This window comes from Ranitomeya imitator, chromosome 2 (assembly GCF_032444005.1).
Source record: "Ranitomeya imitator isolate aRanImi1 chromosome 2, aRanImi1.pri, whole genome shotgun sequence".
Taxonomy (NCBI): Eukaryota; Metazoa; Chordata; class Amphibia; order Anura; family Dendrobatidae; genus Ranitomeya; species Ranitomeya imitator.
This window is the reverse complement of record NC_091283.1, coordinates 279,513,540-279,585,628: the sequence shown is the minus strand read 5'-3', so window position 1 is coordinate 279,585,628 and position 72,089 is coordinate 279,513,540. Positions and strand designations below refer to the sequence as shown.

Here is a 72,089-nt window from a genome sequence, read left to right as displayed (position 1 = left end):
TGCAACTCAGGCCTACAGACAAAATGGAGGAGATCCTGAGGCAGCTAGTCCTCACACAGCAACAACAGCAACAAACGAATAACCTGTTGCTGCAGCAAATTACAGCCCTGCGAGAGGCACCTCCAGCACCGACCCCGGAACGTCGCGATGCCCGTGATAAGGTCCGCTCTGCTTTGAGGAAATTGAGTCCGGAAGATGACGTGGAAGCTTTCCTCACCGTCTATGAGCGCACGGCAGAACGGGAGAATCTGCCAGCAGCACAGTGGGCTGAAGTTGTGGCTCCGTTCTTGAGGGGTGATGCGCTAAAGGCCTACTTTGACCTCAGTCGGGAGGATGCCCAGGACTATTCCAAGTTAAAAGGTGAGATCCTTGCCCGACTGGGGGTTAATACTTATGTGAGAGCTCAACGGGTGTTTTCTTGGACTTTTGTGGAAGCCCAGCCTGCCGGTCTCAGATTTTTGACTTATTACAGCTTGTAAAACGGTGGCTCCAACCTGAGACTTTATCCACAAGTCAGATAGTGGAGAGGGTGGTGGTCGACCGACTGGTGAGGGCTTTGCCAGCGGCCATTCAGCGTTGGGTGGGTCAAGGGGACCCGGGTACCCTAGACCAGGTTGTAGGCCTGATAGAGCGATATAAGGCCACCCAGGACTTTATACGGGACACTGCTCCGCTTCGGCTGTCACGTAAGGCTCCGCCAGCTCAGGAGTCTGAGAAAAGTCCACGGCCCTCCACTGGGACAAGACCGGACCGAGTCCGTGCTGAGGGGTTGTCTCGGAAAGAGAGTGACCACAGACCTGTGTCCCCTAAACTGGCTCCAAGGTTACCTCGTGCCACAGTCGTTACGTGTTGGCGGTGCCAAGAACCTGGACATGTGGTTGCTAATTGTCCCCTAACAACAGAACCCATGGACTGCGGGTATACCCGCCGCGTGTCTATGTATGCCCAGCCAGTCTGCATTGCCACTACAGACCCTGCCGGTACCGAGCCTCAGCTGTGCAGAGTGCTCGTTAATGGGTACCAGACGGATGCTCTCTTGGACTCGGGGAGCTTGGTGACCCTGGTACACGGGTCCTTGGTTGCTGGGGACAGTCCTATTGGACGGAAAGTGGGGGTAGTGTGCATACATGGGGACCTCCGAGAGTACCCGACTGCGGAGGTCACGTTCTCCACCCCATGTGGAGAGATAAAACATGTGGTGGGAGTGATAAAAACTCTTCCGTATGGGACTGTGATGGGTAGAGACTTACCGTTGTTCTGGTCCCTCTGGGAGACCAGAGTTAACCCTCTCAGGGTAAAAAGCATTCCGGGTGCAGAACCCGAAGATCCCGAGTCAGGGATACCTGCCGTAGGGGTCGCCACGATAGGGACAGTGTGTAATCCCGATAGGTTTCCCCTAGAGGTATTGGCAGGGGAAGTGGAAGAGAATCCACCAATTCATGAGCTGGAGGTGTCACCTGGTAAGTTTGGGACTGCCCAGCTCCAGGATCCCACTCTGACCCGGGCAAGGGAAAGAGTAATCGAGGTAAATGGGGTGGCACAACAACCTGGTGCAGAAAAGGAGTTTCCCCGGATGGCGGTCATCCAGGAGTTACTGTACAGGGTTGATAAAATCCGGGATGAGGTGGTTGAACAACTGGTGTTGCCCCAACCCTATCGTCGGGCGGTGCTCGACATGGCTCACACTCACATGTTGGGGGGGCACTTGGGGGCCAAAAAGACGTTAGAGCGCATATTACAGAGGTTCTTTTGGCCTGGTGTCTACGCTGAGGTTACAAAGTACTGTGACACATGTCCTGAGTGTCAACTAACCTCACCCACCACGAACTACCGGAGTCCGTTAGTACCTCTGCCCATCATAGAAGTACCCTTTGAGCGGATAGCGATGGATCTGGTGGGACCAATAGTAAAATCCGCCCGGGGCCATCAGCACATATTAGTAGTCGTAGACTACGCCACCCGGTATCCAGAGGCGATACCGCTTCGGCACACTTCGGCTAAACTAATAGCCCGTGAACTGTTTGCCATGTTTTGTCGTCTTGGGCTTCCCAAGGAGATCCTTACAGATCAGGGAACCCCTTTTATGTCTAAAGTGACTAGGGAGCTATGTAAATTGCTCCAAATTAAACAGTTGCGTACGTCAGTGTACCATCCACAAACCGATGGGTTGGTCGAGAGGTTTAATAAGACCCTCAAGGCCATGCTCAAAAAGGTGGTCGCCAAGGACGGGAAGGATTGGGATATGTTGTTGCCATATTTAATGTTCGCAATACGCGAGGTACCGCAGGCGTCCACGGGGTTCTCCCCATTTGAGCTATTGTATGGCAGGCACCTGAGGGGGCTGCTGGATGTAGCCAAAGAGACATGGGAACAGGAACCCACTCCACATAAGAGTGTTATCGAGTACGTGGCAAGTATGCAGGATCGGATTGCAGTCGTGCAACCGATCGTAAAGGAGCATCTGTTGGATGCCCAGGCCGCTCAGAGCCGTACCTATAATAAAAGGGCCACGGTCAGGTCCTTTAAAGAAGGAGACCGGGTGTTGGTACTAGTGCCCACCCCAGAGAGTAAACTCATGGCCAAGTGGCAAGGGCCGTATGAGATACGGGGAAAGGTGGGGGAAGTGAATTACAAAGTGTACCAACCCGGGAAAAGAAAACCCGAGCAGTTGTACCATGTAAACCTGCTAAAGGCCTGAAAGGACCGAGAATGTTTGGTCACAGATGCAACTACGGTCATACAATCGGAGGTCCCTCTGGCCCTGGCCAAGGACACAACCAGGTGTGAGGTAAAGGTCAATGATGCCCTCACAAAACAGCAGCGGCGGGAGGCTCGAACTTTGGTACAGCAGAATATGGATGTATTCTCAGAGCTGCCGGGGCAAACCTCAGTGATTCAGCATGACATTGTCACTGAGCCCCGGGTAAAGGTGCGGATGAAACCGTACCGAGTGCCAGAAGCCCGAAGGCAAGCCATCGCGGCCGAGGTAAAGCAAATGCTTCAGTTGGGAGTCATTGAGGAGTCCCGAAGTGAGTGGGCTAGCCCCATTGTACTAATACCAAAACCTGATGGGTCATTACGCTTCTGTAATGACTTTAGGAAGTTAAATGAAGTATCAAAATTTGACCTGTATCCCATGCCACGGGTGGACGAGCTAATTGAGAGACTGGGGAAGGCCCAGTACTTCACCACACTGGATCTCACGAAAGGTTACTGGCAGGTTCCCTTAACAGAGTCAGCGAAGGAAAAGACCGCTTTTATAACCCCAGAGGGTCTCTTTCAATACGTTGTCTTACCTTTTGGGTTACATGGAGCTCCGGCCACATTTCAGAGGCTGATGGATATTGTGTTAGCGCCACATAGAGACTACGCATCAGCCTATTTGGATGACATAGTCATCTTTAGTACCGACTGGGATACCCATCTGTCCCAGGTACAAGCAGTGCTAGAGTCTCTTAGAGCCGCAGGGTTAACAGCAAACCCAAAGAAATGTGCGATAGGTCTCACGGAAGCCCGGTACTTGGGATACGTGATCGGCCGGGGGGTTATCAAACCTCAAGTGAACAAAATTGAGGCCATTCAAAACTGGCCCAAGCCCTTAAGTTCCAAACAAGTGAGGGCATTCCTTGGCATCATTGGGTATTACCGTCGGTTTATACCCAATTTTGCTGGTAAATCGGCTTCCCTAACGGACCTGTTAAAAGGGAAGAAAACGGTGATGGTCAAGTGGAATCCTCAAGCAGAGGAAGCGTTCCAGTCTCTGAAGTCGGCGTTGTGTGGACAGCCGGTCCTCATCAGCCCCGACTTAAAGAAAACCTTTATTGTGCAAACCGATGCCTCAGAGGTAGGCTTGGGAGCGGTGCTGTCGCAAGAGGTGAACGGGGATGAGCATCCAGTCACCTATTTAAGCAGGAAACTGACCCAGGCAGAGAAAAATTATAGCGTAGTGGAGAAGGAGTGCTTGGCGATCAGATGGGCCTTGGAGTCCCTACGCTACTATTTGCTCGGGCGTCAGTTTCGGTTGGTAACAGACCATTTACCCCTTGTCTGGATGAGAAATGCAAAGGAAAGGAATGCCCGAGTCACCAGATGGTTCTTGTCCCTACAAAATTTCTGCTTCTCTGTGGAACATCGGGTTGGGAAATCACAGGGAAATGCAGATGCCCTGTCACGGGCACCATGTATGCTGACAAATGTTCAACCCCACAAGTCTGAACAGAGGGGGTCGGGGTATGTGAGGCAGTGACCGGTGTCATATGTGAGGGTCGCTATGTGTCCCCCAGGATGTGCTTAGAAGCATATTAGATCCGCTGGAGTGCCCTGTGCTCACAGCAGGTTGCCTGTGAGACACAGGGAAGAATAAAAGTAAGTGTGAACTGGGTCAAGTTATTTGTCCCAGAATTTATTCAGGAAAACCTGGTATGGGCTTTTATTTTGAAACGGACTGCAGGATGGTAGTGGGGCCGGTCCGTTTCCTCCAGCCCAGATCTTATAGTGGCCCATGGCCATAGAATCTGGAGGATAGAAAAAAAAAACCCAGCAAGAGAGTTTGGGTGTGTCAGTCTGGTCTGGGAGTCAGACCTAGGAGGAGGCTTGTGCAAAGCTCCTTCCGTGTGGAGAAACACGGGCCAGGCAGAGCCTGAAAAGCCAGACACCCCAGCGTACACGGGGGGTGTAATACGCTCACGGCAGCGGACTGTGGACTGTTGTTATTTTTCCCGGCTGCATACTGAAGGACTTGTTTGCTTTCTTTTCCGGTTTGTGAGTATGCTGTGTAATAAACAAGACTTTGTTTGAACTTTATATGGGTCACTGCCTATTCACTGCACAGCAAGGACATCGCTACATCACAGGGTGTATTGGAGTTAGTGTTGGAGGTAGAATTGAGGGGTTTCCACTGTTTAGGCACATCAGGGGGTCTCCAAACGCAACATGGTGCCACCATTGATTCCAGCCAATCTTTTATTCAAAAAGTCAAATGGTGCTCCCTCACTTCCGAGCCCCGGCGTGCGCCCAAACAGTGGTTTACCTCCACATATGGGGTACCAGCATAGTCAGGGCAAACTGCGCAACAATTACTGGGGTCCAATTTCTCCTGTTACCCTTGAGAAAATAAAAAAATTGCTTGCTAAAACATCATTTTTGAGGAAAGAAAAATGATTTTTTATTTTCACGGCTCTGCGTTGTAAACGTCTGTGAAGCACTTGGGGGTTCAAAGTGCTCACCACATATCTAGATAAGTTCCTTGGGGGGTCTAGTTTCCAAAATGGGGTCACTTGTGGGGGGTTTCTACTGTTTAGGCACACCAGGGGCTCTGCAAATGCAACGTGACGCCCGCAGACCATTCCATCAAAGTCTGCATTTCAAAAGTCACTACTTCCCTTCTGAGCCCCGACGTGTGCCCAAACAGTGGTTTACCCCCACACATGGGGTATCAGCATACTTAGGAGAAACTGGACAACTTTTGGGGTCCAATTTCTCCTGTAACCCTTGGGAAAATAAAAAATTCTGGGCTAAAAAATTATTTTTGAGGAATGAAAACGTATTTATTATTTTCACGGCTCTGCGTTATAAACTTCTGTGAAGCACTTGGGGGTTGAAAGTGCTCACCACATATCTAGATTAGTTCCTTTCGGGGTCTAGTTTCCAAAATGGGGTCACTTGTGGGGGGTTTCTACTGTTTAGCCACATCAGGGGCTCTGCAAACGCAACGTGACGCCCATAGAGCATTCCATCAAAGTCTGCATTTCAAAACTTCACTACTTCACTTCCGAGCCCCGACGTGTGCCCAAACAGTAGTTTACCCCCACATATGGGGTATCACCGTACTCAGGAGAAACTGGACAACAAATATTGGGGTCAAATTTCTCCTGTTACCCTTGGGAAAATTAAAAAATTCTGGGCTAAAAAATTATTTTTGAGGAAAGAAAACGTATTTATTATTTTCACTGCTCTGTGTTATAAACTTCTGTGAAGCACTTGGGGGTTCAAAGTGCTCACCTCACATCTAGATAAGTTTCTTTTGGGGTCTAGTTTCCAAAATGGGGTCACTTGTGGGGGGTTTCTACTGTTTAGCCACATCAGGGGCTCTGCAAACGCAACGTGACGCCCGTAGAGCATTCCATCAAAGTCTGCATTTCAAAACTTCACTACTTCACTTCCGAGCCCCGGCATGTGCCCAAACAGTAGTTTACCCCCACATATGGGGTATCACCGTACTCAGGAGAAACTGGACAACAAATATTGGGGTCAAATTTCTCCTGTTATCCTTGGGAAAATAAAAAATTGCGGGCTAAAAAATCATTTTTGAGAAAATAAATTTTTTTTTTATTTTCATGGCTCTGCGTTATAAACTTCTGTGAAGCACTTAAGGGTTCAAAGTGCTCACCACACATCTAGATTAGTTCCTTTGGGGGTCTATTTTCCAAAATGGGGTCATTTGTGGGGGATCTCCAATGTTTAGGCACACAGGGGCTCTCCAAACGCGACATGGTGTCCGCTAATGATTGGAGCTAATATTCCATTTAAAAAGCCAAATGGCGTGCCTTCCCTTCCGAGCCCAGCCGTGCGCCGAAACAGTGGTTTACCCCACATATGGGGTATCTACGTACTGAAGACAAACTGGACAACAACATTTATGGTCCAATTTCTCCTATTACCGTTGGCAAAATAGGAAATTCCAGGCTAAAAAATCATTTTTGAGGGAAGAAAAATTATTTTTTATTTTCATGGCTCTGCGTTATAAACTTCTGTGAAGCACCTGGGGGTTTAAAGTGCTCAGTATGCATCTAGATAAGTTCCTTGGGGGGTCTAGTTTCCAAAATGGGGTCACTTGTGGGGGAGCTCCAATGCATAGGCACACAGGGGCTCTCCAAACGCGACATGGTGTCCGCTAACAGTTGGAGCTAATTTTCCATTCAAAAAGTCAAAAGGCGCGCCTTCCCTTCCGAGCCCTGCCGTGTGCCCAAACAGTGGTTTACCCCCACATATGAGGTATCGGCGTACTCGGGAGAAATTGCCCAACAAATTTTAGGATCCATTTTATCCTATTGCCCATGTAAAAATGAAAAAATTGAGGCGAAAAGAAATTTTTTGTGAAAAAAAGTACTTTTTCATTTTTACGGATCAATTTGTGAAGCACCTGGGGGTTTAAAGGGCTCACTATGCATCTAGATAAGTTCCTTGGGGCGTCTAGTTTCCAAAATGGGGTCATTTGTGGGGGAGCTCCAATTCTTAGGCACACGGGGGCTCTCCAAATGTGACATGGTGTCCGCTAAAGAGTGCAGCCAATTTTTCATTCAAAAAGTCAAATGGCGCTCCTTCCCTTCCAAGCCCTGCCGTGCGCCCAAACAGTGGTTTACCCCCACATATGAGGTATCGGCGTACTCAGGACAAATTGGACAACAACTTTCGTGGTTCAGTTTCTCCTTTTACCATTGGGAAAATAAAAAAATTGTTGCTGAAAGATCATTTTTGTGACTAAAAAGTTAAATGTTCATTTTTTCCTTCCATGTTGCTTCTGCTGCTGTGAAGCACCTGAAGGGTTAATAAACTTCTTGAATGTGGTTTTGTGCACCTTGAGGGGTGCAGTTTTTAGAATGGTGTCACTTTTGGGTATTTTCAGCCATATAGACCCCTCAATCTGACTTCAAATGTGAGGTGGTCCCTAAAAAAAATGGTTTTGTAAATTTCGTTGTAAAAATGAGAAATCGCTCGTCAAATTTTAACCCTTATAACTTCCTAGCAAAAAAAAATTTTGTTTCCAAAATTGTGCTGATGTAAAGTATACATGTGGGAAATGTTATTTATTAACTACTTTGTGTCACATAACTCTCTGGTTTAACAGAATAAAAATTCAAAATGTGAAAATTGCGAAAAAACATGAAGCCCAATATGTCACGAAAAAACAATCTCAGAACCGCTAGGATCCATTGAAGCGTTCCTGAGTTATTACCTCATAAAGGGACACTGGTCAGAATTGCAAAAAACGGCCAGGTCTTTAAGGTCAAAATAGGCTGGGTCATGAAGGGGTTAACAATATTTTTATATGCAAATGGGTTTGTCCTTACTTGCTATGCTTTGCTTAATAATTCATTTGTATTTCTATTTTGAACGAGCACTTTTTTAATTTTTGTATGGTATTTGATATTCCCTAATTGGATACCACACCCGTGTATGGCATCGCCTATTACTTGACTATCAGTTTCTTAAATGCCTAATTGTTCAGACAGCAAGTAGACCATGAGTAAGACTTTTGGCAAAACGCGTAGGTCTGAAACCTTCTTGTTGCACTGTCATATTGCCATCAAGTTTGTTTGGAGCATATTTTATATGGCTAATTAAAAGCTAAGTTTTACAAACAATGTACAAGCTTTCTCGCTGAATTTTTCCAAATTGTGGTGTTCGTGCTGCAGCTACTCTGGCTTATTTCTTGCGAAGTATTCCATGCTTAATACCCTGAAAGGTGAGTGGACTTTTTTGTTTGTTTGCGCTGCCACCAGTCTATTAGACGCACTCACTTATTAGCAAGATCTTTTTCTTGCTAAAAGTGTGTTTGTCAAAGATCACGCCCAGGGGGGTCATGCTGAACCCCACCGCTGCCAACAATTGTCAAGACATGAACCTGAGGGATCACACAGAATCCCTCCACAACCACCAATTGTCAAATATCACCACCTCAGAGGTTGTGCACTATTATAGTAAAATAGTAACATAGTAACATAGTTAGTAAGGCCGAAAAAAGACATTTGTCCATCCAGTTCAGCCTATATTCCATCATAATAAATCCCCAGATCTACGTCCTTCTACAGAACCTAATAATTGTATGATACAATATTGTTCTGCTCCAGGAAGACATCTAGGCCTCTCTTGAACCCCTCGACTGAGTTCACCATCACCACCTCCTCAGGCAAGCAATTCCAGATTCTCACCGCCCTAACAGTAAAGAATCCTCTTCTATATTGGTGGAAAAACCTTCTATCCTCCAGACGCAAAGAATGCCCCCTTGTGCCTGTCACCTTCCTTGGTATAAACAGATCCTCAGCAAGATATTTGTATTGTCCCCTTAAATACTTATACATGGTTATTAGATCGCCCCTCAGTCGTCTTTTTTCTAGACTAAATAATCCTAATTTCGCTAATCTATCTGGGTATTGTAGTTCTCCCATTCCCTTTATTAATTTTGTTGCCCTACTTTGTACTCTCTCTAGTTCCATTATACCCTTCCTGAGCACCGGTGCCCAAAACTGGACACAGTACTCCATGTGCGGTCTAACTAGGGATTTGTACAGAGGCAGAATAATGCTCTCATCATGTGTATCCAGACCTCTTTTAATGCACCCCATGATCCTGTTTGCCTTGGCAGCTGCTGCCTGGCACTGGCTGCTCCAGGTAAGTTTATCATTAACTAGGATCCCCAAGTCCTTCTCCCTGTCAGATTTACCCAGTGGTTTCCCGTTCAGTGTGTAATGGTGATATTGATTCCTTCTTCCCATGTGTATAACCTTACATTTATCATTGTTAAACCTCATCTGCCACCTTTCAGCCCAAGTTTCCAACTTATCCAGATCCATCTGTAGCAGAATTCTATCTTCTCTTGTATTAACTGTTTTACATAGTTTTGTATCATTTGCAAATATCGATATTTTACTGTGTAAACCTTCTACCAGATCATTAATGAATGTCATTATCTTTCTGTCAAGAACAGTGCTCTGTTGCTCCTAACTTCCGAACAATTACGCAATTGATGGACGATTAACAGAGCAGGCCTCAGGCTGTTTCCAGTAATAGGACTGTTATTGGGAAAATAACAATAAGCGTATGGTATATACACCCCTCATGTCAATGCATGGACTGTATATATACCACGGGTACGGTCACTGCTAACTCCATGCTAAACCAAGAACAACTTGCTGTCACAAACAGTTATTTATACAGGCTGACTGGACGTCTGATTTCTGGTAGCATATGGCTTCAGGGTGCGGCTTATAGAATAAAAGGAACAGAACTATTAAATTTTATGTTTAATCCAGAATGATAGGCAGGATTTATAAAAAAAATATACAAAAGATTTTCAAAGGGGACAAACAATACAGCATATGCAGTGCATAAAATAAACAAGATTAAAGCAGGAATCATTCTATGGTGATCACAGACATGATTTGGCTTAGGGAAGGAGAGCACTTTGATTGGGGATGTCTAGTGAAGGGGATTGTGCATATACCAATATATATCTTTCTGCATGAACCCAGATCTTAATTAAACTTGACTTTTTATCAGCACCTAAGTTACACCCAGACTCCCCTCTTTGATGACCTCACGTGGGCTGCGTAGTGGGATGTTCTCAGCCCTTCAGGATTTTATATAATTAACAACAACAGTAGCATCACTGTTGTGAATTCTGTTGTCGGGCTCCCTCCTGTGGTCATGAATGGTACTTCGGCTGGTTCTGTCCATGGACTTCCTCTGGTGGGTGTTTCTGAGTTTTCTTCCACAGGTGACGAGGTTAATTCGTTAGCTGGCTGCTCTATTTAACTCCACTTAGATCTTAGCTTCTGCTGGGAAGACAGGTCACAAGAACGATCCAGGAGAGAACTAGACCAATACTGGAACATTGACAGGTGGCATGGAGCAAAGTTCCTGCTTGTATATTCTTTGGTTTGGTATTTTTCTGTCCAGCTTGCTATTCTTATTGTTGTCTTGCTTGCTGGAAGCTCTGGGACGCAGAGGGAGCGCCTCCGCACCGTGAGTCGGTGCGGAGGGTCTTTTTGCGCCCTCTGCGTGGTCTTTTTGTAGGTTTTTGTGCTGACCGCAAAGCAACCTTTACTATCCTCAGTCTGTTCAGTAAGTCGGGCCTCACTTTGCTAAATCTATTTCATCTCTGTGTTTGTATTTTCATCTTCACTCACAGTCATTATATGTGGGGGGCTGCCTTTTCCTTTGGGGAATTTCTCTGAGGCAAGGTAGGCTTTATTTTTCTATCTTCAGGGCTAGCTAGTTCCTTAGGCTGTGCCGAGTTGCATAGGGAGCGTTAGGAGCAATCCACGGCTATTTCTAGTGTGTGTGATAGGATTAGGGATTGCGGTCAGCAGAGTTCCCACGTCCCAGAGCTCGTCCTTAATTATCAGTAACTATCTGGTCATTCCGTGTGCTCTTAACCACCAGGTCCAGTATTGTCCTGACCACCAGGTCATAACTGTACAGGTGGCCCAAAGTACTAATGCATCTCAATAGAGGGATAAGAGAAGTTCTGAGACCATTTTTTTTTCTTTGCAGAGTGTTTTGTCTCTCTTTTCCCCTTTACCTCTGGGTGGTTCAGGACACAGGTGTAAACATGGACATTCAAGGTCTGTCCTCTTGGATGGATAATCTCACTACAAGGGTACAAAACAACAGATTTTGTGGTTCAGAATCCGATGTCAAAGCCTAGGATTCCAATTCCTGATTTGTTTTTTGGTGATAGATCTAAGTTCTTGAATTTCAAAAATAATTGTAAATTGTTTCCTGCCTTGAAACCTCGCTCCTCAGGTGACCCTGTTCAACAAGTAAAGATCATTATTTCTTTGTTACGTGGTGACCCTCAAGACTGGGCATTTTCCCTTGCGCCAGGAGATCCGGCATTGCGTGATGTTGATGCGTTTTTCCTGGCGCTTGGATTGCTTTATGACGAACCTAATTCAGTGGATCAGGCAGAGAAAATCTTGCTGGCTCTGTGTCAGGGTCAGGATGAAGCGGAGATATATTGTCAGAAGTTTAGAAAGTGGTCTGTGCTCACTCAGTGGAATGAATGTGCCCTGGCAGCAATCTTCAGAAAGGGTCTCTCTGAAGCCCTTAAGGATGTCATGGAGGGATTTCCCATGCCTGCTGGTCTGAATGAGTCTATGTCTTTGGCCATTCAGATCGATCGACGCTTGCATGAGCGTAAAGCTGTGCACCATTTGGCGGTACCATCTGAGCATGGGCCTGAGCCTATGCAATGTGATAGGACTTTGACCAGAGCTGAACGGCAAGAACACAGACGTCTGAATGGGCTATGTTTTTACTGTGGTGATTCCACTCATGCTATCTCCGATTGTCCTAAGCGCACTAAGCGGTTCGCTAGGTCTGCCACCATTGGTACGGTACAGTCTAAATTTCTATTGTCCGTTACTCTGATTTGCTCTTTGTCATCCTATTCTGTTATGGCATTTGTGGATTCAGGCGCTGCCCTGAATTTGATAGACTTGGAGTATGCTAGGCGCTGTGTTTTTTTCTTGGAGCCCTTGCAGTATCCTATTCCATTGAGAGGAATTGATGCTACGCCTTTGGCCAAGAATAAGCCTCAGTACTGGACCCAATTGACCATGTGTTAGGAGTCGAGTTTCCTCTGCTGCACAGGGGGAATCTCGATCCGTGTCTGCTGCGGTCTCCCATTCGGTATCGGCCGCAGTGGGCTCTGCTCAGCGGAGACGTCGCTCCCAGCATCTCGCTGAGGCTGATTCGGTGCATAGGGTCACTACTGCCTTTTCTGGCTTTCCTATGGTACCCTGCACTGATCTGCGGCGAGCTAGCCTCTCTGGGACTAAGTGCTTGTTTACTCACACTGAGCATGCCCAGGGCAGGGTCTCCCATTGGAGGTCGAGGGCCACAAGTTCGGTTACATGCTCAGGTGCTGCAGTACATTCCATTGGTCCTTCTGGAAGGTCCTGAAAGGGCAAAACATGCTCAGGTACTGCAGCACTTTCCATTGGTCCTTCTGGAAGGTCCTGAAAGGGCAAAAACTTCAGTAGCAGCTTCCTGTGCTGCAACTATATAAACTGCGCATGACCGCACGGCCATGCGCTAGTATTGTCTTATGTTATGTGCTTTGCGCCAGTGTGGTCACATGTATGTGTGTTCAGGGACCCGGCTGAAATAAGCCCCTAGAATGCTGGCTCCTCCGGCGAGGAGTTTTGTGTGTTTGTGTGACCACTGACTGCTCTCTGTTTGGGCAGTTAGCCTGTGCCTCTGTGGAGTCTAACAGGGCACAGTGCTTTCCTTTCACGGCTACTCAGTGAATTAACTGAGTTAGTCTATACCGCCATATAGCTCCGCCGTTTGCTAGCAGCAGGTACTCCTGCACGGTGGACCCCAGGCTGCGAACGCACCAATATCAATAAACATCTCTATTTACTCGGTGCGTTCCGCTAGCCCTAACACCATGTGCATGGCTCCTGCACATCAGGAGGATATCCGCTTTCTGGTGTTGCATAATCTGCATGATGTGGTCGTTTTGGGGTTGCCATGGCTACAGGTTCATAATCCAGTATTGGACTTGAAATCTATGTCTGTGTCCAGCTGGGTTTGCCAGGGGGTACATGGTGATGTTCCATTTTTGTCTATTTCGTCTTCCACTCCTTCTGAAGTTCCAGAGTTTTTGTCAGATTATCGGGATGTATTTGATGAGCCCAAAGCCAGTGCCCTACCTCCTCATAGGGATTGCGATTGTGCAATTAATTTGATTCCTGGTAGTAAGTTTCCTAAGGGCCGATTGTTCAATTTATCTGTGCCAGGTCACCCCGCTATGCGGAGTTATATAAAGGAATCCTTGGAGAAAGGCCATATTCGCCCGTCGTCATCACCGTTAGGAGCAGGGTTCTTTTTTGTGGCCAAGAAGGATGGTTCTTTGAGACCTTGTATTGATTACCGCCTTCTTAATAAAATTACAGTCAAATTTCAGTATCCTTTGCCGTTGCTGTCTGATTTGTTTGCTCGTATTAAAGGGGCTAGTTGGTTCACCAAGATAGATCTTCGAGGGGCGTATAATCTTGTGCGTATTAAACAAGGCGATGAATGGAAAACAGCATTTAATACGCCCGAGGGCCATTTTGAGTACCTGGTTATGCCATTCGGGCTTTCCAATGCTCCATCAGTATTTCAGTCCTTTATGCATGACATCTTCCGAGAGTACCTGGATAAATTCCTGATTGTGTATTTGGATGATATTTTGGTCTTTTCGGATGATTGGGAGTCTCATGTGAAGCAGGTCAGAATGGTGTTCCAGGTCCTTCGTGCGAATTCCTTGTTTGTGAAGGGGTCAAAGTGTCTCTTTGGAGTTCAGGTTTCATTTTTGGGGTTCATTTTTTCCCCTTCTACTATCGAGATGGACCCTGTTAAAGTCCAGGACATTTACGATTGGACTCAGCCGACATCTGTGAAGAGCCTGCAAAAGTTCCTGGGCTTTGCTAATTTTTATCGGCGCTTCATCGCTAATTTTTCTAGTGTTGCTAAACCGTTGACTGATTTGACCAAAAAGGGTGCTGATGTGGTCAATTGGTCTTCTACAGCTGTAGAGGCTTTTCAGGAGTTGAAGCGTCGTTTTTCTTCTGCCCCTGTGTTGTGCCAGCCAGATGTTTCGCTCCCGTTTCAGGTTGAGGTTGATGCTTCTGAGATTGGAGCAGGGGCTGTTTTGTCGCAAAGAAGTTCTGATGGCTCAGTGATGAAGCCATGTGCTTTCTTTTCTAGAAAGTTTTCGCCTGCTGAGCGTAATTATGATGTTGATAATCGAGAGTTGTTAGCCATGAAGTGGGCATTCGAGGAGTGGCGTCATTGGCTTGAAGGAGCCAAGCATCGTGTGGTGGTCTTGACAGATCACAAGAATTTGACTTATCTTGAGTCTGCCAAACGGTTGAATCCGAGACAGGCTCGATGGTCGTTATTTTTCTCCCGTTTTGATTTTGTGGTTTCGTACCTTCCGGGCTCTAAGAATGTGAAGGCTGATGCCCTGTCAAGGAGTTTTGTGACTGACTCTCCGGGTGTTCCTGAGCCGGCGGGTATTCTCAAGGAGGGGGTAATTTTGTCTGCCATCTCCCCTGATTTGCGGCGGGTGCTGCAAAAATTTCAGGCTGATAGACCTGACCGTTGCCCAGCGGAGAAACTGTTTGTCCCTGATAGATGGACTAGTAGAGTTATCTCTGAGATTCATTGTTCAGTGTTGGCTGGGCATCCTGGAATCTTTGGTACCAGAGATTTGGTGGCTAGATCCTTTTGGTGGCCGTCTTTGTCACGGGATGTGCGTTCTTTTGTGCAGTACTGTGGGACTTGTGCTCGGGCTAAGCCCTGCTGTTCTCGTGCCAGTGGGTTGCTTTTGCCCTTGCCGGTCCCGAAGAGGCCCTGGACGCATATTTCTATGGATTTTATTTCGGATCTCCCCGTCTCTCAAAAGATGTTGGTCATTTGGGTGGATTGTGATCGCTTTTCTAAGATGGTCCATTTGGTACCTTTGTCTAAATTGCGTTCCTCCTCTGATTTGGTGCCATTATTTTTCCAGCATGTGGTTCGTTTACATGGTATCCCGGAGAACATCGTTTCTGACAGAGGTTCCCAGTTTGTTTCGAGGTTTTGGCGATCCTTTTGTGCTAGGATGGGCATTGATTTGTCTTTTTCCTCGGCTTTCCATCCTCAGACAAATGGCTAAACCGAACGAACTAATCAAACTTTGGAAACATATCTGAGATGCGTTGTTTCTGCTGATCAGGATGATTGGGTGTCCTTTTTGCCGTTGGCTGAGTTCGCCCTTAATAATCGGGCCAGCTCGGCTACTTTGGTTTCGCCGTTTTTCTGCAATTCTGGTTTCCATCCTCGTTTCTCTTCAGGGCAGGTTGAGTCTTCGGACTGTCCTGGTGTAGATACTGTGGTGGATAGGTTGCAGCAGATTTGGACTCATGTGGTGGACAATTTGACATTGTCCCAGGAGAAGGCTCAACGTTTCGCTAACTGCCAGCGCTGTGTGGGTCCCCGACTTCGTGTTGGGGATTTGGTTTGGTTGTCGTCTCGTTATGTTCCTATGAAGGTTTCCTCTCCTAAGTTTAAGCCTCGTTTCATTGGTCCGTATAAGATTTCTGAGGTTATCAATCCTGTGTCATTTCGTTTGGCCCTTCTTGCTTCTTTTGCCATCCATAATGTGTTCCATAGGTCGTTATTGTAGAGATACGTGGCGCCTGTAGTTCCATCCGTTAATCCTCCTGCCCCGGTGTTGGTTGAGGGGGAGTTGGAGTATGTGGTGGAGAAGATATTGGATTCTCGTATTTCGAGACGGAAACTCCAGTACCTGGTCAAGTGGAAGGGTTATGGTCAGGAAGATAATTCCTGGGTTTTTGCCTCTGATGTTCATGCTGCCGATCTGGTTTGTGCCTTTCATTTGGCTCATCCTGGTCGGCCTGGGGTCTCTGGTGAGGGTTCGGTGACCCCTCCTCAAGGGGGGGGGGGGGTACTGTTGTGAATTCTGTTGTCGGGCTCCCTCCTGTGGTCATGAATGGTACTTCGGCTGGTTCTGTCCATGGACTTCCTCTGGTGGGTGTTTCTGAGTTTCCTTCCACAGGTGACGAGGTTAATTCGTTAGCTGGCTGCTCTATTTAACTCCACTTAGATCTTTGCTCCATGCCACCTGTCAATGTTCCAGTATTGGTCTAGTTCTCTCCTGGATCGTTCTTGTGACCTGTCTTCCCAGCAGAAGCTAAGTTCCTGCTTGTATTTTCTTTGGTTTGGTATTTTTCTGTCCAGCTTGCTATTCTTATTGTTGTCTTGCTTGCTGGAAGCTCTGGGGCGCAGAGGGAGCGCCTCCGCACCGTGAGTCGGTGCGGAGGGTCTTTTTGCGCCCTCTGCGTGGTCTTTTTGTAGGTTTTTGTGCTGACCGCAAAGCAACCTTTCCTATCCTCAGTCTGTTCAGTAAGTCGGGCCTCACTTTGCTAAATCTATTTCATCTCTGTGTTTGTATTTTCATCTTTACTCACAGTCATTATATGTGGGGGGCTGCCTTTTCCTTTGGGGAATTTCTCTGAGGCAAGGTAGGCTTTATTTTTCTATCTTCAGGGCTAGCTAGTTCCTTAGGCTGTGCCGAGTTGCATAGGGAGCGTTAGGAGCAATCCACGGCTATTTCTAGTGTGTGTGATAGGATTAGGGATTGCGGTCAGCAGAGTTCCCACGTCCCAGAGCTTGTCCTTAATTATCAGTAACTATCTGGTCATTCCGTGTGCTCTTAACCACCAGGTCCATTATTGTCCTGACCACCAGGTCATAACACATCACACCTGAAGACTGCAGAAGGTGAAGATCGCCGCTATGCTTTTTAGCGCGATTTTACCCTTCCATATAGATAGTAAACATGACATGGCTGGAGTCAGCGATCTACTGATTTGGGGCTTATAGGCAGGCATTGCTTTATGGATTTTAAGGTTTTCTATGATAGTGTCTTATAGTCAAAAAACTATGGTAAGTTGTAAAGTAATTTCCCTTTCTTATTTAATTATACGACTGTCTGTTATATCTTTTTGTACAATTTGTCAATAACATATATTGTTTCTCCCCTTCTGAGTTATTTTTGACGGTCAATAAAATATGATTTTCCAGTAATTCATTTTCCAGTAATTCACGCTATAGGTATGATAATGCATTCTCTCTGTGTGGCATTTTCCAGCGGTGTCGGCACTTGCATTCCTGGGGTTGATGCAAGGTTGTTACATTATGTGAAACCTGCTCCCAATCAGCACTGGTGTCACCATCCCCACATTCCCAAATCAAACATCACAAAGTCAAAGAACAGCTGCAGCCCTGGCTTCCAGTTGATATTCAATATATCCAAGGTGGGGGAGGGGGACAGTAAAGCTGGCACTGATTGGGAGCAGGGCTCATGTGATGCAACAACCTCACGTGAGCCTCGGGAATGCAAGTCCCGACATCACTGGAATGGCACTGGCACGGAAGCCGAGATGAGTGTTTTTATTTTAACGAGGCCAAACATGGGTAATGACAAGGGGTTGTTGTCGGGTAAATCATTTCCAATATAATGAACATGGAAAAAAAGCTTCTCCCCTGTGTGACTGCTCTGATATTTATTAAGAGTTGATTTTCAAGCAAAACAGTTACCACATTAAGATTATAAAAAAGGCTTCTCCCCTAAGAGACTTTTCTGGTCAATAAGAAAAGATGATTTCTTCACAAAATATTTTCCACATTCTGAACAGAAAAAGGCTTCTCCCCTGTGTGAGTTCTCAGATGTGCGTTAAGACTTGATTTCCTTGTAAAATATTTCTCACATTGTGAGCATGAAAAAGGCTTCTCACCTGTGTGAGTTCTCTGATGTTTGACAAGACTTGATTTCTCTGTAAAACATTTCCCACACTCTGAACAGGAAAAAGGCTTCTCCCCTGTGTGAGTTCTCTGATGTGCGCTAAGATGTGATTTATTTGTAAAACATTTCCAACATTCTGAACATGAAAATAGCTTCTCCCCTGTGTGACTTCTCTTATGTGTGATAAGAGTTGATTTCCTTGTAAAATATTTCTCACATTGTGAACATGCAAAAGGCTTCTCCCCTGTGTGAGTTCTCTGATGTTTGACAAGACTTGCTTTCTCTGCAAAACATTTCCCACATTCTGAACATGAAAAAGGCTTCTCCCCTGTGTGAGTTCTCTTATGTACGCTAAGATGTGATGTATTTGTAAAACATTTCCCACATTCTGAACATGAAAATAGCTTCTCCCCTGTGTGACTTCTCTTATGTGTGATAAGATTTGATTTCGTTGTAAAATATTTCTCACATTGTGAACATGAAAAGGGCTTCTCCCCTGTGTGAATTCTCTGATGTGCGCTTAGATGTGATGCATTTGCAAAACATCTCCAACATTCTGAACATGAAAATAGCTTCTCCCTTGTGTGACTTCTCTGATGTGTGATAAGATTTGATTTCCTTGTAAAATATTTCTCACATTGTGAGCATGAAAAAGACTTCTCACCTGTGTGCGTTTTCTGATGTTTGACAAGACTTGATTTCTCTGTAAAATATTTCCCACATTCTGAACATGAAAATGGCTTCTCCCCTTTGTGAATTCTCTGATGTGCGCTAAGATGTGATGTATTTGTAAAACATTTCCCACATTCTGAACATGAAAATAGCTTCTCCCCTGTGTGAGTTCTCTGATGTGTCATAAGATTTGATTTCCTTGTAAAATATTTCTCACATTGTGAACATGAAAAAGGTTTTTCCCCTGTGTGAATTCTCTGATGTGCGCTAAGATGTGATGTATTTGTAAAACATTTCCCACATTCTGAACATGAAAATAGCTTCTCCCTTGTGTGACTTCTCTGATGTGTGATAAGATTTGATTTCCTTGTAAAATATTTCTCACATTGTGAACATGAAAAAGGCTTCTCCCCTGTGTGAGTTCTCTGGTGACTAACCAGATTTGATTTCTTGTTAAAACATTTCCCACACTTGGAACAAGAATAGTTATTCTTTACTGAGTGAATGTTTTGATGTTTCTGTAAAGATTTTTCAAAAGGAAAATTATTTCCATATTCTAAACCTGAAAATGATTTGTTTGCTTCATGAGTAGTTAGTTTTTGAATGCTTATTTTGTGACTTTGATTTTCCTTAGTAGTCTGTAATGAATCAGAAGACAGGAGATGTTTGAAAGGATCAGATGAGAGATTATCGCTGTGAAGGGATGATGGTGTATTTGGAGTAATGACAGTCCCTTTATTTGTATCCTGTGGAATCTCAAGATCATCTGATTGAAAAATTGAAGATATTAGCTGTCCCTCTGTTCTCCTGGTACAGTCATCTGCCAAGAATAAAATCAGTTATTCATTGTTAATAAAATATCCTTAACTTATATTTTTGAAGATTTCTACTTAAACTGTTTGTAAAAATAGCAAGTTATGCAAAAATATTGATTTACCAAGACAATGACAGTTCATAGGCTAATCGAAAACCTCATAAAATGCACAAGTAGATTGTGGTGCTCGAATAAAAAGCCACAAAACTGTACTGTAGGCAAAAATAATACAAATTAAAACTATACACATTTGAAAAAAAAATCCCCACTCAGGTCCATCATCTGTCAGTGGAAAAACAGATTTCCACATTATTAGTGGTTCAAAATCTTTTGAAAAGCAACATGGCTTCTAAAAACCAATCCAGGAAGGTGCCAGATACAAGCTTATTCTACTCTGGTTCAGTTCTCTGTTCTCAGCTCCTGACTTCTGAATTCGTTACCTGTTGTGACCCTGGCCCCTTTACTGACTACACAACAGAACAGAAGGTAACAACGTGGCCCAAGCCTAGCGGTCTCTATGTAAGTCCAAATCCGTGTATATGTTTTAACCTCTTTCAGATATCGGGCATAATAGTACGCCGATGTCGAACACTCTACCTTTGATGAGGGAACTGGCGGTGAGCCCACATCTTTCCACTCACATGTCAGCGTTTTGAACAGCTGCCATGTGCCCAGAACAGCCGCGGGTGGAATCGCAATCCACCCGCAGTTATTAACCCGTTAAATGCCACTGTCAAACGCTGACAGAGGCATTTAACATGCTCTTCCGGTAATCATGGCCAGAAATCTCGCCCACCGGTGACCCCGTAATGTGAGAGGCAGGTCACCGATGCATTGGCATTACTACCAGAACTCGCCTGGAGACCTCTAGGTTTGTCACTGCTGGATTGCTAAGAGCGCTCTTAGCAAGTGAGTAATTCTGCTACATACAGGTGATCCGATCATCGCCTGTATGTAGCAGAGCTGATCGAGCTATGGCAGATTTTAGTCTCCCATGAAGACTATTGAAGCATGCCAAAAGTAAAAAAAAAAAAAAGTTTTTAATATAAAAAAAATATATAAGCGTTCAAATTACCCACCTTTCGCCACATTCAAAATAAAACAATAATAATAAAAAAAAAAATCAAACATACACATATTTGGTATAACCGCATTCAGAATCGCCAGATCCTTCAATTTAAAAAAAAGGATTAACCTCATCGTTAAACGACGTGGCAAGAAAAAAAGTCAAAACACCAGAATTATATATTTTTTGTGTCGCTGCGACATTCCATTAACATGCAGTAACGGGAGATCAAAAGATCGTATCTGCACCAAAATGATATAATTAAAAACGTCAGCTCGGCACGCCAAAAATAAACCCTCACCGAAACCGAGAGCCTGAAAATTGGAAACACTACCAGTATCGTAAACTGGCGCAATTTCTTTTTTTTTTAATTTTAAACAAAGTTTGGAATTTTTTTATTCACCACCTAGACATGCTTGGTGTCTATGAACAAGTAATGACCTGGAGAATCATAATGGCAAGTCAGTTGTAGCATTTAGTGAACCTAATAAAAAAGCAAAAACAAAAAACAAGTGTGGGATTGCACTTTTTTTTTGGGGCAATTCCACCGCACTTGGAATTTTTTTCCCATTTTCGAGTACGAGACATGGTAAAACCAATGGTATCGTTCAAGAGCACAACTTGTCCTGCAAAAAACAAGCTCTCACATAGCCATTTTGACCAAAAAATAAGAAAGTTATGGCTCTGGGAAGAGCAAAAAATGAAAATGCAAAACCAAAAATACCTCTGGTCGATAAGGGGTTAATGGAAGATGAGCAAGGAAATCCCTGGGATATGGAAAATGGAGTAGATCGCGCCAAGCTTGTTTGTAGTAGCCATATTTGAGTTGCCAGGTGACCACGAACAGCACCCCCAATATATTGTGTCTTCAAAAAATTCCAGCAAGATTTACATTCAAATAGTTAAATGGTGCTCCTTCTCGTCTTAACCCTGCCATGTGCCCAGACAGTAGTGTACAACCGTATATAGGGTATTGTTGGATTCAAGAGAAGTTGTAAAATACATTTGTAAGGACCATTTGTTTCCTATTACACTTTTTGATGAATTCCAAAGATATCACCACATAAAGTGACACATGTCAAATTTGAAATTTGAGACCTGAATAGGAAGATAAAACTGGCTGTGGTTAGTGGTTAAATCAAAGTATTTTGGGAACTAATTACTGTAATCAAAAACCAAGTATAGAAAATAACATCTACTGAAATGATTAAACTCAACAGTCTTCATCAGTAAAACATGAGTAACTAATGGTGAAACTTCTCTGGAGTAATTACAGTATGTGGCTTGGTAATCCTCGCACGTTTTGTGGCTGTCTAACAGTCGCGAAACATGCGGTCGCAGGGACTCACACAAGTCATTCTAGAATAGAGAAATTAAAAGTTTATAGGGGAAAAAAGTACTTTACTTTTACTGTATAATGATTTGCATATAAAAAGTATTTCTTAAAAAAATTATCAATTAAAGTAATCCGAATTTTTTTTTCTTGTGATATATTTTAACATTGGACCAGGGTTGGGAAGGGGGGGGAGCGGTTGGGAATGGGGAAAAGATTGTGGGATATTTTGGAAAAAATTCTGTTATGTTCTGAAAACTTTACTAAAAAATATCTGATTTAAAAAAAAGTAATCCGAAATTGATTTTTTTAATTAAAAAACTGGAAATTTAAGTGTAATTTATGAAGAAAGCAAGAAAAGCCAAAAATTAAGGACTCAGATACACCCTATTTTAGACATAAGGGAGGTCCTCTTACACATTCTGTTCAAATTGTCATGCAGTGATACTTGTAAACTCATAAAGCTATATGCCAAGTGCCAAAAATTAAAAGCAGGGTCATTCATACACACTTCAAGGCACCAACTGTACTACCTTATTCAAATATTGTGAACAAAGTACAGCTGTAGTATTGCTGTCATCTGGTGGTGTGAAAAAGCCGGGTCTAATCCTGGCTTTGTTCATTTCTATGAGAGTGAGAATGTCAGCAGTTTCTGTTGACAGGTGAAAACGCCAGCCTATTAAGATCCCCCAGTGGCACTAAGAACTCGCTCAGACAAGATGCCAACGCAGGAAAGCACAACACCTCCAAGGCATAGAGGGACAGATCATGCCAGGTGTCCAGCTTTGAGACCCAATATCTGAACGTCACAGAGGAATTATGGAGTAGAGTAAGCTTGTTTTGTAAGCCAGTTATTGCTTGACCATATTTAAAAACTTTTCCATCCTTGTCAAAAATACCCAGTCATCAGAGCCTGGACGCTGGGAGGGTGTAATGAAATTGGGCCACGTCTTTGACAGTGTACCCCTGCATCTGCTGTACATGGTGTGTGTCTCTCTCGCCTTGCTTCCTTGGATGGGCAAGCTGCCCCCTGCTGCTAGTGCTGTCTGATGAGAATTTGTGTCATCTTTTCCTTCTGGCCTCTGGTATAGCACCATTTTAGTACACCTCTCCATCTCAGGAGGGAGAGGTGCAAACTTCTCCTTGAAGCGTGGGTCTAGCAGGGTGTACAACCAGTACTCTTTTCTGGCTAAAATGAATATAACATGAGGGTCACAGGAAAGGCAGCAGTACATGAAGTATGTCATATTTGCCAATTTCCCTACAGCCAACACTTCCCTGTCTCCACCATGATGACTATTCCGCATCTCCTCCAATCTCTTCCTACTCATTCCCCTCCCCAGCCCATCCACATAGGAAACTTGTGTGTGTACTAGACTCTGTTGTGCTCCTATTCCTCTACCTCCTCATTGTTAGCCAATTGGCACTGAGCATATTAAATGAGGTTGGGCTGGGTAGTATCTCCATGTCTCATGTCTTCCTCCATCTCCACCTGATCTGCATGTAAAGCTTCATGTTTGTCAGCAGCAACTGTTGAAGTAGGCACAAAAGCGGGATCGTTGTGCTGGTGATGGCATCATCACTGCTCATGATCTTTGTGGAGTTCTCAAAGTCTTGGAGAACCGCAAACATGTCATACATCCATGCTGACTCTTTCACAACTAATAATAATAATAATAATTTTTATTTATATAGCGCCAACATATTCCGCAGCGCTTTACAAATTATAGAGGGGACTTGTACATACAATAGACATTACAGCATAACAGAAATACAGTTCAAAACAGATACCAAGAGGAGTGAGGGCCCTGCTCGTAAGCTTACAAACTATGAGGAAAAGGGGAGACACGAGAGGTGGATGGTAACAATTGCTATAGTTATTCGGACCAGCCATAGTGTAAGGTTTGGGTGTTCATGTAAAGCTGCATGAACCAGTTAATTAATTTTTTTTTTTTTTTTAATATAGGCCACACAGGGATCGTTAGGTTAATGCATTGAGGCGGTAGGCCAGTCTGAACAAATGAGTTTTTAGGGCACGCTTAAAACTGTGGGGATTGGGGATTAATCGTATTATCCTAGGTAGTGCATTCCAAAGAATCGGCGCAGCACGTGTAAAGTCTTGGAGACGGGAGTGGGAGGTTCTGATTATTGAGGATGCTAACCTGAGGTCATCAGCGGAGCGGAGGGCACGGGTAGGGTGGTAGACTGAGACCAGAGAGGAGATGTAGGGTGGTGCTGAGCCATGGAGTGCTTTGTGGATGAGGGTAGTAGTTTTGTACTGGATTCTTGAGTGGATGGGTAACCAGTGTAATGACTGGCACAAGGTAGAGGCATCGGTGTAACGGTTGGTGAGGAATATGATCCTGGCAGCAGCATTCAGGACAGATTGGAGCGGGGAGAGTTTGGTAAGAGGGAGGCCGATTAGTAGAGAGTTACAATAGTCCAGACGAGAATGAATAAGTGAAACAGTAAGAGTTTTTGCAGAGTCGAAAGTAAGAAAAGGGCGAATTCTAGAAATGTTTTTGAGATGCAGGTAAGAAGAGCGAGCCAGTGATCGGATGTGGGGGGTGAATGAAAGGTCAGAATCAAGGATGACCCCAAGGCAGCGGGCATGTTGCTTTGGAGTAATGGTGGAACCGCAAACGGAGATGGCAATGTCAGGCAAAGGTAGGTTAGTAGAGGGAGAAAACACGAGGAGTTCAGTTTTTGACAGGTTTAGTTTCAGATAGAGGGAGGACATGATGCTAGAGACAGCGGTAAGACAATCACTGGTGTTTTCTAATAAGGCAGGCGTGAGATCAGGAGAAGAAGTGTATAGTTGGGTGTCGTCAGCATAGAGATGGTACTGGAAGCCAAATCTACTGATTGTTTGTCCAATAGGGGCAGTATACAAAGAGAAGAGGAGGGGGCCTAGGACTGATCCTTGAGGAACCCCAACAGTAAGGGGAAGGTGAGAGGAGGAGGAACCAGCAAAACATACAGTGAAGGATCGGTCAGAGAGATAGGAGGAGAACCAGGAGAGAACGGTGTCCTTGAGGCCGATGGAGCGGAGCATAGTGAGGAGGAGCTGATGATCCACAGTATCAAATGCTGCAGAGAGATCCAAGAGAATTAGCATGGAGTAGTGACCATTAGATTTAGCTGTTAGTAGGTCATTAGAGACTTTAGTGAGGGCAGTTTCAGTAGAGTGTAGAGAGCGGAAACCAGATTGAAGAGGGTCGAGAAGAGAGTTATCTGAGAGATAGCGGGTAAGACGGGAGTGGACCAGGCGTTCGAGGAGTTTAGAGATGAAGGGAAGATTAGAGACAGGTCTATAATTAGCGGCACAGTTTTGGTCGAGGGATGGTTTTTTAAGTAATGGATGTATGATGGCATGCTTAAATGAGGAGGGAAAAATACCGGAAGTGAGCGAAAGGTTGAATATTTTAGTTAGGTGAGAGGTGACAGCCGGGGAAAGGGACTGGAGGAAATGTGACGGAATGGGGTCACTGGTGCAAGTGGTCGGGCGAGAAGATGCAAGGAGCCTGCTTACTTCTTCTTCTGTAACTGGTTCAAAGTCAGAGAGTGAACTAGATGCAGTGGGGGAGGGAGGACAGTGCATGGTATGAAGAGATTGGGAGATGATTTCCTGTCGAATATGGTCAATTTTTTCTTTGAAGTAATTGGCCAGATTGTCAGCACGGAGATCCGTGGTTGGGGCCTGCGCTCTTGGGTTGAGTAGGGACTGGAACGTGTCAAAGAGACGTTTAGGGTTATTGGACAGGGAGGTGATGAGGGTGTTGAAGTAGGTTTGTTTGGAGAGGTGAAGGGCAGAATTGTATGTCTTTAGCATGAACTTATAATGGATGAAATCTTCGGGTAGATTAGATTTTCTCCACAGACGTTCTGCGCACCTGGAGCACCGCTGCAGGAAACGTGTTTGCAGCGTGTGCCACGGTTGTTGCCGTCTGTGCAGAGTTGTTTTATGTATAGGAGGAGCAGCTTCATCCAGGGCACTTTGCAGGGTTTCATTGTAATGCTTCAATGCAGAATCAGGACATGAGATGGAGGAGATTGGGGCCAATGAGGACTGCAAGTTCTTCATAAGTTCCTGGGTGTTAATGGCCTGTATGTTTCTATAAGTGTGGAAAGTGGGGGTGACCTGAGCGGGATGGCAGTTCTTGATAGAGAATGAAAGAAGGTGGTGGTCAGAGAGTGGGAGAGGGGAGTTTGTGAAATCATCCACTGAGCAAAGCCGGGAGAAGACCAAGTCAAGGGAGTTTCCATCTTCATGTGTTGGCGAGTTAGTATGCTGCGAGAGGCCGAAAGAGGAGGTTAGAGCCAAAAGGTGAGAAGCAGATGGGGAGAGGGGAGAGGCAATAGGGATGTTGAAATCACCCATGATAAGGGTGGGGGTGTCACAGGAAAGAAAGTGTGGAAGCCAGGTGGCAAAGTGATCCAGGAACTGATGAGAGGGGCCGGGAGGACGATACACCACCACCACTCGCATGGAGAAGGGGACGTAGAGTCTGACCACATGGACCTCAAAGGAAGGGAAGACAAGTGAGGGTACTTGGGGGATAACTTGGAAAGTACATTTTGGTGAAAGGAGCAGACCAACGCCTCCACCTGCTCTGTTGTCTGATCTTGGGGTATGAGAAAAGTGTAGTGCACCATATGAAAGAGCAGCAGCAGCGGTGGTGTCTGACTGCTGGATCCAGGTTTCAGTAAGAGCCAGGAGATTAAGAGAATTAGAAAGGAAGAAGTCATGGATGAAGGAGAGTTTATTACACACAGAGCGAGAATTCCAAAGGGCACAATTCAAAGAGACAGAAGGCATGCAGGGAATATTAATAAGGTTAGAGGGGTTTCTGGGTGTAGCAATTGGGAGGTTTGACTGGCTATAACATGGGGGGCCGGGGTTTGGAGATATGTCTCCAGCGACTAGGAGAAGGAGTATCGAAAGAGAGAGCAGATGGTTAAGTGATTTGTGAGAGCGTCTCTTGTGTTGGATGGTGGGACTGAATGGATCTGCGCTGTTAAGCAATGTGAACAGAGCATGAGTGCTATACATAGGAGAGGCAAGGACAGAGGGGCCGATATGGATGGAGTGTAGAGAGTTAATGCAAGGGCGGTGAATGTGAGTGAATGCAGCAGCCAGGATATAGAATATGCAAATAAATATGGTGAGTATTTGTGTTGTTTCAAGTGAATAGGGAATAGATTTAGATTGTCTTACCTGTCTCCTGCCCTGTCTAACTGCCATGTTATAACTGCCGAGTACTTAGAAAAAAAAGTACTTTGAATAAAAATACACGAATACAAGTGCACGAATGCACCCCTGCATGAATGCTTCCCCAAGCTAAGTCTACATTTATAGAAGGCTAGCCCTTAGATCTTCCTATTTTTTTTTTTTTTTTGTGTTAAAGCTCGTTAGCAATCAATCAAACTCAGTTGAGACAACAGGACACAATAAATGTAGTGATCAGATAAACAAATGTCCAGGTCTACATGGATCATAGACCACTTTGAAACAGTTATGTGATCTCGCTGAGTAAGGACATGCAAAGTCAGATTAAATATCTATAAACACAAAAAATGCATAATAGTATGACTAACATATATAGATATATGCAGGATTCAATGCCGAAGATGGAATGACTCAGATACCATTCAAGCTGCTTGCTGTCAGGGACTGGAGCAATAGACATGCAGGATATTTCAGCTCAGAGAATGAATGATCTGTTTACCTGTATGAAGAGAGAAGAGATGCTTGATTATATTCTGCCATGTTATAACTGCCGAGTACTTAGAAAAAAAAGTACTTTGAATAAAAATACACGAATACAAGTGCACGAATGCACCCCTGCATGAATGCTTCCCCAAGCTAAGTCTACATTTATAGAAGGCTAGCCCTTAGATCTTCCTATTTTTTTTTTTTTTTTGTGTTAAAGCTCGTTAGCAATCAATCAAACTCAGTTGAGACAACAGGACACAATAAATGTAGTGATCAGATAAACAAATGTCCAGGTCTACATGGATCATAGACCACTTTGAAACAGTTATGTGATCTCGCTGAGTAAGGACATGCAAAGTCAGATTAAATATCTATAAACACAAAAAATGCATAATAGTATGACTAACATATATAGATATATGCAGGATTCAATGCCGAAGATGGAATGACTCAGATACCATTCAAGCTGCTTGCTGTCAGGGACTGGAGCAATAGACATGCAGGATATTTCAGCTCAGAGAATGAATGATCTGTTTACCTGTATGAAGAGAGAAGAGATGCTTGATTATATTCTGCCATGTTATAACTGCCGAGTACTTAGAAAAAAAAGTACTTTGAATAAAAATACACGAATACAAGTGCACGAATGCACCCCTGCATGAATGCTTCCCCAAGCTAAGTCTACATTTATAGAAGGCTAGCCCTTAGATCTTCCTATTTTTTTTTTTTTTTTGTGTTAAAGCTCGTTAGCAATCAATCAAACTCAGTTGAGACAACAGGACACAATAAATGTAGTGATCAGATAAACAAATGTCCAGGTCTACATGGATCATAGACCACTTTGAAACAGTTATGTGATCTCGCTGAGTAAGGACATGCAAAGTCAGATTAAATATCTATAAACACAAAAAATGCATAATAGTATGACTAACATATATAGATATATGCAGGATTCAATGCCGAAGATGGAATGACTCAGATACCATTCAAGCTGCTTGCTGTCAGGGACTGGAGCAATAGACATGCAGGATATTTCAGCTCAGAGAATGAATGATCTGTTTACCTGTATGAAGAGAGAAGAGATGCTTGATTATATTCTGCCATGTTATAACTGCCGAGTACTTAGAAAAAAAAGTACTTTGAATAAAAATACACGAATACAAGTGCACGAATGCACCCCTGCATGAATGCTTCCCCAAGCTAAGTCTACATTTATAGAAGGCTAGCCCTTAGATCTTCCTATTTTTTTTTTTTTTTTGTGTTAAAGCTCGTTAGCAATCAATCAAACTCAGTTGAGACAACAGGACACAATAAATGTAGTGATCAGATAAACAAATGTCCAGGTCTACATGGATCATAGACCACTTTGAAACAGTTATGTGATCTCGCTGAGTAAGGACATGCAAAGTCAGATTAAATATCTATAAACACAAAAAATGCATAATAGTATGACTAACATATATAGATATATGCAGGATTCAATGCCGAAGATGGAATGACTCAGATACCATTCAAGCTGCTTGCTGTCAGGGACTGGAGCAATAGACATGCAGGATATTTCAGCTCAGAGAATGAATGATCTGTTTACCTGTATGAAGAGAGAAGAGATGCTTGATTATATTCTGCCATGTTATAACTGCCGAGTACTTAGAAAAAAAAGTACTTTGAATAAAAATACACGAATACAAGTGCACGAATGCACCCCTGCATGAATGCTTCCCCAAGCTAAGTCTACATTTATAGAAGGCTAGCCCTTAGATCTTCCTATTTTTTTTTTTTTTTTGTGTTAAAGCTCGTTAGCAATCAATCAAACTCAGTTGAGACAACAGGACACAATAAATGTAGTGATCAGATAAACAAATGTCCAGGTCTACATGGATCATAGACCACTTTGAAACAGTTATGTGATCTCGCTGAGTAAGGACATGCAAAGTCAGATTAAATATCTATAAACACAAAAAATGCATAATAGTATGACTAACATATATAGATATATGCAGGATTCAATGCCGAAGATGGAATGACTCAGATACCATTCAAGCTGCTTGCTGTCAGGGACTGGAGCAATAGACATGCAGGATATTTCAGCTCAGAGAATGAATGATCTGTTTACCATTCAAGCTGCTTGCTGTCAGGGACTGGAGCAATAGACATGCAGGATATTTCAGCTCAGAGAATGAATGATCTGTTTACCTGTATGAAGAGAGAAGAGATGCTTGATTATATTCTGCCATGTTATAACTGCCGAGTACTTAGAAAAAAAAGTACTTTGAATAAAAATACACGAATACAAGTGCACGAATGCACCCCTGCATGAATGCTTCCCCAAGCTAAGTCTACATTTATAGAAGGCTAGCCCTTAGATCTTCCTATTTTTTTTTTTTTTTTGTGTTAAAGCTCGTTAGCAATCAATCAAACTCAGTTGAGACAACAGGACACAATAAATGTAGTGATCAGATAAACAAATGTCCAGGTCTACATGGATCATAGACCACTTTGAAACAGTTATGTGATCTCGCTGAGTAAGGACATGCAAAGTCAGATTAAATATCTATAAACACAAAAAATGCATAATAGTATGACTAACATATATAGATATATGCAGGATTCAATGCCGAAGATGGAATGACTCAGATACCATTCAAGCTGCTTGCTGTCAGGGACTGGAGCAATAGACATGCAGGATATTTCAGCTCAGAGAATGAATGATCTGTTTACCATTCAAGCTGCTTGCTGTCAGGGACTGGAGCAATAGACATGCAGGATATTTCAGCTCAGAGAATGAATGATCTGTTTACCATTCAAGCTGCTTGCTGTCAGGGACTGGAGCAATAGACATGCAGGATATTTCAGCTCAGAGAATGAATGATCTGTTTACCTGTATGAAGAGAGAAGAGATGCTTGATTATATTCTGCCATGTTATAACTGCCGAGTACTTAGAAAAAAAAGTACTTTGAATAAAAATACACGAATACAAGTGCACGAATGCACCCCTGCATGAATGCTTCCCCAAGCTAAGTCTACATTTATAGAAGGCTAGCCCTTAGATCTTCCTATTTTTTTTTTTTTTTTGTGTTAAAGCTCGTTAGCAATCAATCAAACTCAGTTGAGACAACAGGACACAATAAATGTAGTGATCAGATAAACAAATGTCCAGGTCTACATGGATCATAGACCACTTTGAAACAGTTATGTGATCTCGCTGAGTAAGGACATGCAAAGTCAGATTAAATATCTATAAACACAAAAAATGCATAATAGTATGACTAACATATATAGATATATGCAGGATTCAATGCCGAAGATGGAATGACTCAGATACCATTCAAGCTGCTTGCTGTCAGGGACTGGAGCAATAGACATGCAGGATATTTCAGCTCAGAGAATGAATGATCTGTTTACCTGTATGAAGAGAGAAGAGATGCTTGATTATATTCTGCCATGTTATAACTGCCGAGTACTTAGAAAAAAAAGTACTTTGAATAAAAATACACGAATACAAGTGCACGAATGCACCCCTGCATGAATGCTTCCCCAAGCTAAGTCTACATTTATAGAAGGCTAGCCCTTAGATCTTCCTATTTTTTTTTTTTTTTTGTGTTAAAGCTCGTTAGCAATCAATCAAACTCAGTTGAGACAACAGGACACAATAAATGTAGTGATCAGATAAACAAATGTCCAGGTCTACATGGATCATAGACCACTTTGAAACAGTTATGTGATCTCGCTGAGTAAGGACATGCAAAGTCAGATTAAATATCTATAAACACAAAAAATGCATAATAGTATGACTAACATATATAGATATATGCAGGATTCAATGCCGAAGATGGAATGACTCAGATACCATTCAAGCTGCTTGCTGTCAGGGACTGGAGCAATAGACATGCAGGATATTTCAGCTCAGAGAATGAATGATCTGTTTACCATTCAAGCTGCTTGCTGTCAGGGACTGGAGCAATAGACATGCAGGATATTTCAGCTCAGAGAATGAATGATCTGTTTACCATTCAAGCTGCTTGCTGTCAGGGACTGGAGCAATAGACATGCAGGATATTTCAGCTCAGAGAATGAATGATCTGTTTACCTGTATGAAGAGAGAAGAGATGCTTGATTATATTCTGCCATGTTATAACTGCCGAGTACTTAGAAAAAAAAGTACTTTGAATAAAAATACACGAATACAAGTGCACGAATGCACCCCTGCATGAATGCTTCCCCAAGCTAAGTCTACATTTATAGAAGGCTAGCCCTTAGATCTTCCTATTTTTTTTTTTTTTTTGTGTTAAAGCTCGTTAGCAATCAATCAAACTCAGTTGAGACAACAGGACACAATAAATGTAGTGATCAGATAAACAAATGTCCAGGTCTACATGGATCATAGACCACTTTGAAACAGTTATGTGATCTCGCTGAGTAAGGACATGCAAAGTCAGATTAAATATCTATAAACACAAAAAATGCATAATAGTATGACTAACATATATAGATATATGCAGGATTCAATGCCGAAGATGGAATGACTCAGATACCATTCAAGCTGCTTGCTGTCAGGGACTGGAGCAATAGACATGCAGGATATTTCAGCTCAGAGAATGAATGATCTGTTTACCATTCAAGCTGCTTGCTGTCAGGGACTGGAGCAATAGACATGCAGGATATTTCAGCTCAGAGAATGAATGATCTGTTTACCTGTATGAAGAGAGAAGAGATGCTTGATTATATTCTGCCATGTTATAACTGCCGAGTACTTAGAAAAAAAAGTACTTTGAATAAAAATACACGAATACAAGTGCACGAATGCACCCCTGCATGAATGCTTCCCCAAGCTAAGTCTACATTTATAGAAGGCTAGCCCTTAGATCTTCCTATTTTTTTTTTTTTTTTGTGTTAAAGCTCGTTAGCAATCAATCAAACTCAGTTGAGACAACAGGACACAATAAATGTAGTGATCAGATAAACAAATGTCCAGGTCTACATGGATCATAGACCACTTTGAAACAGTTATGTGATCTCGCTGAGTAAGGACATGCAAAGTCAGATTAAATATCTATAAACACAAAAAATGCATAATAGTATGACTAACATATATAGATATATGCAGGATTCAATGCCGAAGATGGAATGACTCAGATACCATTCAAGCTGCTTGCTGTCAGGGACTGGAGCAATAGACATGCAGGATATTTCAGCTCAGAGAATGAATGATCTGTTTACCATTCAAGCTGCTTGCTGTCAGGGACTGGAGCAATAGACATGCAGGATATTTCAGCTCAGAGAATGAATGATCTGTTTACCATTCAAGCTGCTTGCTGTCAGGGACTGGAGCAATAGACATGCAGGATATTTCAGCTCAGAGAATGAATGATCTGTTTACCTGTATGAAGAGAGAAGAGATGCTTGATTATATTCTGCCATGTTATAACTGCCGAGTACTTAGAAAAAAAAGTACTTTGAATAAAAATACACGAATACAAGTGCACGAATGCACCCCTGCATGAATGCTTCCCCAAGCTAAGTCTACATTTATAGAAGGCTAGCCCTTAGATCTTCCTATTTTTTTTTTTTTTTTGTGTTAAAGCTCGTTAGCAATCAATCAAACTCAGTTGAGACAACAGGACACAATAAATGTAGTGATCAGATAAACAAATGTCCAGGTCTACATGGATCATAGACCACTTTGAAACAGTTATGTGATCTCGCTGAGTAAGGACATGCAAAGTCAGATTAAATATCTATAAACACAAAAAATGCATAATAGTATGACTAACATATATAGATATATGCAGGATTCAATGCCGAAGATGGAATGACTCAGATACCATTCAAGCTGCTTGCTGTCAGGGACTGGAGCAATAGACATGCAGGATATTTCAGCTCAGAGAATGAATGATCTGTTTACCTGTATGAAGAGAGAAGAGATGCTTGATTATATTCTGCCATGTTATAACTGCCGAGTACTTAGAAAAAAAAGTACTTTGAATAAAAATACACGAATACAAGTGCACGAATGCACCCCTGCATGAATGCTTCCCCAAGCTAAGTCTACATTTATAGAAGGCTAGCCCTTAGATCTTCCTATTTTTTTTTTTTTTTTGTGTTAAAGCTCGTTAGCAATCAATCAAACTCAGTTGAGACAACAGGACACAATAAATGTAGTGATCAGATAAACAAATGTCCAGGTCTACATGGATCATAGACCACTTTGAAACAGTTATGTGATCTCGCTGAGTAAGGACATGCAAAGTCAGATTAAATATCTATAAACACAAAAAATGCATAATAGTATGACTAACATATATAGATATATGCAGGATTCAATGCCGAAGATGGAATGACTCAGATACCATTCAAGCTGCTTGCTGTCAGGGACTGGAGCAATAGACATGCAGGATATTTCAGCTCAGAGAATGAATGATCTGTTTACCATTCAAGCTGCTTGCTGTCAGGGACTGGAGCAATAGACATGCAGGATATTTCAGCTCAGAGAATGAATGATCTGTTTACCATTCAAGCTGCTTGCTGTCAGGGACTGGAGCAATAGACATGCAGGATATTTCAGCTCAGAGAATGAATGATCTGTTTACCTGTATGAAGAGAGAAGAGATGCTTGATTATATTCTGCCATGTTATAACTGCCGAGTACTTAGAAAAAAAAGTACTTTGAATAAAAATACACGAATACAAGTGCACGAATGCACCCCTGCATGAATGCTTCCCCAAGCTAAGTCTACATTTATAGAAGGCTAGCCCTTAGATCTTCCTATTTTTTTTTTTTTTGTGTTAAAGCTCGTTAGCAATCAATCAAACTCAGTTGAGACAACAGGACACAATAAATGTAGTGATCAGATAAACAAATGTCCAGGTCTACATGGATCATAGACCACTTTGAAACAGTTATGTGATCTCGCTGAGTAAGGACATGCAAAGTCAGATTAAATATCTATAAAAACAAAAAATGCATAATAGTATGACTAACATATATAGATATATGCAGGATTCAATGCCGAAGATGGAATGACTCAGATACCATTCAAGCTGCTTGCTGTCAGGGACTGGAGCAATAGACATGCAGGATATTTCAGCTCAGAGAATGAATGATCTGTTTACCTGTATGAAGAGAGAAGAGATGCTTGATTATATTCTGCCATGTTATAACTGCCGAGTACTTAGAAAAAAAAGTACTTTGAATAAAAATACACGAATACAAGTGCACGAATGCACCCCTGCATGAATGCTTCCCCAAGCTAAGTCTACATTTATAGAAGGCTAGCCCTTAGATCTTCCTATTTTTTTTTTTTTTTTGTGTTAAAGCTCGTTAGCAATCAATCAAACTCAGTTGAGACAACAGGACACAATAAATGTAGTGATCAGATAAACAAATGTCCAGGTCTACATGGATCATAGACCACTTTGAAACAGTTATGTGATCTCGCTGAGTAAGGACATGCAAAGTCAGATTAAATATCTATAAACACAAAAAATGCATAATAGTATGACTAACATATATAGATATATGCAGGATTCAATGCCGAAGATGGAATGACTCAGATACCATTCAAGCTGCTTGCTGTCAGGGACTGGAGCAATAGACATGCAGGATATTTCAGCTCAGAGAATGAATGATCTGTTTACCATTCAAGCTGCTTGCTGTCAGGGACTGGAGCAATAGACATGCAGGATATTTCAGCTCAGAGAATGAATGATCTGTTTACCTGTATGAAGAGAGAAGAGATGCTTGATTATATTCTGCCATGTTATAACTGCCGAGTACTTAGAAAAAAAAGTACTTTGAATAAAAATACACGAATACAAGTGCACGAATGCACCCCTGCATGAATGCTTCCCCAAGCTAAGTCTACATTTATAGAAGGCTAGCCCTTAGATCTTCCTATTTTTTTTTTTTTTTTTGTGTTAAAGCTCGTTAGCAATCAATCAAACTCAGTTGAGACAACAGGACACAATAAATGTAGTGATCAGATAAACAAATGTCCAGGTCTACATGGATCATAGACCACTTTGAAACAGTTATGTGATCTCGCTGAGTAAGGACATGCAAAGTCAGATTAAATATCTATAAACACAAAAAATGCATAATAGTATGACTAACATATATAGATATATGCAGGATTCAATGCCGAAGATGGAATGACTCAGATACCATTCAAGCTGCTTGCTGTCAGGGACTGGAGCAATAGACATGCAGGATATTTCAGCTCAGAGAATGAATGATCTGTTTACCATTCAAGCTGCTTGCTGTCAGGGACTGGAGCAATAGACATGCAGGATATTTCAGCTCAGAGAATGAATGATCTGTTTACCATTCAAGCTGCTTGCTGTCAGGGACTGGAGCAATAGACATGCAGGATATTTCAGCTCAGAGAATGAATGATCTGTTTACCTGTATGAAGAGAGAAGAGATGCTTGATTATATTCTGCCATGTTATAACTGCCGAGTACTTAGAAAAAAAAGTACTTTGAATAAAAATACACGAATACAAGTGCACGAATGCACCCCTGCATGAATGCTTCCCCAAGCTAAGTCTACATTTATAGAAGGCTAGCCCTTAGATCTTCCTATTTTTTTTTTTTTTTTGTGTTAAAGCTCGTTAGCAATCAATCAAACTCAGTTGAGACAACAGGACACAATAAATGTAGTGATCAGATAAACAAATGTCCAGGTCTACATGGATCATAGACCACTTTGAAACAGTTATGTGATCTCGCTGAGTAAGGACATGCAAAGTCAGATTAACCCCTTCCCGACCTGTGACACAGCGTATGCGTCATGAAAGTCGGTGCCAATCCGACCTGTGACGCATATGCTGTGTCACAGAAAGATCGCGTCCCTGCAGATCGGGTGAAAGGGTTAACTCCCATTTCACCCGATCTGCGGGGACAGGGGGAGTGGTAGTTTAGCCCAGGGGGGGTGGCTTCACCCCCTCGTGGCTACGATCGCTCTGATTGGCTGTTGAAAGTGAAACTGCCAATCAGAGCGATTTGTAATATTTCACCTAAAAAAATGGTGAAATATTACAATCCAGCCATGGCCGATGCTGCAATATCATCGGCCATGGCTGGAAATACTAATGTGCCCCCACCCCACCCCTCCGATCGCCCCCCCAGCCCCCCGATCTGTGGCCCGCTCCCCTCCGTCCTGTGCTCCGCTCCCCCGTCCTCCTGTCCGCTCCCCCGTGCTCCAATCACACCCCCCCGTGCTCCAATCAAACCCCCCCGCACTCCGATCCCCCCCGTGCTCCGAACCACCCCCCCTGCACACCGATCCCCCCCCCTGCACACCGATCCACCCGCCCGCACACCGATCACTCTCCCCCATGCTCCGATCCCTCCCCCCCCGTGCTCCGACGCCCCCCCGTGCCCTGATCTCCCCCCCCTGTGCCCTGATCTCCCCCCCTTATACTTACCGATCCTGGCGGGGTCCGTCAGTCTTCTTCCCCGAGCGCCGCCATGTTCCAAAATGGCGGGCGCATGCGCAGTGCGCCCGCCGAATCTGCCGGCCGGCAGATTCGTTCCAATGTGAATTTTGATCACTGTGATATAATCTATCACAGTGGTCAAAATAAAAAAACAGTAAATGACCCCCCCCATTTGTCCCCCATAGATAGGGACAATAATAAAATAAATAATTTTTTTTTTTTTTCACTAAGGTTGGAGTTAGAACTAGGGTTAGGGTTAGGGTTAGGGTTAGGGGTAGGGTTAGGGGTAGGGTTAGGGTTAGGGGTAGGGTTAGGGTTAGGGTTAGGGGTAGGGTTAGGGTTAGGGGTAGGGTTAGGGGTAGGGTTAGGGTTAGGGTTAGGGTTTCGGTATGTGCACACGTATTCTGGTCCTCTGCGGATTTTTCTGCAGCGGATTTGATAAATCCGCAGTGCTAAACCGCTGCGGATTTATGGCAGATTTACCGCGGTTTTTCTGCGCATTTCACTGCGGTTTTACAACTGCGATTTTCTATTTGAGCAGTTGTAAAACCGCTGTGGAATCCGCAGAAAGAAGTGACATGCTGCGGAATGTAAACCGCTGCGTTTCCGTGCAGTTTTTTCGCAGCATGTGTACAGCGATTTTTGTTTCTCATAGGATTACATTGAAATGTAAACTCATGGGAAACTGCTGCGGATCCGCAGCGTTTTCCAAAGCGTGTGCACATACCTTTAGAATTAGGCTATGTGCACACGGTGCGGATTTGGCTACGGATCCGCAGCGGATTGGCCGCTGCGGATCCGCAGCAGTGTTCCATCAGGTTTACAGTACCATGTAAACCTATGGAAAACCAAATCCGCTGTGCCCATGGTGCGGAAAATACCGCACGGAAACGCTGCGTTGTATTTTCCGCAGCATGTCAATTCTTTGTGCGGATTCCGCAGCGTTTTACACCTATTCCTCAATAGGAATCCGCAGGTGAAATCCGCAGTAAATCCGCAGGTAAAACGCAGTGCCTTTTACCCGCGGATTTTTCAAAAATGGTGCGGAAAAATCTCACACGAATCCGCAACGTGGGTACATAGCCTTAGGGTTAGGGTTGGGTTGGAATTAGGGTTGTGGTTAGGGTTAGGGGTGTGTTGGGGTTAGGGTTGTGGTTAGGGGTGTGTTGCGGTTAGGGTTGTGGTTAGGGTTACGGCTACAGTTGGGATAAGGGTTAGGGGTGTGTTGGCGTAAGAATTGAGGGGTTTCCACTGTTTAGGCACATCAGGGGGTCTCCAAACGCAACATGGCGCCACCATTGATTCCAGCCAATCTTTTATTCAAAAAGTCAAATGGTGCTCCTTCCCTTCCGAGCCCCGACGTGTGCCCAAACAGTGGTTTACCCCCACATATGGGGTATCAGTGTACTCAGGACAAACTGGGCAACAATTACTGGGGTCCAATTTCTCCTGTTACCCTTGAGAAAATAAAAAATTGCTTGCTAAAACATCATTTTTGAGGAAAGTAAAATGATTTTTTATTTTCACGGCTCTGCGTTGTAAACGTCTGTGAAGCACTTGGGGGTTCAAAGTGCTCACCACATATCTAGATAAGTTCCTTGGGGGGTCTAGTTTCCAAAATGGGGTCACTTGTGGGGGGTTTCTACTGTTTAGGCACACCAGGGGCTCTGCAAACGCAACGTGACGCCCGCAGACCATTCCATCAAAGTCTGCATTTCAAAACGTCACTACTTGACTTCCGAGCCCCGACATGTGCCCAAACAGTGGTTTCCACCCACATATGGGGTATCAGCGTACTCAGGACAAACTGGGCAACAATTACTGGGGTCCAATTTCTCCTGTTACCCTTGAGAAAATAAAAAATTGCTTGCTAAAACATAATTTTTGAGGAAAGAAAAATGATTTTTTATTTTCACGGCTCTGCGTTGTAAACGTCTGTGAAGCACTTGGGGGTTCAAAGTGCTCACCACATATCTAGATAAGTTCCTTGGGGGGTCTAGTTTCCAAAATGGGGTCACTTGTGGGGGGTTTCTACTGTTTAGGCACACCAGGGGCTCTGCAAACGCAACGTGACGCCCGCAGACCATTCCATCAAAGTCTGCATTTCAAAAGTCACTACTTCCCTTCTGAGCCCCGACGTGTGCCCAAACAGTGGTTTACCCCCACATATGGGGTATCAGCGTACTCAGGAGAAACTGGACAACAACTTTTGGGGTCCAATTTCTCCTGTAACCCTTGGGAAAATAAAAAATTCTGGGCTAAAAAATTATTTTTGAGGAAAGAAAACGTATTTATTATTTTCACTGCTCTGTGTTATAAACTTCTGTGAAGCACTTGGGGGTTCAAAGTGCTCACCTCACATCTAGATAAGTTCCTTTCGGGGTCTAGTTTCTAAAATGGGGTCACTTGTGGGGGGTTTCTACTGTTTAGCCACATCAGGGGCTCTGCAAACGCAACGTAACGCCCGCAGAGCATTCCATCAAAGTCTGCATTTCAAAATGTCACTACTTGACTTCCGAGCCCCGACATGTGCCCAAACTGTGGTTTACCCCCACATATGGGGTATCAGCGTACTCAGGAGAAACTGTACAACAACTTTTGGGGTCAAATTTCTCCTGTTACCCTTGGGAAAATAATAAATTGCAGGCTAAAAAATCATTTTAGAGAAAATAAAATTTTTATTTTATTTTCATGGCTCTGCGTTATAAACTTCTGTGAAGCACTTGGAAGTTCAAAGTCCTCACCACACATCTAGATTAGTTCCTTTGGGGGTCTAGTTTCCAAAATGGGGTCATATGTGGGGGATCTCCAATGTTTAGGCACACAGGGGCTCTCCAAACGTGACATGGTGTCCGCTAATGATTGGAGCTAATTTTCCATTTAAAAAGCCAATTGGCGTGCCTTCCCTTCCGAGCCCTGCCGTGCGCCCAAACAGTGGTTTACCCCCACATATGGGGTATCAGCGTACTCAGGACAAACTGGACAACAACATTTGCGGTCCAATTTCTCCTATTACCCTTGGCAAAATAGGAAATTCCAGGCTAAAAATCATTTTTGAGGAAAGAAAAATTATTTTTTATTTTCATGGCTCTGCATTATAAACTTCTGTGAAGCACCTGGGGGTTTAAAGTGCTCAATATGCATCTAGATAAGTTCCTTGGGGGGTCTAGTTTCCAAAATGGGGTCACTTGTGGGGGAGCTCCAATGCATAGGCACACAGGGGCTCTCTAAACGCGACATGGTGTCCGCTAACAATTGGAGCTAATTTTCCATTCAAAAAGTCAAATGGCGCGCCTTCCCTTCCGAGCCCTGCCGTGTGCCCAAACAGTGGTTTACCCCCACATATGAGGTATCGGCGTACTCGGGAGAAATTGCCCAACAAATTTTAGGATTCATTTTATCCTATTGCCCATGTGAAAATGAAAAACTGAGGCGAAAAGAATTTTTTTGTGAAAAAAAAAGTACTTTTTCATTTTTACAGATCAATTTGTGAAGCACCTGAGGGTTTAAAGTGCTCAATATGCATCTAGATAAGTTCCTTTGGGGGTCTAGTTTCCAAAATGGGGTCATTTGTGGGGGAGCTCCAATGTTTAGGCACACGGGGGCTCTCCAAACACGACATGGTGTCCGCTAACGATGGAGATAATTTTTCATTCAAAAAGTCAAATGGCGCTCCTTCCCTTCCGAGCCTTACCATGTGCCCAAACAGTGGTTTACCTCCACATGTGAGGTATCGGTGTACTCATGAGAAATTGCCCAACAAATTTTAGGATCCATTTTATCCTGTTGCCCATGTGAAAATGAAAAAAATTGAGGCTAAAAGAATTTTTTTGTGAAAAAAAAGTACTTTTTCATTTTTACGGATCAATTTGTGAAGCCCCCGGGGGTTCAAAGTTCTCACTATGCATCTAGATAAGTTCCTTGGGGCGTCTAGTTTCCAAAATGGGGTCACGTGTGGGGGAGCTCCAATTTTTAGGCACACGGGGGCTCTCCAAACGTGACATGGTGTCCGCTAAAGAGTGGAGCCAATTTTTCATTCAAAAAGTCAAATGGCGCTCCTTCCCTTCCAAGCCCTGCCGTGCGCCCAAACAGTGGTTTACCCCCACATATGAGGTATCAGCGTACTCAGGACAAATTGGACAACAACTTTCGTGGTTCAGTTTCTCCTTTTACCATTGGGAAAATAAAAAAAATGTTGCTAAAAGATAATTTTTGTGACTAAAAAGTTAAATGTTCATTTTTTCCTTCCATGTTGCTTCTGCTGCTGTGAAGCACCTGAAGGGTTAAAAAACTTCTTGAATGTGGTTTTGAGCACCTTGAGGGGTGCATTTTTTAGAATGGTGTCACTTTTGGGTATTTTCATCCATATAGACCCCTCAAACTGACTTCAAATGTGAGGTGGTCCCTAAAAAAAATGGTTTTGTAAATTTCATTGTAAAAATGAGAAATCGCTGGTCAAATTTTAACTCTTATAACTTCCTAGCAAAAAAAAATGTTGTTTCCAAAATTGTGCTGGTGTAAAGTAGACATGTGGGAAATGTTATTTATTAACTATTTTGTGTCACATAACTCTCTGGTTTAACAGAATAAAAATTCAAAATGTGAAAATTGCGAAATTTTCAAAATTTTCGCCAAATTTCCGTTTTTATCACAAATAAACGCAGAATTTATTGACCTAAATTTACCACTAACATGAAGCCCAATATGTCACGAAAAAACAATCTCAGAACCGCTAGGATCCGTTGAAGCGTTCCTGAGTTATTACCTCATAAAGGGACACTGGTCAGAATTGCAAAAAACGGCCAGGTCATTAAGGTCAAAATAGGCTGGGTCATGAAGGGGTTAAATATCTATAAACACAAAAAATGCATAATAGTATGACTAACATATATAGATATATGCAGGATTCAATGCCGAAGATGGAATGACTCAGATACCATTCAAGCTGCTTGCTGTCAGGGACTGGAGCAATAGACATGCAGGATATTTCAGCTCAGAGAATGAATGATCTGTTTACCTGTATGAAGAGAGAAGAGATGCTTGATTATATTCTGCCATGTTATAACTGCCGAGTACTTAGAAAAAAAAGTACTTTGAATAAAAATACACGAATACAAGTGCACGAATGCACCCCTGCATGAATGCTTCCCCAAGCTAAGTCTACATTTATAGAAGGCTAGCCCTTAGATCTTCCTATTTTTTTTTTTTTTTTTGTGTTAAAGCTCGTTAGCAATCAATCAAACTCAGTTGAGACAACAGGACACAATAAATGTAGTGATCAGATAAACAAATGTCCAGGTCTACATGGATCATAGACCACTTTGAAACAGTTATGTGATCTCGCTGAGTAAGGACATGCAAAGTCAGATTAAATATCTATAAACACAAAAAATGCATAATAGTATGACTAACATATATAGATATATGCAGGATTCAATGCCGAAGATGGAATGACTCAGATACCATTCAAGCTGCTTGCTGTCAGGGACTGGAGCAATAGACATGCAGGATATTTCAGCTCAGAGAATGAATGATCTGTTTACCATTCAAGCTGCTTGCTGTCAGGGACTGGAGCAATAGACATGCAGGATATTTCAGCTCAGAGAATGAATGATCTGTTTACCATTCAAGCTGCTTGCTGTCAGGGACTGGAGCAATAGACATGCAGGATATTTCAGCTCAGAGAATGAATGATCTGTTTACCTGTATGAAGAGAGAAGAGATGCTTGATTATATTCTGCCATGTTATAACTGCCGAGTACTTAGAAAAAAAAGTACTTTGAATAAAAATACACGAATACAAGTGCACGAATGCACCCCTGCATGAATGCTTCCCCAAGCTAAGTCTACATTTATAGAAGGCTAGCCCTTAGATCTTCCTATTTTTTTTTTTTTTTGTGTTAAAGCTCGTTAGCAATCAATCAAACTCAGTTGAGACAACAGGACACAATAAATGTAGTGATCAGATAAACAAATGTCCAGGTCTACATGGATCATAGACCACTTTGAAACAGTTATGTGATCTCGCTGAGTAAGGACATGCAAAGTCAGATTAAATATCTATAAACACAAAAAATGCATAATAGTATGACTAACATATATAGATATATGCAGGATTCAATGCCGAAGATGGAATGACTCAGATACCATTCAAGCTGCTTGCTGTCAGGGACTGGAGCAATAGACATGCAGGATATTTCAGCTCAGAGAATGAATGATCTGTTTACCTGTATGAAGAGAGAAGAGATGCTTGATTATATTCTGCCATGTTATAACTGCCGAGTACTTAGAAAAAAAAGTACTTTGAATAAAAATACACGAATACAAGTGCACGAATGCACCCCTGCATGAATGCTTCCCCAAGCTAAGTCTACATTTATAGAAGGCTAGCCCTTAGATCTTCCTATTTTTTTTTTTTTTTTGTGTTAAAGCTCGTTAGCAATCAATCAAACTCAGTTGAGACAACAGGACACAATAAATGTAGTGATCAGATAAACAAATGTCCAGGTCTACATGGATCATAGACCACTTTGAAACAGTTATGTGATCTCGCTGAGTAAGGACATGCAAAGTCAGATTAAATATCTATAAACACAAAAAATGCATAATAGTATGACTAACATATATAGATATATGCAGGATTCAATGCCGAAGATGGAATGACTCAGATACCATTCAAGCTGCTTGCTGTCAGGGACTGGAGCAATAGACATGCAGGATATTTCAGCTCAGAGAATGAATGATCTGTTTACCTGTATGAAGAGAGAAGAGATGCTTGATTATATTCTGCCATGTTATAACTGCCGAGTACTTAGAAAAAAAAGTACTTTGAATAAAAATACACGAATACAAGTGCACGAATGCACCCCTGCATGAATGCTTCCCCAAGCTAAGTCTACATTTATAGAAGGCTAGCCCTTAGATCTTCCTATTTTTTTTTTTTTTTTGTGTTAAAGCTCGTTAGCAATCAATCAAACTCAGTTGAGACAACAGGACACAATAAATGTAGTGATCAGATAAACAAATGTCCAGGTCTACATGGATCATAGACCACTTTGAAACAGTTATGTGATCTCGCTGAGTAAGGACATGCAAAGTCAGATTAAATATCTATAAACACAAAAAATGCATAATAGTATGACTAACATATATAGATATATGCAGGATTCAATGCCGAAGATGGAATGACTCAGATACCATTCAAGCTGCTTGCTGTCAGGGACTGGAGCAATAGACATGCAGGATATTTCAGCTCAGAGAATGAATGATCTGTTTACCTGTATGAAGAGAGAAGAGATGCTTGATTATATTCTGCCATGTTATAACTGCCGAGTACTTAGAAAAAAAAGTACTTTGAATAAAAATACACGAATACAAGTGCACGAATGCACCCCTGCATGAATGCTTCCCCAAGCTAAGTCTACATTTATAGAAGGCTAGCCCTTAGATCTTCCTATTTTTTTTTTTTTTTTGTGTTAAAGCTCGTTAGCAATCAATCAAACTCAGTTGAGACAACAGGACACAATAAATGTAGTGATCAGATAAACAAATGTCCAGGTCTACATGGATCATAGACCACTTTGAAACAGTTATGTGATCTCGCTGAGTAAGGACATGCAAAGTCAGATTAAATATCTATAAACACAAAAAATGCATAATAGTATGACTAACATATATAGATATATGCAGGATTCAATGCCGAAGATGGAATGACTCAGATACCATTCAAGCTGCTTGCTGTCAGGGACTGGAGCAATAGACATGCAGGATATTTCAGCTCAGAGAATGAATGATCTGTTTACCTGTATGAAGAGAGAAGAGATGCTTGATTATATTCTGCCATGTTATAACTGCCGAGTACTTAGAAAAAAAAGTACTTTGAATAAAAATACACGAATACAAGTGCACGAATGCACCCCTGCATGAATGCTTCCCCAAGCTAAGTCTACATTTATAGAAGGCTAGCCCTTAGATCTTCCTATTTTTTTTTTTTTTTTGTGTTAAAGCTCGTTAGCAATCAATCAAACTCAGTTGAGACAACAGGACACAATAAATGTAGTGATCAGATAAACAAATGTCCAGGTCTACATGGATCATAGACCACTTTGAAACAGTTATGTGATCTCGCTGAGTAAGGACATGCAAAGTCAGATTAAATATCTATAAACACAAAAAATGCATAATAGTATGACTAACATATATAGATATATGCAGGATTCAATGCCGAAGATGGAATGACTCAGATACCATTCAAGCTGCTTGCTGTCAGGGACTGGAGCAATAGACATGCAGGATATTTCAGCTCAGAGAATGAATGATCTGTTTACCTGTATGAAGAGAGAAGAGATGCTTGATTATATTCTGCCATGTTATAACTGCCGAGTACTTAGAAAAAAAAGTACTTTGAATAAAAATACACGAATACAAGTGCACGAATGCACCCCTGCATGAATGCTTCCCCAAGCTAAGTCTACATTTATAGAAGGCTAGCCCTTAGATCTTCCTATTTTTTTTTTTTTTTGTGTTAAAGCTCGTTAGCAATCAATCAAACTCAGTTGAGACAACAGGACACAATAAATGTAGTGATCAGATAAACAAATGTCCAGGTCTACATGGATCATAGACCACTTTGAAACAGTTATGTGATCTCGCTGAGTAAGGACATGCAAAGTCAGATTAAATATCTATAAACACAAAAAATGCATAATAGTATGACTAACATATATAGATATATGCAGGATTCAATGCCGAAGATGGAATGACTCAGATACCATTCAAGCTGCTTGCTGTCAGGGACTGGAGCAATAGACATGCAGGATATTTCAGCTCAGAGAATGAATGATCTGTTTACCTGTATGAAGAGAGAAGAGATGCTTGATTATATTCTGCCATGTTATAACTGCCGAGTACTTAGAAAAAAAAGTACTTTGAATAAAAATACACGAATACAAGTGCACGAATGCACCCCTGCATGAATGCTTCCCCAAGCTAAGTCTACATTTATAGAAGGCTAGCCCTTAGATCTTCCTATTTTTTTTTTTTTTTTGTGTTAAAGCTCGTTAGCAATCAATCAAACTCAGTTGAGACAACAGGACACAATAAATGTAGTGATCAGATAAACAAATGTCCAGGTCTACATGGATCATAGACCACTTTGAAACAGTTATGTGATCTCGCTGAGTAAGGACATGCAAAGTCAGATTAAATATCTATAAACACAAAAAATGCATAATAGTATGACTAACATATATAGATATATGCAGGATTCAATGCCGAAGATGGAATGACTCAGATACCATTCAAGCTGCTTGCTGTCAGGGACTGGAGCAATAGACATGCAGGATATTTCAGCTCAGAGAATGAATGATCTGTTTACCATTCAAGCTGCTTGCTGTCAGGGACTGGAGCAATAGACATGCAGGATATTTCAGCTCAGAGAATGAATGATCTGTTTACCATTCAAGCTGCTTGCTGTCAGGGACTGGAGCAATAGACATGCAGGATATTTCAGCTCAGAGAATGAATGATCTGTTTACCTGTATGAAGAGAGAAGAGATGCTTGATTATATTCTGCCATGTTATAACTGCCGAGTACTTAGAAAAAAAAGTACTTTGAATAAAAATACACGAATACAAGTGCACGAATGCACCCCTGCATGAATGCTTCCCCAAGCTAAGTCTACATTTATAGAAGGCTAGCCCTTAGATCTTCCTATTTTTTTTTTTTTTTTGTGTTAAAGCTCGTTAGCAATCAATCAAACTCAGTTGAGACAACAGGACACAATAAATGTAGTGATCAGATAAACAAATGTCCAGGTCTACATGGATCATAGACCACTTTGAAACAGTTATGTGATCTCGCTGAGTAAGGACATGCAAAGTCAGATTAAATATCTATAAACACAAAAAATGCATAATAGTATGACTAACATATATAGATATATGCAGGATTCAATGCCGAAGATGGAATGACTCAGATACCATTCAAGCTGCTTGCTGTCAGGGACTGGAGCAATAGACATGCAGGATATTTCAGCTCAGAGAATGAATGATCTGTTTACCTGTATGAAGAGAGAAGAGATGCTTGATTATATTCTGCCATGTTATAACTGCCGAGTACTTAGAAAAAAAAGTACTTTGAATAAAAATACACGAATACAAGTGCACGAATGCACCCCTGCATGAATGCTTCCCCAAGCTAAGTCTACATTTATAGAAGGCTAGCCCTTAGATCTTCCTATTTTTTTTTTTTTTTTGTGTTAAAGCTCGTTAGCAATCAATCAAACTCAGTTGAGACAACAGGACACAATAAATGTAGTGATCAGATAAACAAATGTCCAGGTCTACATGGATCATAGACCACTTTGAAACAGTTATGTGATCTCGCTGAGTAAGGACATGCAAAGTCAGATTAAATATCTATAAACACAAAAAATGCATAATAGTATGACTAACATATATAGATATATGCAGGATTCAATGCCGAAGATGGAATGACTCAGATACCATTCAAGCTGCTTGCTGTCAGGGACTGGAGCAATAGACATGCAGGATATTTCAGCTCAGAGAATGAATGATCTGTTTACCATTCAAGCTGCTTGCTGTCAGGGACTGGAGCAATAGACATGCAGGATATTTCAGCTCAGAGAATGAATGATCTGTTTACCATTCAAGCTGCTTGCTGTCAGGGACTGGAGCAATAGACATGCAGGATATTTCAGCTCAGAGAATGAATGATCTGTTTACCATTCAAGCTGCTTGCTGTCAGGGACTGGAGCAATAGACATGCAGGATATTTCAGCTCAGAGAATGAATGAATGCAACTGGTCTCTGCCACTCACAAAGCCTTGCCAGCATGTGCAGTGTGGCATTACAATGCATGGCCACATCGCACGCCAGTCGGTGAGCTGGCACCTGCATGTGCTGCTCCAACACTGCCAGAGCAATCGTAGCTGTAGCTGACTGTGGAAATGGGCGCCCATGCAGCGTACTTTGATCAGAAGCTCTGGCAACTGTGTAGGTTTTCAGCAACTGAGGGCTAGGGCCAATTTCAGTAAGTGCCACATTCAGTTAGAGAAAGTGTGGTGAGGTGACTGCAGCAGTCACAGGCAATAGGCTGCTAGGGAAAGTGTGAGTATGTTACTCAAGGCAGTGCATTGTCAAAAACCCTTCCATGCAAATCCATCTGTAGGCTTGGGAACCTTGAGATGGACATCGGGGCCTTTAAGTGCTCTAAGCCTGCGGAGCTGCAGGGAAAGAAGGACTTAATCTCTCAGAGGCAGGAGGTGATGGAATTTGGGTGCATTGCTTGTGATGGAGAAAAATTCCTAGGGCTAGCGGAGTTCGCAAGAGAGATGCTTTGCCCCCACTGAGAACTAGGGCTAAAGTTAAGTCCAGTACCTGTGGGAAAGTCCTTAACCCATTGGGCCCTATCCAATATGCCTTATTGTAATAACCAAAAGCTGCCAAGTAAAAGTCTGACCGTTTTAACAAATTCAATGTCTCCTAGACTGTTTGCTTTGAAGGTTCTGGAAGATGGGAGCATAGAGACAATGGAAGCCTTTGGGCCACAAGTAAGTGTGGTGCACCCCACACACAAAAGCACTCTGGGACTGGGACATATTTTGTCTGTAGGGTGCCAGAGTGTGCAGAAGCAGCAGCTTGCCCAAAAATACCTCAATCAGTCACCTTACACAAGCATGGTACATGTGTGAGCTTGCCAACCTTCAGAAACTCCACCAGGTTACACCCATTACCACACACCACCATAGCTGCTTGTAGGGTCGGCGGAGAGAGCCACAGATCTGTCTGGTCTGTTATTCCTTTCAATAACTCTGCAGCGGTGTGCGGTTTGTCTCCTAGACAAATTAACTTCAGCAGAGTCGGTTTCCGCTTTACTAAGGCAGAGCTTCCAGCTGATGTAGACAACATGCTCCAAGATAGCAAATCAAAGATGATAGATGAGAAGTAGGGCTCCAGGAACTGGAGTAGGATGTGGAGGAAACCCTGATAGAAGTAAGCCCAACAATCCTACGTGTAGGCAGCACATGTGCCATGCCAGGGTGGGACTCGGGCCCAGCCTCCACAAAATCACTCAGTGTGCTGTCAGGGAATTGTAGCATTCCTGAGCACACACGATTGTCCATGTGTTGGACGTTAATTGGACAATCACAGTAACCATATTGGAAAGGGCACGGGTGATCAGAGTGAACACGTACTGGTATAAGGCGGGGACACCACACCGGGACAAATAGTGGCGGCTGGGGACCAAGTAGCGAAGGACCAAATGTGTACACTTGTAGCAGGCCATTTCTTTAATTTATTTCTAACTAAGGGAATTTCACACAAACCAAGTTCTACAGTATATATGACAATAGACAGTTTTGGAACAACCAAATTTGCAGACCTGTAGCAGGCCAATTTTTCTTTTTTATTTCAAACAAACAAAATTTCACGCAAAGCAAGTTATACAGTATGTACACTCCCTGACAGAAGTTATGTGGCTTATCCATGTTATGTAAATAAAAGCTTATAATCTGACGTTAAATTCATCCATTGGTTGTATAAATTATTCTTTTGAAAGCCGAAACCCTCCAAAATGTGGTTTAGGTTAAGAAAATAAATTGGCATCAATGCAGAAATATTGATCAGTTAATGAACACAGAATGGTCAGATTTTGGCAAGACAAAAAGTTTTGTCGCCCACAGAAAGTAATGTGATATTCAAACAAATAATTAACTTAAAATACAAATATATGTTGCCTAACATTGGTGAATGAAGTTGTGGTGCAATATTTTGTGTGACTTCCATGAGCTTGAAGGACTGCATCCATGCGGTTCAACAATGATTCATACAATTTAATAATGAAGTCATCAGGAATACCAAAGAATGCAGTCTTACATGCCCCCCAGAGTTCATCTAGATTCTTTGGTTTTGTCTTCCATGACTCCTCTTTCATCCTACCCCAAACATACTCAATGATGTTCATATGTCTGGTGACTGGGTTGGCCAGTCCTTGAGCACCTTGATCTATTTTGCCTGGAGGAACTTTGTTGTAGAGATGGATGTATGAGACGGAGCACCATCCTGCTGCAGAATTTGACCCTTTTTATGATTTGGAATGTAAGAGGTAGCTAATACTTCTTGATATTTTAGGCTATTGATATTGCCTTCCACCTTGCAAATGTTTTGCACACCCCCATACTGAATGTAACCCAAGACCATGATCTTGACACCACCAAATTTAACTGTTTCTGGGTGTATTTTTGGATCCATTCAGGCTCCAATAGGTCTCCTGCAGTATTTGCTTCTGCTGTGGTGCAACTCTACTGAAGATTCATCATAGAAATCCTCCTTCTGTCACATTTCCAGTGTCCATCTATTTAGCAGGCTGTGGGACTTTGCAAATGCCATACATTTCTTTATTTGCCTTTTGTTTAGTGCTGGCTTCTGGGCACTGATTCGACCATGGAGTCCATTTCGAGACAGAATCCTACAAACTATTCTAGTTGACACAGGGACTTGAGGTGACCAGACCTGATGGAGCTCTGCTGCAGTGGAAGAGGGGCTTGCTTTGGATTTTCTAACCAACATACAGTACTTTCCTCCTAAGCAGTTGTCTTGCGGGGTCTGCCGGACCTGGGCTTGTCAGACTCATCCCCAGTCTCTTCAAAACATTTTTTAATTCTTTGTACTTGACGCTGAGACACATTAAAAGGTGCCAGCCACCTCTGCAGTGGATCTGGTCTTCAGCCTCTTGACAATCCAGGCTTTAGTCACAGGGTGGCTTTTTGGCATGTCAGAGCTCAAGTTGCAGGTCAAGTGAAGGTCTGGGGTGCTGGGTTTCTTTTTATACACACACACACACACACACCGATCATTTACTGAGCACAGGTGGGGATGTAAACTAGGATTGGGTGCATTATATGACCAGGTGACAAAACTTTTGTCTTGCCAAAATCTGACCATTCTGTGTCCATTAACTGATCAATATTTCTGCATTGATGCCAATTTATTTTCTTAACCTAAACCACATTTCGGAGGGTTTCAGTTTTCAAAAGAATAATTTATACAACCAATGAATTTAATGTCAGGTTATAACTTTTATTTACAAAACATGGATAAGCAACATAACTTCTGTCAGGGAGTGTATGATAAAGTAAATTTTTTTGAGCAAACATATTTGGGGAATTGTACCTGTACATGCATTTGCATATTTCCCTTTAGGGATGGGGGCAGTGTTCTGGATCACTGCGTTGAGAAAAATGTGATGGTGTCTCCGCGGTGTTGGATGTTTTGATCTCCCCGAGGTCATTCACCCTTATGTTTATAGTCTTTTCACCAGGCACTGCTCCTAATAGCCAGTTTCCTACTCCACACTGTTGAGGGGAATATACCCCGAAACAGCTGTCTGTGGATGGATACCATGTTTTGGCATAGGTGGTTTTCCTATATTGGATGCTGCCCTTCCCGTGGTTGTTCCTTCCCGGTTAAAGACCTGGCTATTCATTGCTTGCATTGAGAAACACGTGATGGTCTCCGCGGCTTTTCTACATGCATATGAACTCATAATGACCTGGAGAATCAAAATGGCAGGTCAGTTTTAGCATTTAGTGAACCTAGCAAAAAGCCAAACAAAAAACAAGTGTGGGATTGCACATTTCACCGCACTTGGAATTTTTTTCCCGTTTTCTAGTACACGACATGCTAAAACCAATGACGTCGTTCAAAAGTAGAACTTGTGAGGCAAAAAATAAGCCCTCACATGGCCATATTGATGGAAAAATTAAAAAAGTTATGGCTCTAGTAAGAAGGGGAGCGAAAAACAAAAACGCAAAATTGAAAAAAGCTGGGGTCATGAAGGGGTTAAAACACAGTAATATTACACAAAGCACGTTAAACTGTATGGATGACTAATTGAATTCAGAAATTTTCTCAATGCTTTTTTGGAGTGTTACATAGCAACAATGTTCCAAGAACCACATTTTACAGTTTATGGATGAATTATTGAATCTATAAAAAGGTTTGGAACTTTTTTGGAGTCTTATATACCACAGAAATTTAACAGAAAACAACTAATGCTTTATGGATGACTAATTAAATCAGATACATTTTTAAGAGCTTTTTATTGTCTTATAGATCACCAAAATGTCAAAAAAAGCACCAAATACTATATGGATAACTAATTAAATCCAGAAATATTTTTCAACACTTTTTGTAGTTTTATATACCACCATAATGTTGCACTAACCACGTTCAACTGTATGGATGACTAATTGAATCTAGAATTTTTTTTAATTAAAGTAAATATTTTGAAAGTGTAGTTGATGTACTTCTGCACTTATAAAAGCTTTGCAGAAGATGCAAAGCAAGGAAAACATTATAAAGAAAGAGTGCGGAATCTTTGTCATGGTCTGTTGGATACATACTGTTTGAGCGTCTAGGGTTAAATCCGGATAGCCTCCTTTTGGTTTCTCGGAGGCTTTTTCTAGCCTCTTTCTGGGACCTGCTTTGTCGGTTACACCCATGTGTGCCTGTGCCTTGTGCCTGTGTTCTAGTTTGCTTGTATGGTTTTGACCCGGTTCTGTTCCCTGTTGTGGTTTTGTGATTTGAATCTGTACTGTGTATCTGCTTCTCCAGTGTTCTGACTCCTGCTACGTCCCTGACTTTTCTTGATTAGCCTGTCCCTTGTGTACTGCGTTTGCCTTTCTGGTTCACGGACCTCGGCTTGTCTTGGATTCCGTCTTCTTCCTGTGTTCTGCTATTCCCCTGATGTCTGGCAGGCCTCTCTCCCCTCTCCCTGTCCCCGGGGTCCCAGTAGGGTCCAGCATTCATCTTCAGGAGCAGCGCGAGGCCCCGCCTCTTTCCCCTCTGACCTGCTGTCACGTTCCACAGGTCCTGTAAGTACACTCCCCACCCGGCGCTCTGCTTTCCGCAGCCCCGATGAGTAGCTGTCATCTCACCCAGCTCCCAGATGCTTTGAGTTCAGCTGTCACAGTTTGTCTGAGGCTCCCTGCTCTCACTATCAGGACTGCTGAAACCGCTGGTAAGTACCCATCCGACAGTTTCTCCTGACATTATAAACGACCCATATTGTATTTTCTTAACTTTCCTTCTCCGGGGAAGGGGGGGGGGGGAAAGTTATGGATCCCATGCAGGTATTGTCTGAGCAGATCCAACACCTGACTCAGCTGTTTCATAAACAATGTGGAGCAGCACACCATGATTCATGCACAGCAGCAATTAGCTGATACTGTGCAAGGGGCAGTTTCTGCTGGTAACCTGGGAGCGGGGGGAGGGGTGGTGAGGTTGGGATGTTGCCTTGGTGTCCCCTGAAACCCTGGTTAAGCTTCCGGGTACATTTTCAGGACACAATAAGGATCTTAGAGCCTTCAAAGAGAGGTGCAAACTTTTTTTTCCCTAAGACCCCGTTCCTCGGGTGATGAGTTTCAGAAAGTGGGGGTCGTTATATCTTTACTTAAAGGGGCCCCCCAAGCTTGGGCTTTTTCCCTTCTTCCCTCAGCCTCTGCGAGATTGACGGTGGATGCTTTCTTTGAAGCTTTGGGGCATATTTATGATGAATGTGATAGAGTACGCCTGGCGGAGGACATGGTAATGAGTGTGTGTCAGGGGAAGCACTCGGCCGAGTCGTTCTTCTCGGAATTCCGACGTTGGCCTGCGGAGGTCTCGTGGGATGATGCTGCCTTGCAGAGTTTGTTCTGGAGAGGCTTGTCCAAATGACTTAAGGATGCTCTGGCACTTCACCCTCCGCCCGACTCTTTGTAGAACACTATGACCCAAGCTGTACGCATAGATCGCAGATTAAGGGAGAGGGTTAATGCAGCATGATACCCCTTTATTCTCCAGTCGTAAAGGAACTGGTGGCACTCCAGAGCCTATGGAAATTGGTACCATTACACTTAAGGAAAAAGAAAGGAGGAGCCGCCGCGAGATGCAACTATGTTTTTACTGCGCAGAACCTGGACACTGGAAGAGGGATTGTCCTTCCTGTCCATCGTCCTCCAAGGTGACAGGAAACGACTAGGTCTCGGTGGTGGTTGAGGAAGCTGACTAGACCTTTAGGTACATTTCTCCACATGCTCTAAAATGTTACTAAAAGTTGAACTGTTGGTGCACAACTGTCATTTTTCTTCCACAGCTTTGGTGGACAGTGGTTCATCCATCAATCTGATCAGCAATTGTGTTGTTTCCCAATTCAAGATAAGGATAGTCAGGCTCAAGACCCCACTCAAAATCGTGACCATTGACTTATCTCCCCTCACCCAAGCTGGGATTCTTTATGTTTGAGTCTTTTTAGTTACAAATTGGTGCTTCTCACGTGGGGGAGTTAAAATGTTTTGGACAATCTGCCTTCAGGGCTGGTGCTGGGAATGCCGTGGCTGCAACGCCATAACCCTGTCATTATCTGGGAGTTGGGCGAGATTGTCATGTGGGGTTCGGAATGTGTTAATTCCTGTTATAAATCATCTAGCTATTGAACCCGTTCTACGCCTGGGTGGCGAGCATTCATATTGGTATATGGTCTCCATCCTGGTATATGCTGTTCTCATCTTGCTCCCCCATCCTGTCATGTGCTGCTCCATCCTGCGTCCCCATCCTGTCATGTGCTGCTCCATCCTGCGCCCCCATCCTGTCATGTGCTGCTCCCATCCTGCACCCCCATCCTGTCATTTGCTGATCCCATCCTGAGCAACCATTCTGTCATGTGCTGCTCCCATCCTGCCCCCATCCTGTCATGTGGTGCTCCCATCCTGCCCAACCATTCTGTCATGTGGTGCTCCCATCCTGCCCAACCATTCTGTCATGTGCTGCTCCCATCCTGTGCCCCATTCTGTGGTAATGTGCTGCACCAATTCTGCCTGTTCCTGTTTCCATTCTGCCATATGTTGCTCCCATCTTTCTCTCTCCGGCTCTACTGCCCGAGTGCGGCTGTGCTAAGTGCGGCTATACTGAGTGCGGCTCTGCTGAGTGCAGCTATACTGCCTGAGTGCGGCTATACTGAGTGCAGTTGAACTGCCTGAGTGCGGCTTTAATTCTTGAGTGCGGCTATACTGAGTGCAGTTGAACTGCCTGAGTGCGGCTTTAATGCTTGAGTGTGGCTATACTGAGTGCGGCTATCCTGCCTGAGCGCGGCTATCCTGCCTGAGCGCGGCTATCCTGCCTGAGCGCGGCTATACTGAGCGCGGCCGTACTGCCTGAGCGCGGCTATACTGAGCGCGGCCGTACTGCCTGAGTGCGGCTATACTGAGCGCGGCCGTACTGCCTGAGTGCGGCTATACTGAGCGCGGCCGTACTGTGTGAGTGGGGCTGTACTGTGTGAGTGTGGCTGTACTGTGTGAGTGCGGCTGTACTGCGTGGCTGAGTTGTGCTGTACTGTGTGAGTGGGGCTGTACTGCGTGTGGCTGAGTGGGGCTGTACTGTGTGAGTGTGGCTGTACTGCGCGAGTGCGGCTGAGTGTGGCTGTACTGCGCGAGTGCGGCTGAGTGTGGCTGTACTGCGCGAGTGCGGCTGAGTGTGGCTGTACTGCGCGAGTGCGGCTGAGTGTGGCTGTACTGCGCGAGTGCGGCTGTACTGCGCGAGTGCGGCTGAGTGCGGCTGTACTGCGCGAGTGCGGCTGAGTGCGGCTGTACTGCGCGAGTGCGGCTGAGTGCGGCTGTACTGCGCGAGTGCGGCTGAGTGCGGCTGTACTGCGCGAGTGCGGCTGTACTGCGCGAGTGCGGCTGAGTGCGGCTGTACTGCGCGAGTGCGGCTGAGTGCGGCTGTACTGCGCGAGTGCGGCTGAGTGCGGCTGTACTGGGCGAGTGCGGCTGAGTGCGGCTGTACTGCGCGAGTGCGGCTGAGTGCGGCTGTACTGCGCGAGTGCGGCTGAGTGCGGCTGTACTGCGCGAGTGCGGCTGAGTGCGGCTGTACTGCGCGAGTGCGGCTGAGTGCGGCTGTACTGCGCGAGTGCGGCTGAGTGCGGCTGTACTGCGCGAGTGCGGCTGAGTGCGGCTGTACTGCGCGAGTGCGGCTGAGTGCGGCTGTACTGCGCGAGTGCGGCTGAGTGCGGCTGTACTGCGCGAGTGCGGCTGAGTGCGGCTGTACTGCGCGAGTGCGGCTGTACTGCGCGAGTGCGGCTGAGTGCGGCTGTACTGCGCGAGTGCGGCTGAGTGCGGCTGTACTGCGCGAGTGCGGCTGAGTGTGGCTGTACTGCGCGAGTGCGGCTGAGTGTGGCTGTACTGCGCGAGTGCGGCTGAGTGTGGCTGTACTGCGCGAGTGCGGCTGAGTGTGGCTGTACTGCGCGAGTGCGGCTGTACTGCGCGAGTGCGGCTGTACTGCGCGAGTGCGGCTGTACTGCCTGAGTGCGGCTGAGTGTGGCTCCACTGTGCGAGTGCGGCTGAGTGTGGCTGTACTGCGCGAGTGCGGCTGTACTGCCTGAGTGCGGCTGAGTGTGGCTCCACTGTGCGAGTGCGGCTTAGTGTGGCTCTACTGTGCGAGTGCAGCTGAGTGTGGCTGTACTGTGTGAGTGCGGCTGAGTGTGGCTGTACTGTGTGAGTGCGGCTGCGTGTGGCTGTGGATCGCCCCCAGGCGCAGGGCAATGGGGTACTCGGCACCGGGTCCCTCAGTCTCGGTTCTGGAGATGTCATGGTGGCCCAACTCGGTCCATGGCCCTGCTAAGGGGCGCCCAATTAAAGGTGATGGAAGTTTGTCAAGTGTTCGTGACGCCACCTGTGGTATTCGGTCAGGATGACCGACGCTGCGAGGGGTCCGCTGGGGTGATGGAATGGCAGCTAGATGGTATACCTTCCCACAGGTGAAGTATGTCCCCAGGGCTTCCCTTGATGTGTAGGTGGTTATGGTGGACGTTGTAAGGCGCAATGAATAACGAGGACACAAAGGTTGCAGTCTCTTTACCTTTTACTGAAGACTTCAGCGTCCACAGTCCAGAGTACCGTTCATAGGGCTGGCGGAGTCCGGCCGGTCCGAAGGCACATCCAGAGTTCCCTTTGCAGGTGGAAATCAGTAGCCTTCCTACTAGCGCCTATGTGTTGTAGTGCCTCCCTGCTGAGCACCACGGGATAGTCCTCACAACTGTCGTGTATGTTTTCTGTATCTCTCTCTCCGTCCTCCAGATGGTATGGATAGGACGACCCGTATGACGGGGTAGGCCTGGAGCTATTTTATAGGGACCCTAGTGACACCCCTCTCCCACAATTTGCCTCCGTTGTCTTCATTAGGTTAAAGATTGGGCAGCCAACTTGGAATTAACTGTCCTGCCGAGTTTCAAAGTAATGCGTAGAGCCAATTACTCCTTCGGTGTTCCGGCCACCGGCTACATGCCTCAGAAGGATGTTGCCGATCTTAAGGCAGTACTCCTCCTGGTATTATCTCCTTGTGCTGTGATCTCGTTTCTCACTTCTCCACAATATACTTCGCTTCGTGTCCTTTCTTAGGAGGCTGCCGCAATGAGGTCCAGGCGCAGCTCCGTAACGTTCTATATCTTGCTGTCTCTGTCAGGATCCCACCCCTGACAGGGACCTCTGTCTTCAGCTCAGATGTTCCTCCTTCTCCCCCTGTCTGCCTGACAGGTCTTCTCTGGGTCTCACCCAGGTAGCTTTCTGACTAACTTCCTATCCAACCCCCAGTTTTACCACAGTGTGAGGAAGGGCCTAATAGATAGAACCTTTTGCTCCCCCTGGTGGCCGGAGTGTGAAGTGTAGTGTGTGACTGTGATACCTGGTCAGGTGAACTCTTTTAGTACAATCAGACGTACCATCACTGCCCCTGGTGGAAGAGCGACATTACTGCACGACCAGGACTCTGGGGCGCTGCACTTGTACGGCATGAGTGCGGGTGAGTGTGGCTGTACTGTGTAAGTGTGGCTGTACTGCGCGAGTGCGGCTGAGTGTGGCTGTACTGCGCGAGTGTGGCTGAGTGTAGCTGTACTGTGCGAGTGCGGCTGAACTGTGTGAGTGCGGCTGAGTGTGGCTGTACTGCGCGAGTGCGGCTGAGTGTAGCTGTACTGTGCGAGTGTGGCTGTACTGCGTGAGTGCGGCTGTACTGCGTGAGTGCGGCTGAGTGTGGCTGTACTGCGTGAGTGCGGCTGAGTGTGGCTGTACTGCGTGAGTGCGGCTGAGTGTGGCTGTACTGCGTGAGTGCGGCTGAGTGTGGCTGTACTGCGTGAGTGCGGCTGAGTGTGGCTGTACTGCGTGAGTGCGGCTGAGTGTGGCTGTACTGCGTGAGTGCGGCTGAGTGTGGCTGTACTGCGTGAGTGCGGCTGAGTGTGGCTGTACTGCGTGAGTGCGGCTGAGTGTGTCTGTACTGCGTGAGTGCGGCTGAGTGTGGCTGTACTGCGTGAGAGCGGCTGAGTGTGGCTGTACTGCGTGAGTGCGGCTGAGTGTGGCTCTACTGTGCGAGTGCAGCTGTACTGTGAGAGTGCGGCTGTACTGTGTGAGTGTGGGCGAGTGTGGCTGTACTGCGTGAGTGTGGCTGTACTTACTGTCTGAGTACGGCGCAGGCTATAATGGATACAGCACCCCTGCAGCCAGCACAGCGAGGGCTGACTCCGCCCACTCGCGTCACTGGTCACATGCTGGTGACATCATCGATGGAGCTCCGCTGGGCTCTACATCTACCCTGACCGGAGCTGCAGAGCACGGAGTCCCCATTGCCGCTATATTATGGGGGATAAACGGGTGTGTGGAGCCCCCATGGCCAGTATATTGGGGGGGGGGGATAAGCAAGTTCGGCTGCGTCACTCTGGTCCAGACTGCGCAGGCGTGGTGTGTCGCGCTTGCGCAGTCTATAAAGGCTTCGGACAGAGTGACGCTCCCACCGTTATATTATAGATTTTGTGTGTGGAACCTGCAAATTCTGTTTGTGTCATCTGTTAGTCTGGAGGGTATTCCGAAGTACCTAAAAGACATCGAGGACGTATTTTCTGAAAGCGAGGCCGAGGCTTTACCACTGCATAGACCCTATGATTGCGCTATTGATTTAATTTCCAGGGCTAAACTGTCTAAAGCTCGTTTATTTAATTTGTCAGGTTTGGAGAGATTAGCCATGAAGGAGTATATTGCTGAAAGCCTTTGCAAGGGGCATATACGGCCTTCCGTTTCTCCTGTGGCTGCTGGTTTCTTTTTTGTTAAGAAAAAAGATGGCGGTTTACGCCCCTGCCTCGACTTTCGGGAACTTAACAAAATTACGGTGAGGAACACTTACCCCTTTCCTCTTATTCCATATTTGTGTAATCAGCTCTCCGGGGCTAAATGGTTCTCCAAACTCAACTTTCGGGGGGCTTACAATCTGATTAGGGTACGGGAAGGAGATGAATAGAAAACTGCCTCTCTCAAGTCAGAGGGTCTTTTTGAAAATTTGGTAATGCCATTCGGTCTCACTAATGCCCCAGCTGTATTACAAAATTTTATTAATGTGGTTTTTGCGGACCTCATAGGCTGCTTTGTGGTAATTTACTGAGATGACATTCTGATGTATTCTGCTGATAGTCATTCTCATTTGCTTCATTTAAAAACGGTGCTCCAGAAACTCAGGGAGAATCAACTGTTTGTCAAACTTGAAAAAATGTTCACTCTTTGTACAGGAGTTATCTTTTCTTGGACTTATTGTATCAGCAGAGGGGTTTCGGATGGATCCCAAGAAGGTGCAAGATATAGTTGAATGGGTCCAACCCCGGGGCCTCAGAGGACTCCAGCGCTTCTTGGGATTCGCTAACTATTACCGGAAATTCATCAAAGGGTTTTCGCAGATAGCTAAGCCCCTCACAGACCTCACATGTAAGGGGGCGGATGTTAAAAATTTGTCTTCATTGGCTAAACGGTCTTTTCTAACTCTGAAAAAATGTTTCATATCTGCCCCAATTTTGATACAACCTGCCCTGTACAAACCGTTTGTTGTTGATGTTGATGCTTCAGAGGTGGGGGTGGGAGCAGTGTTGTCCCAGGGGCCCGCTACTTTGACTAACCTTATGCCCTGAGCCTTCTTCTCCAGGAAGTTCTCTTCGGTCGAGAGAACTACGATATGGGCAATAAGGAGCTCCTAGCTGTTAAATTGGCATTCGAAGAATGGAGGGTCGGCTCAACCTATCATTGTGATTACGGACCATAAAAATTTTGCTTATATTGAGTCCGCTAAAAGGTTAACCCCCAGGCAGCTCGTTGGTCGCTGTTTTTTCTATATTTCAATTTTCTATCACCTTTTGCCCTGGGTCGAAAAATGTTAAAGCAGATGCTTTATCACGTAGTTTTGAGCCAGTGTCCGCTCCCGAGCCGCCGTCCACCATTCTTCAACCTGGGTGGTGGTAGCTGAGGTTTCATCCGAATTGGAGCAGGAGATCGTGGAAGTTCACTCTTTAGCTCCAAGGACTAAACCCGAAGGCAAATTATTTGTTCCCGAGCAGTTGCACTCTCAACTCCTGCGAGAATTTCATGAGTCTAAACTAAGCGCTCATCCTGGTATTTCGGCCACATGTGAAGCAGTAGCAAGGGTTTTTTGGTGGCCTTTAATGATTTCTGATGTTAAAAAACACGTTTCTGCATGTGGGGTCTGTGCCCATTCTAAGAGCTCTCATTGCCGGCCGGCCAGGGAATTGGTTCCTTTACCAGTTCCAAAGAGGCCATGGACTCATCTGTCCAACACTTCATTACTAAGCTCCCTCCTTCTCAGGGTAAAACGGTGGTATGGGTCATTGTGGACAGGTTTTCCAAACAGGCCCATTTTATACCTATGGCAGCCTTACCTTCTGTGGAAACTCTCTCCAGATATTTTCTCCTACATATTGTGCGTTTGCATGGTGTACCTATGAATTTGGTGTCTGACAGGGGGGTACAATTTTTGGCTAAATTTTGGCGCGCTTTTTGTAAAAAGCTAGGGATTTCCTTGTCTTTCTCTTCAGCGTATCATCCTCAAAGTAACGGTCAAACAGAGCACACCAATCAATTGAACAGATTCTTTGATGTTTGACCTCTATTTTGCAAGATGACTGGTGTGATGCTCTGCCTTTAGCGGAATTCGCCTTCAACAATCGAGTGAATCAATCTACTGGTAGGTCTCCATTTTTATCAATTACGGGTTTAACCCACACTTTGGGGAATTCTCACGGATGGATTCTTGTTGTCCGGGGGCGGAGGGGTGTGTCAAACAACTCAGTAATTTGTGGGCAGAGGTCCAGCGAAATATCTCCAAAGCGCAGGGGAAGTATACATTTTTTGCTGATAGGAAAAGAAATCTTGACCAGGGATTACAGCTCAGGGATAAGGTGTGCCTTTCCACGCGAAACATCAGTCTTAAGGTACTTGATCATGGGTGCCTGCCACATTGGTGCATGCTGACCGGTTGGTTCGAGCTTTCCATGCTCGGCATCCTGAGAAACCTGGGGGTCCAAAGGCCCACAGTTGAGAACGGGTTAGTGTCATGGTCTGTTGGATATATTCTGTTTGGAGTATCTAGTGTTAAATCTTGATAGAGAAACCAAAATGAGGCTGAGGCTTTTTATTGCCTCTTTCTGGGACCTGCGTTGTCGGTTATACTTCTGCCGTCGGCTTGGAGTGACAGCCCCTGTGTACCTGTGCCTTGTGCCTGGGTTCGAGCTTGCTTGCATGGTTTTGACCCGATTCTGTTCCCCGTTGTGGTTTTGTCTTTTGATTCTGTACTGTGTATTTGCTTCTCCGATGTTCTGACTCCTGCTACGTCCCTGACTTTTCTTGATTAGCCTGCCCCTTGTGTACTGTGTTTGCCTTTCTGGTTTACTGACCTCAGCTTGTCTTGGATTCCGTCTTCCTCCTGGTGACTGGCAGGACTCTCTCCCCTCTTCCTGGCCCCGGTAGCATTCTGCACTCATCTTCAGGAGCAGCACGTGAGGCCCCGCCTCCTCCCCCTCTGACCTGTGGTCACGTGCCACAGATCCTGTCAGTACACTCACCACCCGGTGAGCCACACAGCCAGGAATGAGAGTTAAGGTACCGTCACACTAAGCGACGCTGCAGCGATACCGACAACGATCCGGATCGCTGCAGCGTCGCTGTTTGGTCGCTGGAGAGCTGTCACACAGACAGCTCTCCAGCGACCAACGATGCCGGTAACCAGGGTAAACAACGGGTTACTAAGCGCAGGGCCGCGCTTAGTAACCCGATGTTTACCCTGGTTACCATCGTTAAAGTAAAAAAACAAACACTACATACTTACCTACCGCTGTCTGTCCTCGGCGCTCTGCTTCTCTGATCTGGCTGTGAGCACAGCGGCCGGAAAGCAGAGCGGTGACGTCACCGCTCTGCTTTCCGGCTGCCCGGCGCTCACAGCCAGACCAGAGAAGCAGAGCGCCGAGGACAGACAGCGGTAGGTAAGTATGTAGTGTTTGTTTTTTTACTTTAACGATGGTAACCAGGGTAAACATCGGGTTACTAAGCGTGGCCCTGCGCTTAGTTACCCGATGTTTACCCTGGTTACCAGCGAAGACATCGCTGAATCGGTGTCACACACGCCGATTCAGCGATGTCTGCGGGGAGTCCAGCGACGAAATAAAGTTCTGGACTTTCTTCCCCGACCAGCGACAGCACAGCAGGGGCCTGATCGCTGCTGCCTGTCACACTGGACGATATTGCTAGCCAGGACGCTGCAACGTCACGGATCGCTAGCGATATCGTCTAGTGTGACGGTACCTTAATGCCACTACCAAGATGCGTTACAGTGACCAGCAGGCAATCCCTGCATGTTTTTTGGCTGTGTAACAGGCGCTATACATGCGACTGGGGATTCGATTTTGAAATCGAGCACCGGCTAATGCTCACCGAGTAAAGAGCACAGCAGAGTGCCCAGATAAATCAAGTGATATCAGAGTATCACAGAGTACATTCGCTCATAGATAATCAGGATTATAGGAAGCCAGCAGAATCATTACCCTCGGCTTTCTCTTAGAGGACTATCAAAATATTTTTCTTCAATTGATTTTCTAACTTGTTAGCACGTTCTACTGTACGTACACTGTTATTTGGATTTTACAGATCTGGACAGATAACTGTCAGAATCCTCTAATCCCAGGGGGTAGGGGTAACGTCCAGGTTGCAAGTTCAATAGAAAAGGGTTTTCATAAAATCATTTGAACATTTTCGGATGGAGGAGAATGTTCTATTCTAGAGGCAAAATGGTGATCACACGATCGTGATACGGCCGAACTACACGACTGATAAAGTAGCCACAGGCGGTGACTGAGAGGAATCTGTGACTTCTCTGCATTTAGTGGTCACTACTCACCTGGGTAGTCATATGTAGGAATCTCCTCTTTACACCACTCATCACCCCTCACATATGTCTCTGTAGTATTAATATGAGTCAGATCTTCACCCTGAAACAAATATTGTAAAAGTCACAGACAGATGGAGAAGTCACATCTATGATCAGCTCTAATCCTGCCATCTCCACCGTTCTCATTCCACAAGTATAAAACATAGAATACTGGTGGATAAAACAAGACTGAGCACAATACCTTCACAGCCGTCTACTCATCATAGGGGAGATCTCATGACACCTTCTCTCCATCTACCTGATCATCCTGAGGAACATTGGGATCTTCTTGTTTACAGTCCTGTGGAAGAAGAGGACGGGGGACATCTCTCTGGTGTTGTCCTCTTACTGGATAGATCTGGAGGAAACACATACAGGGACTGAATTCATTCTTTACATACAGATAATTATAGGTCGTGTGTATTTAGTCCTGTCTATACCTGGTGATGTGAGAGGCTGGGGAACCTCCATCATGACCTCCTCGTACAGATCTTGGTGTCCTTCTAAATACTCCCACTCCTCCATGGAGAAATAGACGGCGACATCCTGACACCTTATAGGAACCTAACACATACAGTTATATCGTTATCCCCCCCCCGATTCTTTCATAACGTTACTGTATAATGTCCCAGCATTCCCAGCAGTGTCACCTCTCCAGTCAGCAGCTCAATCATCTTGTAGGCGAGTTCGAGGATCTTGCGGTCATTGATGTTCTCATTTATCACGGGGTGAGGTGGAGGCCCTGCGATTGGGCTCAGGGGTCTTCCCCATCCCTCAGACACGAGGTACTGACAGCGCTCACTAGAGGTCTTCTTCACTGTTATGTAATCCTGGTTATGGACAGACACATTAATGAATCTCACTACAAACATTTCCAGAGTCCTCACCTCTCCAGTTCTGTCCATCTGTTATTCCCATAGATAGGAATGATGTAATGTGACGTCATCACAATCTCTCACCTCTCCAGTAAGCCGGAAGAGGATCTCTAGGGTGAGGTGTAATATCCTTCCTGCCATCTTGTCCCTGTCCATATCCATCCTTGATGATTGAGTAAAATTCTCTTAATATACAAGATGTCCACTGAGAGGATATGATACTGTAGGGAAATGAATAGGAAGAAAATAAGCCAATATAACATCAAAGAATGACAACAAGGGGAAGCATACCAGGAGAAAGAATATGTAGGTATTGTATTCTCTAGTCTTGTATAGACTGGAAAACAAGTTGAACTGCTGACTACGACATGTCCTCCATGCTACCAATCACTGGCTAAGTTGGCCACTGCTTAGGCAACTTATTGGCTGTAGTAATCATATGTTTGTTGGGACGGAAACCATCATTGATTGTGGATACTTCATACTAGACCTCGGAAATCAAGGTACCAGAGTCTGGAGGAAGAGTGAAGAGACAGACAATCCAAGCTGCTTGAAGTATAAAGTGAAGTTTCCCCAATCAGTGATGGTTTGGGGAGCCATGTCATCTGCTGGTGTAGGTCCACTGTGTTTTATCAAGGCCAAAGTCAGTGCAGCTATCTACCAGGAAATTTTAGGGCACTTCATGCTTCCCTCTGCTGACAAGCTTTTTGGAGCTGGAAATTTTATTCTCCAGCTCCAGGACTTGGCACCTGTCCACACTGCCAAAGTACCAATACAACGCTTAAAAACAACAGTATAACTGTGCTTGATTGGCCAGCAAACTCATCTGACCTTAATCCCATGGAGAATCTATGGGGTATTGTCAAGAGAAAGATGAGAGACACCAGACCCAACAATGCAGACGAGCTGAAGGCTGTTATCAAAGCAACCTGGGCTTCCATAACACCTCAGCAGTGCCACAAGCTGATCGCTTCCATGCCACTTGGATGCAGTAATTGATGCCAAAGGAGCGCCGACCAAGCATGGAGTGCATTTACTAAGTATACACTGATAATGTTTCTATTTGTTTTCACTCTCACCCCTATAATCCTTCACTTTCTGATAACCCCCCCCCTAATCCCTACACCTAGTAAGGAATAATAATAATAATAATAATAATCTTTTTATATATCGCTAACATATTCCGCAGCGCTGTACAGTTTTGCACACATTATCATCACTGTCCACGTTGGGGCTCACAATCTAAATTCCCTATCTGTATGTCTTTGGAATGTGGGAGGAAACCGGAGTGCCCGGAGGAAACCCACGCAAACACGGAGAGAACATACAAACTCTTTGCAGATGTTGTCCTTGGTGGGGTTTGAACCCAGGACTCCAGCGCTGCAAGGCTGCAGTACTAACCACTGCACCTCCGTGCTGCCCCCACACGTTCTTCAATTCTCCCCATCCATCTCACCTCCTCCTCAGAACTGTTCCTCAACATACAATCCTCTGTCTCCAAACACAGACAGCCCCCTCATGCCCTCTCCTGCTAACACTCTCTGCTCCTCCTCACTGCCGGTGATATTGCTCCAAATCCTGGTCCTCCTTACCACATTCCCACAGTCATTTCTACCTCCCATACATGCTCTATCACCGCTTTCAGTAACCTCTCTAACCTTATACCCATTCATCCAGCCCACGCTTCCCCAATCCCACTAACTGGAACTCTATGGAACACTCGCTCTGTCTGCAACAAGCTTTCCTACATCCATGATCTATTACTAACAAACTTTCCTTCCTCGCTATCACTGAAACCTGGCTCTCCCCCTCTGATACAGCCTCTCCTATGGTGGATTCCACCTTTCACACACCACCCGCCCCAGCAGCACGAATGGTGGAGGAGTTTGTTTTCTCCTGTCAGATAACTGCTCCGTCACAGCAATTCCACTGCCACCCTCTATTACCCTCCCTTCCTTTGAGGTGCACTCTGTGCGCATCTATTCCCCCTCAAACAGGCTGTCATTTGCCACCCACCAGGGCCAGCCATCTCTTTCTTTGACCACTTCACTGCCTGGCTACTTCATTTCCTTTCCGCTGACATCCCTACTATCATCATGGGTGACTTCAACATCCCCATTAACACTTCCCTCTCAGCTGCCACTAAACGTAGCTCATTTACTCCTTCGGCCTCAATCAATGGTCTCCTGCAGCCACTCACAAAGATGGCCACACATTGGACCTCATCTTCACCCACCTCTGCTCCCCATCTAACCTCTAACTCATCTCTCTTTCTGACCACAACCTACTCACATTCTCTTCCTTTTCTACTCCTTGTCCACATTCTCCACTCTACAAACTCGCACACCCTCGCAGAAATCTTAAACACCTCGATCTACACTCACTGTCTGAATCCCTCCTCCCTCTTACAGACATAAGTTCCCAACACAATGCAGATGCCGCTGCTGCTCTATATAACACCACAATAGCTGTAGCTCTGGAATCGGTCGCCCCTCACACATAAAAAAGCTCGAAAAATCAACAGACAGTCCTGGCACAAAAGCCTGACCAAAGAACTGAGACGGGCTACCAGGGTTGCTAAGCGGAGTTGGAAAAGATCACACTCCAACGATGACTTCATTGCATTCAAACAGTCCCTCACTACTTTCAAGGCCACACTCGCTGCAGCAAAACAAACCTACTTCTCATCTCTCATATCCTGACTGTCTCACAACCCTAAACAGTTATTCACTTTCAATTCTCTCCTCTGTCCCGCAGCACCTCCTCCCTCTCCACTCATCTAAGCCAAAAACTTTGCCTCATTTTTCAAGCAGAACAGTTTTGGGCGACAACCCCCAGAGCCTTTTCTCCTAATTGCTCAGCCCTCCTCCAAAACCAACTTCTCCTCCATTACAGAAGATCCACTCTACTCTCAAGATCACATCTCACCACCTGTGCACTTAACCGGATTCCATCCCAATCCTCACCACAGTCTTCATCCCAACCCTAACCCATCTCTTCAACCTATCACTAACAACTGGTGTCTTCCCCTCAATCTTTAACATGCCTCAATCACACCTATCCTCAAAAAGCCCTCTCTTGACCCATCCTTTGAATCTAGCTATTGCCCCATATCACTTCTCCACTATGCCTCAAAACTGCTGGAACAACACATCCATTTTGAACTGTCCTCCCACCTCTCTTCTTGCTCCCTCTTTGACCACTTACAACCTGGCTTCCAGCTGCATCACTCCACTGAAACTGCCCTAATTAAAGTCACCAATGACCTGTTAACCGCCAAAGCCAAGCGACACTTCTCTGTCGTCCTCCTCCTAGACCTATCCTCTGCCTTTGACACAGTGGACCATTCCCTATTACAGACCTTCTCATCTCTTGGCATCATTTACTTGGCCCTATCTTGGATCTTGTCATACCTAACAGACCGGACATTCAGCGTCTCCCAGTCGCACACCACCTCCTCACCTCGCCCCCTATCTGTTGAGAGTCCTGCAAGGTTCAGTTCTAGGGCCTCTGCTCTTCTCCTTTTACACCTTCGGCCTCGGACAGCTCATAGAAGCTCATGGCTTTCAGTATCACCTCTATGCTGATGATATACAGATCTACATCTGTGAACCAGATATCTCCCTATTAAAAGAATCCCACAATGTGTCTGCTATTTCATCCTTCTTCTCCACTAGATTTCTAAAACTTAATATGGACAAAGCAGAATTCATCATCTTTCTCCCATCTCACTCAACTCCTCCAACAGACCTATCCATTAAAGTACATGGCTGCTCACTTTCCCCAGTCCCACAAGCTCGCTGCCTCGAGTTAATCCTTGACACTGATCTCTCCTTTAAACCACATATCCAAGCCTTTTCCACTTCCTGCCAACTTCAACTCAAAAATATTTCCCGGATCCATATATTCCTCAACCAAGAATCTGCAAAAACCCTAGTCCATGCCCTCATCATCTCCCGCCTTGACTGTTATGAACAGGTGATTCAGAACCACAATGAACCTAGTGGTTAAGAGCACACAAAGTGACCTGATAGTTACTAACATAGGACGAGCTCTGAGACGTGGGAACTCTGCTGACCGCAATCCCTAATCCTATCATACCACACTAGAGGTAGCTGTGGATTGCGCCTAACGCTCCCTATGCAACTCGGCAAAGCCTGAGAAACTAACTAGCCCTGAAGATAGAAAAATAAGCCTACCTTGCCTCAGAGAAATTCCCCAAAGGAAAAGGCAGCCCCCCACATATAATGACTGTGAGTAAAGATGAAAATACAAACACAGAGATGAAATAGATTTAGCAAAGTGAGGCCCGACTTACTGAATAGACCGAGGATAGGAAAGATAGCTTTGCGGTCAACACAAAAACCTACAAACAACCACGCAGAGGAGCAAAAAGACCCTCTGCACCGACTAACGGTACGGAGGTGCTCTCTCTGCGTCTCAGAGCTTCCAGCAAGCAAGAAAAAACAATATAGCAAGCTGGGCAGAAAATATAGCAAACAAAAGTAACACAAGCAGAACTTAGCTTATGCAGGGCAGAAAGGCCACAGGAACAATCCAGGAGAGAGCCAGACCAATACTGGAACATTGACTGGAGGCCAGGAACAAAGAACTAGGTGGAGTTAAATAGAGCAGCACCTAAGGACTTAACCTTGTCACCTGAGGAAGGAAACTCAGAAGCCGCAGCCCCACTCACATCCACCAGCGGAAGCTCATAGACAGAACCAGCCGAAGTACCACTCATGACCACAGGAGGGAGCTTGACCACAGAATTCACAACAGTACCCCCATCCTTGAGGAGGGGTCACCGAACCCTCACCAGAGCCCCCAGGACGACCAGGATGGGCCAAATGAAAGGCACGAACCAGATCGGCAGCATGAACATCAGAGGCAAAGACCCAGGAATTATCTTCCTGACCATAACCCTTCCACTTAACCAGGTACTGAAGTTTCCGTCTCGAAATACGAGAATCCAAAATCTTCTCCACTATATACTCCAACTCCCCCTCAACCAAAACCGGGGCAGGAGGATCAACGGATGGAACCACAGGTGCCACGTATCTCCGCAACAATGACCTATGGAATACGTTATGGATGGAAAAAGAAGCTGGAAGGGTCAAACGAAAAGACACAGGATTAAGAACCTCAGAAATCCTATACGGACCAATGAAACGAGGCTTAAACTTAGGAGAGGAAACTTTCATAGGAATATAACGAGATGACAACCAAACCAAATCCCCAACACGAAGTCGGGACCCACACAGCGCCTGCGGTTAGCGAAACGTTGAGCCTTCTCCTGAGACAATGTCAAATTGTCCACCACATGAGTCCAAATCTGCTGCAACCTATCCACCACAGTATCCACACCAGGACAGTCAGAAGACTCAAACTGCCCTGAAGAGAAACGAGGATGGAAACCAGAATTGCAGAAAAACGGCGAAAACAAAGTAGCCGAGCTGGCCCTATTATTAAGGGCGAACTCAGCCAAAGGCAAAAAAGACACCCAATCATCCTGATCGGCAGAAACAAAACATCTCAGACATGTTTCCAAGGTCTGATTGGTTCGTTCAGTCTGGCCATTTGTCTGAGGATGGAAAGCCGAGGAAAAAGACAAATCAATGCCCATCCTAGCACAAAAGGCTCGCCAAAACCTCGAAACAAACTGGGAACCTCTGTCAAAAACGATGTTCTCCGGAATGCCATGTAAACGAACCACATGCTGGAAGAACAATGGTACCAAATCAGAGGAGGAAGGCAATTTAGACAAGGGTACCAAATGGACCATCTTCGAGAAGCGATCACAAACAACCAAAATGACCGACATTTTTTGAGAGACGGGGAGATCCGAAATAAAATCCATAGAGATATGTGTCCAGGGCCTCTTCGGGACTGGCAAGGGCAAAAGCAACCCACTGGCACGAGAACAGCAGGGCTTAGCTCGAGCACAAATCCCACAGGACTGCACAAATGAACGCACATCCCGCGACAGAGACGGCCACCAAAAGGATCTAGCCACCAAATCTCTGGTACCAAAGATTCCAGGATGACCAGCCAACACCGAACCATGAACCTCAGAGATAACTCTACTCGTCCATTTATCAGGGACAAACAGTTTCTCCGCTGGGCAACGGTCAGGTCTATTAGCCTGAAATTTTTGCAGCACCCGCCGCAAATCAGGAGAGATGGCAGACAAAATTACCCCCTCCTTGAGAACACCCGCCGGCTCAGACAAACCCGGAGAGTCGGGCACAAAACTCCTAGACAGGGCATCCGCTTTCACATTTTTAGAGCCCAGAAGGTACGAAACCACAAAGTCAAAACGGGAGAAAAACAGCGACCAACGAGCCAGTCTAGGATTCAACCGTTTGGCAGACTCGAGATAAGTCAAGTTCTTATGATCAGTCAAGACCACCACACGATGCTTAGCTCCTTCAAGCCAATGACACCACTCCTCGAATGCCCACTTCATGGCCAGCAACTCTCGATTGCCAACATCATAATTACGCTCAGCAGGCGAAAACTTCCTGGAAAAGAAGGCGCATGGTTTCATCACCGAGCCATCAGAACTTCTTAGCGACAAAACAGCCCCTGCTCCAATCTCAGAAGCATCAACCTCGACCTGGAACGGGAGCGAAACATCTGGTTGACACAACACAGGGGCAGAAGAAAAACGACGCTTCAACTCTTGAAAAGCTTCCACAGCAGCAGAAGACCAATTGACCACATCAGCACCCTTCTTGGTTAAATCAGTCAACGGTTTAGCAATACTAGAAAAATTATTGATGAAGCGACGATAAAAATTAGCAAAGCCCAGGAACTTTTGCAGACTCTTCAGAGATGTCGGCTGAGTCCAATCATAAATGGCCTGAACTTTAACAGGGTCCATCTCGATAGTAGAAGGGGAAAAAATGAAACCCAAAAATGAAACCTTCTGAACACCAAAGAGACACTTTGACCCCTTCACAAACAAAGAATTCGCACGCAGGACCTGGAACACCATTCTGACCTGCCTCACGTGAGACTCCCAATCATCCGAGAAGACCAAAATATCATCCAAGTATACAATCAGGAATTTATCCAGGTACTCTCGGAAGATGTCATGCATAAAGGACTGAAACACTGATGGAGCATTAGAAAGCCCGAATGGCATAACCAGGTACTCAAAATGGCCCTCGGGCGTATTAAATGCTGTTTTCCATTCATCGCCCTGTTTAATGCGCACAAGATTATACGCACCACGAAGATCTATCTTGGTGAACCAACTAGCCCCCTTAATCCGAGCAAACAAATCAGACAGCAGCGGCAAGGGGTACTGAAATTTGACCGTGATTTTATTTAGAAGGCGGTAATCAATACAAGGTCTCAGCGAACCATCCTTCTTGGCCACAAAAAAGAACCCTGCTCCCAATGGCGACGACGACGGGCGAATATGACCCTTCTCCAAGGATTCCTTTACGTAACTCCGCATAGTGGCGTGCTCAGGCACAGACAAATTAAACAGTCGACCTTTAGGAAACTTACTACCAGGAATCAAATCGATAGCACAATCACAATCACTATGCGGAGGTAGAGCACTGGACTTGGGCTCATCAAATACATCCCGGTAATCCGACAAGAACTCTGGGACCTCAGAAGGGGTGGATGATGAAATAGACAGAAATGGAACATCACCATGTACCCCCTGACAACCCCAGCTGGACACAGACATTGATTTCCAATCCAATACAGGGTTATGGACTTGTAGCCATGGCAACCCCAACACGACCACATCATGCAGATTATGCAACACCAAAAA

General features: G+C 44.5%; 2 protein-coding genes across 2 annotated transcripts; both read right to left on the bottom strand.

Annotated features, from left to right (window-relative positions):
* Positions 1-17,913: 17,913 nt before the first annotated feature.
* LOC138666411 (oocyte zinc finger protein XlCOF7.1-like) lies at positions 17,914-63,944 on the bottom strand. The gene is made up of 3 exons (XM_069754634.1): positions 63,907-63,944; positions 63,390-63,478; positions 17,914-19,577 (listed from the first exon to the last, which is right to left on the bottom strand). The coding sequence occupies exons 1-3, from the start codon at positions 63,942-63,944 to the stop codon at positions 17,950-17,952; spliced, it is 1,755 nt and encodes a 584-aa protein (XP_069610735.1). The 3' UTR covers positions 17,914-17,949.
* A 30-nt stretch (positions 63,945-63,974) lies between these two features.
* LOC138663140 (oocyte zinc finger protein XlCOF29-like) lies at positions 63,975-64,511 on the bottom strand. The gene is made up of 2 exons (XM_069749280.1): positions 64,379-64,511; positions 63,975-64,249 (listed from the first exon to the last, which is right to left on the bottom strand). The coding sequence occupies exons 1-2, from the start codon at positions 64,454-64,456 to the stop codon at positions 64,025-64,027; spliced, it is 303 nt and encodes a 100-aa protein (XP_069605381.1). The 5' UTR covers positions 64,457-64,511; the 3' UTR covers positions 63,975-64,024.
* Between the last annotated feature and the right edge of the window lie 7,578 nt (positions 64,512-72,089).

Excerpts from the sequence above, each read along its gene's own strand:
- LOC138663140 (XM_069749280.1), bottom strand. The coding sequence starts at position 64,456 with ATGGATATGGACAGGGACAAGATGGCAGGAAGGATATTACACCTCACC. Across the intron at positions 64,250-64,378 it reads TCTTCCGGCTTACTGGAGAG|GATTACATAACAGTGAAGAA; the intron begins GTGAGAGATTGT and ends GTCCATAACCAG.
- LOC138666411 (XM_069754634.1), bottom strand. The coding sequence starts at position 63,944 with ATGGAGGAGTGGGAGTATTTAGAAGGACACCAAGATCT. Across the intron at positions 63,479-63,906 it reads TTAGAAGGACACCAAGATCT|TGAAGATCTGACTCATATTA; the intron begins GTACGAGGAGGT and ends TTTGTTTCAGGG. Across the intron at positions 19,578-63,389 it reads TCCTACATATGACTACCCAG|ATGACTGTACCAGGAGAACA; the intron begins GTGAGTAGTGAC and ends TATTCTTGGCAG.